The sequence below is a fragment of the Odocoileus virginianus genome, chromosome 30 (assembly GCF_023699985.2).
Source record: "Odocoileus virginianus isolate 20LAN1187 ecotype Illinois chromosome 30, Ovbor_1.2, whole genome shotgun sequence".
Classification (NCBI taxonomy): domain Eukaryota; kingdom Metazoa; phylum Chordata; class Mammalia; order Artiodactyla; family Cervidae; genus Odocoileus; species Odocoileus virginianus.
Window position 1 is genome coordinate 35,144,753 of NC_069703.1, and position 71,868 is coordinate 35,216,620.

The window sequence follows — 71,868 nt, forward strand, 5'->3', positions numbered from 1 at the left end:
CATGGGTGAAAGATCATCTTCTGTATCTTCTTCATGCTGATATAGAGCACCATATCTTTAGAGTGGAAAATATCTACCTGGGTATGTAGAATCTCTTTGCTGACAGTTGTACTCACCTATTTACACACGTGGGCAGAACAAGCTACAGTTATTCTGATGCCAACAAATATATAGATTATTATGAGCAGTAATCCTAATCCCCTTCTCTTCTAGCCAATTCTGGGAAACGCGCGAGCCAGAGATTCAGTGCTGCTCCAGACGGAGCAGCTTGTGTCATGGTTGCGATCTGGTCATCAAGCAGTGAGCTTTGTCCCTACGTGTGGCAGTTCTTACAGTGTCTGTAAAACAATCCAGGAATGTGCATCAAACACTGAGTCTGTGACTCCGTTGTCCTAATCATTAACTTGAACCTGCCCTTTTGTGATTCAGGGAGGCCTGGGAGAGTTCAACTTTTCTATAAACAAGAGGCAGAAGATATGAAAAGGCTTTTGTACTTAGAATGTTCAAACTACTGTCCAATTGCACTCACCTCACATGCTAGCAAAGTAATGCTCAAAATTCGCCATGCCAGGCTTCAACAATTTCTTGAACCGAGAAATTCCAAATGTTCAAGCTGGATTTAGAAAAGGCAGAGGAACCACAGATCAAATTGCCAACATCTGCTGGATCATCAAAAAAGCGAGAGAGTTCCAGAAAAACATCTACTTCTGCTTTACTGACTAGGCCAAAGCCTTTGACTGTGTGGATCACAACAAACTGTGGAAAATTCTGAAAGAGATGGGAATACCAGACCACCTGACCTGCCTCCTGAGAAATCTGTATGCAGGTCAAGAAGCAACAATTAGAACCAGACATGGAACAATGGACTGGTTCCAAATTGGGAAAGGAGTATATCAATCAAGGCTGTATATTATCATCCTGCTTATGTAACTTCTATGCAGAGTACATCATGTGAAATTCCAGGCTGGATGAAGCACAAGCTGGAATCAAGATTGCTGGGAGAAATATCAATAACCTCAGATATGCAGATGACACCACCCTTATGGCAGAAAGCAAGAGGAACTGAGAAGCCTCTTGATAAAAGTGAAAGAGGAGAGTGGAAAAACTGGCTTAAAACTCAACATTTCAAAAAGCTAAACTCATGGCATCTGGTCCCATCACTTCATGGCAAATAGATGGGGAAATGATGGAAATAGTGAGAGACTTTATTTTCTTGGGCTCCAAAATCACTGCAGGTGGTGACTGCAGCCATGAAATTAAAAGACTCTTGCTCCTTGCAAGAAAAGCTATGACCAACCTAGATAGCATATTAAAAAGCAGAGACATCATGTTGCTGACAAAGGTCTGTACAGTCAAAGCTATGGTTTTTCCAGGAGTCATGTATGGATGTGAGAGTTGGACTATAAAGAAAGCTGAGCACCAAAGAATTGATGCTTTTGAACTGTGGTGTTGGAGAAGACTCTTGAGAGTCCTTGGACAGCAAGGAGATTCAACCAGTCCATCTTAAAGGAAATCAGCCCTGAATATTCACTGGAAGGACTGATGCTGAAGCTGAAGCTCCAATACTTTGGCCACCTGATGCAAAGAACTGACTCATTGGAAAAGATCCTGATGCTGGGCAAGATTGAAGGTGGGAGGAGAAGGAGACAACAGAGGATGAGGTGGTTGGGTGGCATCACCGACTCAGTGGACATGAGTCTGAGTAAACTCCTGGAGTTGGTGATGGACAAGGAGGCCTGGTGCAGTCAATGGGGTCACAAAGAGTCAGACATGACTGAGCAACTGAACTGAACTGAACTGACTTTACTTGGGTAAGGGGCTGTGGCCTTCAGGGTTCTGCTTCATTTTGGAGTTACTTCTGACAAGTTCTGTTTGTATAGAATTCTCTTGGCCTCGATCCCCCATTGCTGATGATAAGACAGTTTCTTTCCTCCTAATATCAGAAGGCTATCTTTCACAAGGGAATTTTCTCCTGTTTTCAGGAAGAAAAGGCAAGGAGGGTCAGAGCATCCTTCTTGTACCTATTGTTTTTCAAGTGTCTTTAGCTCAAAATAATCTTTGTGGCAAAGTGGCATATTTGGGAATGGTGTATTCTGCCAGCCTTCAGCTGGATCTGGAATACCCAAGTACCCATCCTTAAAGATTCTGATCCTGGACTGGGGGTCCTGGTATCAGAAGCCTTGAAAGGTCCTGGAAGTTGAGAACCTTTGGGTCAGAATCACAGAAAGTGTGGGAGTTTTGCAGTGACTTCCTGTGCCCCATTTAGTAATTAAACCAAAATCGCTATAACGGCTGAGGACTGATTTGCAATTGCTCTGGAACGTGTGAGCAACTGGGAAGTCCACAGCAGCCGCTTCCCCAGGAAACAAAACCACTGTGTGGGGAGGGGTGTGTATTTTGATTCCAGTTTGGCAACAAGATAAGACCCGCCAAGATACACAACATCAGGCAGGTGGTCCATTTTCCTCTTGGCAGGTCCCAAGAAACTTGCTTCCCCTAAGTGAAATAAGCTATGTGCTGACAGAGCTGCAAGCACTCAAAGCTGTGCCCCAAATTCATAGATGAGCTTGAAGAAGAAAAAGAACCAAACCAGCTTGTCTGAGATGGACATACCGGGGCGGGGGGGAAGGGATCCAGCCTGAAAGCCAGGCAGTTCAACGGGAGACTTGTTCCAAATGTTTGGCAAACACATGTGTTTTGTCTCACCTGCCCTGACCTTTGTGGGTCTAAATATTGAACAATAAGCATCAGTCTGCCACTCACCAGTCCTTCACAGCCGGACTTTCAGAAATGCCTTTTTGGGGACTTTCTTGGTGGTCCAGTGGTTAGCATGCCTTGCTTCCATCGCAGGGATGCAGAGGACACGGGTTTGAACCCTGGTTGGAGAATGAGATCACACATGCCATGCAGTGCAGCCAAAACAGAAATAATTTTTTAAAAAGAAAGAAAGAAATGTTTTGCCTCACTTCTACTTATAGATTTGGTAGGTTTTGTTGATTTTAGCTTCTACAGATACTAATTCAAAACAGATTCCTGGGGGGAAAGAATTTCAGTGAATGTGGAAATCCTCTCATTTTCCTTCCATTTTACAGGATCTGAGCACAATGTCTGTAACAGCATTCCTTCCCAATGTTAGCAGGTTAATTTTTGTGTTTATATATAACTGGCACTACCTGTCCTTGATTCTCAGGAGAAGAACTGAGGAAACAAATGTCCCAGACACCAACTTCCCTTTCTGATATGTAGTAAAGGGAAAAGGTTTTGAGTTGTTTAGTGCTTGAATGGAGCCCCATTCACTGTTGTATTCCCAAGGCTTGATGGAGTACCTGTCTCAAAGAAGGCACCACTAAATCTTTGTTAAACAAATGCATGGCATGAAGCACTCACATATTTATCACGCATTTGGTGCCCAGCACTGGTGACTGATCTACGTCCTGAGAGCTGTTTGTTTATATCAACATTTTCCTATTTGAACTGAGAACCATTAATTAGATAGTGTTGGTGGAACTGACTTTTAAAGCCCAGCCTGGGACATGCAGAGAGGCTAGGCCAAACCAGAAATGACGCTCAGCTGTGGATGTGTCTGGTGGTGAAAGTAAAGTCCAATCCTGTAAAGAACAATACTGCATAGAAACCTGAAATGTTAGGTCCATGAATCAAGGTAAATTGGACATGGTGAAGCAGGAGATGGCAAGAGTGAACGTCAGTATCTTATCAATCAGTGAACTAAAATGGACAGGACTGGATGAATTTGATTCAGATGACCTTTGTATCTACTACTCTGGGCAAGAATCCCTTAGAAGAAATGGAGTAGCCTTCATAGTCAACAAAAAAGTTCAAAATGTTTGGTGTAATCTGAAAAACGACAGAATAATCTTGGTTCGTTTCCAAGGCAAACCGTTCAATATCACAGTAATCCAAGTCTATGCTCCAACCACTAAGGCTGAAGAAGCTAAAAGTGACCACCAGTTCTATGAAGACCTACAAGACCTTCTAGAACTAGCACCCAAAAAAGATGTCCTTTTCATCACAGGGGATTGGAATGCAAAAGTAGGAAGTCAAGAGATACCTGGAGTAACAGGCAAGTTTGGCCTTGGAGTACAAAATGAAACAAGTTAAAGGTTAACAGAATTCTGTCATGAGAACACACTGGTCACAGTAAACACTCTCTTCCAACAACACAAGAGACAACTCTACACATGGACATCACCTGATGGTCAATACTGAAATCAGACTGATTATATGCTATGCAGCCAAAGATGGAGAAGATCTATACAGTCAGCAAAAATAAGACCGGGAGCTGACTGTGCCTCAGATCATGAGTTCCTTATTCCAAAATTCAGACTTAAACTGAAGAAAGTAGGGAAAACCACTAGGCCACTCAGGTATGACCTGAATCAAGCCCCTTATGACTGTACAGTGGAGGGACAAATAGATTCAAGGGGTTAGATCTAGCAGACAGACTGCCTGGAGAACCAAGGACGGGGGTTTGTGACATTGTACAGGAGGCAGTGACCGAAATCGTCCCAAAGAAAAAGAAATGCAAGAAGGCAAAGTGGTTGTTTGAGGAGTCTTTTCAAATAGCTGAGAAACTAAGAGAAGATAAAGACAAGGGAGAAAGGGAAAGATATACCCAACTGAACACAAAGTTCTAGGGAACAGCAAGGAGAGATAAGAAAGCCGTCTTAAATGAACAGTGCAAAGAAACAGAGGAAAACAACAGAATGGGAAAGATTAGAAGTCTCTTCAAGAAAACTGGAGCTATCAAGGGGATGTTTCACATAAGGATGGGCACATTAAAGGCCTAACAGAAATAGAAGAGATTAAGAAGTAGCAAGAATACACAAAAAAACTATACAAAAAAAAGTCTTAATGACCAGGATAACCATGATGTTGTGGTCACTCACCTAGAGCCAGACATCCTAGAGCATGAAGTCAAGTGGGCCTTAGGAAGCACTACTAAAACAAACCTAATGGAGGTAATAGAATTCCAGCTGAGCTATTTAAAATCCTAAAAGATGATGCTGTTAAAGTGCTGCAGCAAATGTGTCAGCAAATTTGTCAATATGTCAGCAAATTTGTAAAACTCAGCAGAGGCCCCAGGTATAAAGGTCAGTTTTCATTCCAACCACAAAGCAAGGCAATGCCAAAGAATGTTCAAATTACCATACAATTGTGCTCATTTCACAAGCTAGCAAGGTTATGTTCAAAATCCTTCAAGCTAGGCTTCAGCAGTATGTGAACTGACAACTTCCAGATGTATAAGCTGGGTTTAGAAAAGACAGAGGAACTAGATATCAAAGTGCCAACATTTGTTGGATCACAGAAAAAGCAGGGAATTCCAGAAAAACTTCTACTCCTGCTTCATTGACTAATCTAAAAACTTTGACTGTGTGGATCATAAGAAACTGTGGAAAATTCTTAAAAAGATGGGAATACCTGACCACCTTACCTGTCTCCTGAGAAACCTGTATGCAAGTCAAGAAGCAAACTTAGAACCTTACATGGAACAATGGACTGGTTCAAAATAGGGAAAGGAGTATGTCAAGGCTGTATATTGTCACCTGCTTATTTAATTTATATGTAGAGTACATCACATGAAATGCCAAGTTGGAGGAATCCCAAGCTGAACTCAAGACTGTCAGGAGCAATATCAATAACCTTCGATTTGCAGATGACACAACTCTAATGACAGAAGGTGAAGGGGAACTAAAGAGACTCTTGATGAGGGTGAAAGAGTGCAGTGAAATAACTGACTTAAAACTCAACATTCAAAAAACTAAGATAATGGCATCCAGTCCCATCATTTCATGGCAAACAGATGGGGAAAAAGTGGAAACAGTGACAGATTTTATTTTCTTGGGCTCCAAAATCACTGTTGATGGTGACTGCCATTAAGTTAAAAGACACTTGGTCCTTGGTAGAAAAGCTATGACAAACTTAGACAGCATATTAAAAAGCAGACATGTTGCTGACAAAGGTCTGTACAGTCAAAGCTATGGTTTTTCCAGTAGTCATGTATGGATGTGAGAGTTGGACCATAAAGAAAACTGAGCACTGAAGAATTGATGCGTTTGAACTGTGGTGTTGGAGAAGACTCTTGAGAGTCGCTTGGACTGCAAGGAGATCCAACCAGTCAATCCTAAAGGAAATCAGCCCTGAATATTCACTGGAAGGACTGATGCTGGAGCTGAAACTCCAATACTTTGGCCACCTGATGTGAAGAACTGACTCATTGGAAAAGACCCTGATGCTGGGCAAGATTGAAGGTGGGAGGAGAAGGAGACAACAGAGGATGAGATGGTTAGATAGCATCATGGACTGAATGTACTTGAATTTGAGAAAACTCCAGGAGATAGTAAAGGACAGGGAAACCTGTCCATGGGGAGGCTGGGGTCCTGCATGGGCTACAGTCCATGGGGTCACAAAGAGTTGGACACAACTGAGCAACTGAATAACAACAATATTGGATGTCCTGAAGAGAATGCGTTTTTAACTCCTGCTTTCCAGTTCTGGGCTGTTGTGAATACTTGGTCAATTACTAATGAAGGATGAGGCTGGAGCTGTATTGTGAGACTCCTGGGAGCCTGGAACATGGAGTAGGCTTTAACAGTGCTCTTTGGAGGGCCCTGGGGAGGACATAGAGGTGAGTCAGACACAGATGCTGCAGGGGACATGGAGTGGGCTCCAGAGCCTGAGTTTGTGGCTTTCAGCTTTAAGCTGTTCTAAGCCTCAGATTCTTTATCTGTACAGTGGAGATCAAAATATCACCTACTCTATATTAATGTTTTGTCAAAAAACAACTTAGCACAGGGCAGAGGAAGGCAGAATAAGTATCCAATACATCATGTGTGTGTACATAAGCATCAAATACATTCAGTAGAGTTCAGTTGCTCAGTCATGTCTGACTCTTTGTGACCCCATTGACTGCAGCATGCCAGGCTTCCCTGTCCATCACCAACTCCCGGAGCTTGCTCAAACTCATGTCCATCAAGTCAGTGATGCCATCCAATTATCTCATCCTCTGTCATCCCCTCTCTTCCTGCCTTCAGTCTTTCCCAGCATCAGAGTCTTTTCCATTGAGTCAATTCTTCCAATCAGGTGGCCAAAGTATTGAGTTTCAGCTTCAGCATCAGTCCTTCCAGTGAATATTCAGGACAAATTTCTTTTAGGATTGACAGGTTTGATCTCCTTGCAGTCCAAGAGACTCTCAAGAGTCTTCTCCAACACCATAATTCAAAAGCATCAGTTCTTTGGCACTCAGTTTTCTTTATAGTCAAACTCTCACATGCATACATGACTACTGGAAAAACCATAGCTTTGACTAGATGGACCTTTGTTGGCAAGGTAATGTCTCTGCTTTTTAATATGCTGTCTAGATTGGTCATAGCTTTTCTTCTAAGCAGCAAGCTTCTTTTAATTTCATGGCTGCAGTCACCATCTGCAGGATTTTGGAACCCCAAAAAATAAAGTCTCTCAAATACATTACAGATAAGGTCTGGAGGCTGATTAATTTTATAATACAACTTGGGGCCAATACAGGTTTTGTTTTTTTTTTTTTTTAAAGTAACACAATCAGATCCACAAGGGCAGAATGGAGGGAGAAGTAGGATTGTAGCAGGGATGAATTTAAAAGATATTTGGATGATGATAATAAAAAAGAATTAGAAAAAGAAAGTGCTCAGACTAAAACAAGACTGTTCATTTTACAAAAAGTGAAAGTCGCTCAGTCCTGTCCTGCTCTTTGGGCCTCCATGGAGTCCATGGAATTCTCCAGGCCAGAATTCTGGAGTGGGTAGCCTGTTCCTTCTCCAGGGGTCCTTCCCAACCCAGGGATCGAACCCAGGTCTCCCGCATTGCAGGCGGATTCTTTACCAACTGAACCCCCAGGGAAGCCCAAACCACTATATTAAAAAATATATTGCAATGGTCTTTTTTAAAGTCAAAGTCTTGAATCCATTAAATACCACTTAGCTGTAATCTAGCTGCATGTCTAAGTCCGTTTCTGAAATTTTTAGGAAACAGGTTACACTTTCAGTGAGGTAGTAGTTCCTTATTATGTACATCTTATTTGACTACAATGCTTAGTAGCTGAAAGTCCCATGCTCAGAAATATCTCTTCTACTCTACCCATTTCACCAAATTAATTTGATTAACAAACTCCTCTTTTAAAATGGTTTTCTTAAGAAACTTAAGGTCCATGGGTACGAGAACATAGGGGTGGGGAATGATGGTAACAGAAAAACTCAAGATTAAAAAACGAATCATGTGGGACTTACACAAAGTATACATAAATCTTGTAACAAAAACGTATGCTCATAGAAACTGGTGTTCTCCTTTAAAACACCAGCTTTGGGTTGCTTATCCATTTACTCCAAATAAGTTGTCCCTTTCCTCTTCCTGGCACCTTGGTGACACAATCAACTGAACTCTTTACTTCCCTCTTTCACTTACAAACGGAGCTGAAAGGGGGAAATGAGAGAGAGCCCCATTCTCTCAAACTTTTCTCGTGCACTTACAATGTGCTCTGGGCTCAAACGACTGTGTGCGTGAGTGACTGGGTGGACATGTAGCTACACTACGGTGGCACTCAAGTTCGGGACAAAAGAGGAACTGATTAACTTGATCGGCACACGTGTCGGAAACCTCTTCACAGAGGAGGCAACTTCTCAAGAATTTCGAGGCTACGGGCAGGGAGGACGGGAGGGAACCGTAAGCTGGCGGAGCTGCAAAGTAAACTTCCTTGACAGGCGAACACAGTCGAAGTGTCAGGGTCGGCCTCGGGAAGCAACTTGGTGGAGTATCTCGCATCCTAAGAGACTGGTTACGCGGCTAGGTGAACTTAACTCGGGAACTCAACGCCCCCTTCAGTGACGCCCCACGGCGGGGAACCACCGGGTTCCCAGGGCCGCGGGACCGCGAACCCCGCAGCCCCGATGTAAACCGCGACCCGGGTGAGCCGCTCACGTCCCTCCCTTCCCCGGAGCCGGGCGCGCGCGGGGCTCGGAGTCGCCGTGAGGGGCTGGCGCTGACTCTGTCCTTGGGTACCGAGGATGGCCGGGCGGGCGCCTCCCGGGAGAGGACAGTGTCTCCCGGGGCCCTGCGGAGGGCCGGCCACCGGGACCGCGGCGGTTATTCCCGACATGCTCCTCTCAGGGAGGATTTCAAACCTTCGGCCACAGCCAACTCCCCTCCCTCGGCCCCGTCGGGCCCCAGCAACAGGCGGTGGCCCGCGTATCATTGGCCGGGTCGCGGGAAAACGTGTTTGATTGGCCGCCGCGCCTCCCGGCCCCGCTTCAGCGCTCGCCGCCGCCTCCATTTTGTCGGTCGAGACAGGAGGAGGAGGTCGGTTGAGACGTTGAGGTGGCCAGCAGCTAGCTCTTCGGTGCTCGTGGGCTTCGCCCGTTCCGTGCCTCGTCTCTCCCTGGAAGGGGAGGGGGACTTCGAAGCCGAGCAGAAGCCGCCGCTGCCGTAGTCCCGGGCTTGAAGTCGGTGAGTGGCGGCGGCGCGACGGGTGCGGCCATGTTGGCGGCGGCGCTCCCTATTGTTGGGGGAAGGAGGCGAGATCCGAGGCTGGGGGGCGGGCGCGGGCGGCCCGGAGGAGCGGGTTCCCGGGCAGGGCTCGAGGAACGCGGAGCGACTTGGAAGCCCAACCCCGTCGCGGAAGACCCGAACTTTCCGGGCTCGCTTTGGGAATGACTCAGGTCTGGGAACTAATTTCTTTAGGGCTGTTAAAAGTCTGGAAGGGCCTCTCACCCTTTGGATAAGAGCTTCTTGTTTGGTAACTTGGTTTCTTAGACTATGAAGTGGAATCTCGAATGTTTGATGTTTATAATGGTGGTTGTTTTTATATATTTAAGATGGGAAACTGTTATGGCTTGTGAAACTTATTTTAAAACGGGGAGGAGTCAAGAGTTCATAACCAAAGGAAACGCTGCGTGACGTAAACATGTTGGGAGAGGAGGCTCTGCTAAAACAGATACGTGATGTGTCTAAAGACTGGGAAATTCTGGTGGGACTTTAAAAACACGGTCTCTTTAGGAAGCAGATTTTAAGCCCATTTCTTGGCATGACTGTAGAGGCTAACGTTTCCATGGTTTGACATCTTGGTCACTAAACCCATGGGAGACATTATTTTCTGCCTTTTTGTTCAGTAAGTAGTCATTCTTTAAATTTTTTCTGGAGTAAATATAAACGATCACTTTGTTTTTTAATTGAAATAATGAAGAAATCGTTGCTTTTCTAGCTAAGACTTCTGTCAAACTTGTGTGCTGAGGAGACTCAGATGTTGGCCTCAGCTCCTAGGCTGAACTCAGCAGATCGGCCCATGAAAACTTCTGTATTGAGACAAAGGAAAGGATCTGTCAGAAAGCAACATCTATTATCCTGGGCGTGGCAGCAAGGAAGAGGACAGGTAGTGGAAATCCTGCAATCGGAAAAGCAGACTGAAAGGTATCAAAAACTTACGGTTGTAATGGGGCAGACATTTTATGATGGACTCATTCTAAACTAGAGCTTCCCAGGTGACTCCATGATAAAGAATCCACCCGCCAATGCACGAGACCCAGGTTAGATCCCTGGGTCAGGAAGATCCCCTGATGGAGGAAATGGAAACCCACTCCAGTGTTCTTTGCTGGAGAATTCCATGGACGGAGGAGCCTGGCGGGCCACGGTCCATGGGATTGCAAAAGGTCGGATATGACTAAGCATGCACAGGGGCACGTCCTAAACTGTTTACAGGATTACTTAGATTCGTTGGTAATTTTTTTCTTAGGAAGGTAATAAAGGCTGTACATGTAATTGTGAACAGTATAGTGAAGCTAAAGAAGCTGAATAGCACATGTATGAGTCTTCTCCAAGATATTTGGAGTTACAAATTGGGGCCACTGAAGTTTTATACTACTTTGTGGAGTTTCACTCAGTATTTTGTTTCCACTCACAGGTGACAAAGAAGCTGAAGATGGGTGGTGGAGAGAGGTATAACATTCCAGCCCCTCAAACTAGAAATGTTAGTAAGAACCAACAACAGCTTAGTAGACAGAAGACCAAGGATCAGAATTCCCAGATGAAGATTGTTCACAAGAAAAAGGAAAGAGGACATACTTATAATTCATCACCAGCTGCATGGCAGGCCATGCAAAATGGGGGGAAGAACAAAAATTTTCCAAACAATCAAAACTGGAACTCTAGCTTATCAAGTCCCACCTTACTTTTTAAGTCTCAAACTAATCAGAACTATGCCGGGGCCAAATTTAGTGAGCCGCCATCACCAAGTGTTCTTCCTAAACCACCAAGCCACTGGGTTCCTGTTTCCTTTAATCCTTCTGATAAAGAAATAATGACATTTCAACTTAAAACCTTACTTAAAGTACAGGTATAAAATGAGATAAAGTACTAACACACTTAACCCTTAGTCATATTTAAGGATAACTGGCAATTTTTTCAGACCAAATTCACTAGGGAATTTGTAAAACTGATTAACGTAGAAAATATAATTAGACTTCATCTTAATTGTTTTATGTGCACTGTGATGGTAGAATCAGTACAGTTTAAAATAACTGAATTATGCATAATTGTATTTGATCTCTTTACTAGCATTCTCAATTGAGAAACCATACAAGTGAAACCATTCAAGTTGGGGAATGGTAAAGGAATCAACTTCTTATATTGCTTGTTGGGAGAAAATACTAAAGATTACCATTTCATGGATCAGCAGATTGACTTGTTAAGATCTGGTAAATTTGATTATAAGCATCCAGTTAAAGACATACAGGAGTTGAAAACTATTTGAATCTTTGAGAGGTTATTGTCTTAGAGACACCTAAATCAGTATACCTAAACCAGTAGTATGACAACAACCTGATGCACTGCCTAAAGAAAATGTGAATTTTTTTTTTTTTAAAGAGAATAGTTGTATTTTAATGAACTGTGTGGTGGTGAATGTGGAAAGGGCACTAGGGGCTATTTAGAATGAAACAAATATACCCCATTGGCCCTGTTATGTGCAGTGGATAGGTGTCTGCCAACAAATGCACCAAAACCATTTTTTATAGAAACAGTATTTGGTGTTCAGAGTAGCTTTCAAAATACATTTTTTGTATGATGGCACTGCACAAGCTATTCTGACAGTGATATGGCTTTAAATCATCGCTGCAAAGGTTTTTTAAAGTTGGGAGCTGTATAATGTGAAAGTTCTGCATACCTAGGAAAGAGCCATGTAAATACATGTAATAAAATTGTAGCATATGTAAAGTTTTGTTGGCATCTATCCTACAAAAATAGAATATTTTAGTACGAATTTGCTGAATGTTAAGACATGGACTCTTATACTATGGCCTAATTTTAAAGGTCAAAAAAAAAAAACCCCGTTTTTAAATTTTGCCCTTGTGCTGAAGTGCCAGTGTATGTATGTTATAATTGATCTTGCTGTAAACTATATTTCAAAGTAAATTGTAGTGGAAGAAGTTTTATATAACTGAAAAGGTTTTAAGCTGCTAAAACACTTGCTATTTTTGAGATGTGAAATGCAGTATGGGGTTATTTTTTTTAAACCCAAAGATTAACTATTAAGCAGTCCCTCCAACCTTAAAGATTCCTTTTGGATTTCAACAACTTGTGTAACCTATGAGTATAGTGTACAACGTCAATGTGTATTTTTTCTTGTCAACAGGTGCAACCCAGGGGACCAACTTACTGCCAATGATGTCATTTCTTGAATAATACCTTGATAACATTTTTGGCTTACTTAATTTAAACATGCTAATTAAAACAGCCATCCCAGCAGTAAAAGTAAAATGTGTGTATGGGGGGGATCTATTTTCTAATTTGGCAGCTTTTTTTTATACTTTTAAGCAGAATAGCTAAATTGTTTCTCCAAATAAATTGAGGTGAGATAGTACTGTCCAAGTCAAATGATGATATCCTAAAAACAAGTTTTATATAGTACTTAATGTACATACCTGAATTCGAAGCATGAAATTAAAAAATAAAATTGTTTCTTCCCCACTGGCTTGTTTTTATTGTATAGAAGTTGTTATGACTACCTATTTGCATAACCCCACTGAAAGACAATAGAACCATTGGTTTTAAGCAGCAACCCATTTGCTGACAAAGACTTGGATTAGCAGCTATACATTAAAAAGGCAACTGACTTCCTCCTTACAGCAGGGCTAACAGTAAAAGGCCACAGAATATTTCAGGAATTTACATAAAGCTTTTGAATTTATTTCATACTCAATAAAGCAGGTTTACTGCCTAAGATGGCTTAGGTTTGTATAAAAAAAATTACAATTGCTCAAATTGACAGAACATTTGTGTTACCTATTAACATATATAGTTTTCACAAGAGGACCTTGGGGGGAAAAAAGAACTATAACTGGCTTTCTAATACATTCTAAGATAGGGTAGCTTTTAAGTTCTACACTAAGCAAGCTGTGATGCCCAGGGCCAGCCTGCATTTTCTCATGCAAACTGTAGGAAGTAATTGGAGGAAATTAATATTTGAATTGTCACTTTTCTCCTGTGTATCCCAGTGTAATTTCTATTAGCAATAATGCCAAGAACCACCAAGTTCTCCTTTGTACCATGCTGGAGAATTCCACTGGATTGAACAATCCTTATCCCAGGCATTAAGTTAGTTTTTGATGTATACATATTCTGTATTTTCTTGGCTTGGAATTGACTCGTCTTAAAAAATGTTCTTCACTACAAAAATAGCTAAGGGTAACTTTATACTTTAGATACAAAGTTATAGTTAGCCTGTAAGAAGTATGTTGACATCAATTTCCCAAATTGTTCTAAGAACCAAAAAGTTTAGAACTCCTCTATCTTGTAGGGCTGCGGTCAGCAAAAGCATGAGCTTTGTCAGTGTTAAATTTGTCATCTTTTTGATGGCAGCGTATACAGTTCGATACAATCTTCAGTCTATAACCTATCTTTACACTTCTCATAGGCAATTACTTTGTAAAGTAAGTGGGATAAAGTACATCTCCAACCTCTTACACAAATGAGGAAAGCCTACCCAGTCACAAATCTGTCAGGCAGAGCTAAACCTAAAAAAAAAAAAAAAAAAAAATTCAAGATTTTTTGGATCCTTGACCAGTTTTATTTCATTATCTAGCATTCAGAGATGTGCTCTACAAAAAACTAGACACAAAAAGGCCTTTTACTTCTTTACAAACTACTCTGTCAATTATCAATAAAGTCAATTTACACACCTTGCTTTTTAGGCCAAATATTAAAAGAATCCCACCTTTAACATAAGGGTGAAACAACTGTTAACAATACAGAGGAACAACACAATGAACATAACCAACACTGCTAAAGGGACAAAGGGAAAACCCAAAACCGAACCTTTTCCATAGCAGCTAGCTACGTTTTACAGATAGAAACAGTTGTGAACAGTCTGCTGACTTCATTTATCAATGAGGACAGTTACCCCTGGGACTCCAGGTGTAAAAAGCTTTGATAGTCCTCTTAGTTGAACACTGTTATTCCTGAGCTACCACCGTGCTGTTCAAGTTCACAGCCTCCCCACTTCAAAATATCTCAGGATTTTGTAAACAAGAATGTTCAAAATGCAATACAATGTGATTGAAATTTGGGAAGCTAGATTGGAAAGTGAGTGACTGCTGCTGTCAACAGCTAATCCTGGATTACATTTAACCTCTTTTACATCCAAGAAAGTTACTAAATACTCTATAATTAAATTATTTTCACAAATCTATTAAATCTTGCAAGTGAATTCTAGATTCCATTGTATTAATTGTATTAAGTTATTAAATTTACCGATTTGACTAAAAAAGATGAACCAAATGAAAAACCATGGACACTAACTAGTATCTGCCACTTACTTGCTGTGTGGTCTTGTGCAAGTTTGAAATATTAAAAAATGAAGCAGGGGTAAAAATACCTCCATTTCACATCTCCCTTAGATGTATTCTGCTATATTTTCAAAATCTTTATAAAGGCTTAAACACTTCTATATTTTTAGGGGAATAACTTTAGATAAAAAGTTTTAAATGCAGCAGAAATAAGACAAATAAGCAAGTGATGAAATCAATGTATAGGTAAACTGCACATCCTAATGAGGAACTAAGGAATCCAAAACATTTTGTGATACTACAAAAGTTATTTATTCACTATACACAGAACATGTCCCCTATAAAATGTACATGTAAATCACTAAAAAGTATAATTTGGTGAACATTTTCTCAATTACAGAACATACTAAATCAGTTGGGAATTAACAGCTGTCTGCCTCAAAATAAATCTTAATTATAGCACCCAGAGTCTCCTTTACATCTGATGCAAAGTTAAATACTTATTTTGGGGATTGTTGCCTAATATGTGTCTGAGGAGGCAGAGTTAACAATTAAATATAACTCTAGTATATTACAGTCACTGCACAATAAATCAGTTTATTACAGATTAAAACATTTTTTCATTATTTGTTATTAATGGGATGCAAACAAATACTGGATACTTTTAAATGGCAAATAACCACAAAATTGCTTCTTTGATAATATATCAGATTTTATAATTACATAGGATATAAATGGTGTAAAATATTGTTATAATACACCTCAAACAAGACAATGAGGCCACACTGTAATGATTCACTAGATTGTGCTCAGTAGACATTTATTGAATAAGTGGGTTTTATCTGTTTTTCTCCCCAATTACCCCGTACAATTTTTGGGCATACTAAGGGCTCAGTAAATGTTTGCGTATATACTGACTAGGAAAGAGGTGAGAAGAGATGGACCCTCTTAGCTGGATGTCAAGTATCATAATTGGAATTTACGAGGGAGCGTGTTTAAGGAAGATGTAAACCACATATGGCATACCAGTAAGGAAACTCAGATGCCAACAAAGCAAAGCATTAGCAGAAAACACTGGCACTGGAATAATAAACAAAGGCAAGATTTCCCAATAGCAAAAATAGAACTGACTTTAAGAGATAACCAAGTTTATATTGGACCATACCTTTTCTCACCCAATTCACTTTGAGACAGACCAATAGAGGCACTGTAAGAGACTATGGCTGTCTTCCTTGATATTCAGACATCCTAGTTTCCAATAATTTAACATGGACCTGTTACCCATGAATCAGTATAAACCTATTCAGATTTAGGGATTAGTTTCCACAAGTACAAAGTTGAATTTCCTTTTATTTGTCCTAAAATGCTTACTTTCAAACTTGAAGGGACTTCAAATATTCCATGTAGTTTCCATAACATTCTTTTTATCTTTTCAGACCAGAGTCAAAATATTCATACAGTATTCATACTGCAGCACCTTCCACCCACCCTTTGGTCGCTTGAACTGCCCTTCTTTGGTTCTTTTTCCGCTTTCTCAGATCTTTCTTGAAGTGTAGTAAGCAGAACTGTACTGGGTATTCCAGCTGCAGTTTGGTCTTAAATAAAAGAAGGATGTTTGTCAGTTTGGTTTTTCTTTATTCTTCTCTGTGGTATACAGGATTTTGTTAGTTGAACTGGATGTAGCAGCTTACAGGGCCAAATTTTCAAGAGAATAGTATAATAGTTCCCAGGTATTTTTCCTGGGTTGTAACTTAAGAGCTCATACTCTATGTAGCACCTTTCCTTTCTTAAGCATTATCTGTCATTATTCTTCTTGTTTACTTGGCTTCAAAAAAAAAAAAAAAATGCAGAGAGATCTTAAGTAAAAAGAGGTGAACTGTCAGCTCTCCCTTGAGTCTTGATTATGTTCTACTCCAATACTGGGTTGTGCCAGACACATAGTACATACTCAATAATTATGCAACTATGTAACCAACATTAAAGCCCTCTATAAGGATCCTCAAGTATCAGTAGGATCCCTACCCTGGTTTCAGCTATAAAATAGTCCCTTTGAAGCCATGTTAAGTATGTCACTTTAGAAATAACATATAAAATTCCCAAGAAAGTCTAAAAATAAGTGACATGTAAAAAAACCGAAAACATCAGGCCTTCTAATTCTATATGGACTGAGAACAATTTCAATGGGTTATTACCTAAATCTACTCTATTTATAGTCCACTAAAAAAAAAAAATAATAAATCATCTAAGGATCAGGCCTGAGCTCAAATCCTGGATCTGCCTTTTACAGCTTTTTCTTTGTGCCTCAGTTTATCATCTGTGACATGGAGAAAATAAAATTATCTTTCTTACAGGGTTCATGAGTAAATGAATTAATACATAAGACTAGAACAGTGTCTGGCACATCATAATAAATATCAGCTATACTTGTTTTCAGTATAAAGCTAGAACTCAGACCACAAAACACCTAAACCAGTTCCCCACAGTGACTATCACTTAACATTGAGTGCTCACCAACACTGAAGGCAAAAATATTTTAAATCATGCCATAAACATAAGGCCCAATCCACCTTGTTTAGGATGGGGACGAGTAGAATTATTGGTCCATCTAATAATGAAAATATAAACTTAAAAATCTGACTCAAATTTCATTTTAATGCATATCTTAACACTACAAGTAACCTAAGTTATTTAACCCAAGGGGTTTTAATATGCAATCATGAAACAACTTTTGAAATTACATAGGAAATTTTAAGTACTATGTAAAAGATGTACCTTTCTGGCAAGTTCTATCATTTCCAAAGTAAAAGTTGTGCCTAGTGCAACACTGATTTAAAATACTCCTAAATCTACAAAGAATTGTTTCCACTGTTATTTTAGAATCTCATTCAAAACTATAATAATTCCAGTTAATCATTATTTCCTTCATTTTGTTTTTATTATAGCATGTTTGCTTAATTTACAGCAAGCAGAAAATAAGCTGGGTCTTGTTTTGATCCAAACATTGATGTTTTAAAGGTTGTACACAATATTTGTTAAAAAGAACATATAAAAATACCTTTTTAGAAGCTTCTATAAGAAAGAAAATACAAAGTTTAACCCCACAACTTTCCTCTTTGCTAGAACTGCAAACTACTGCTACAGTTTTAAATAGACTTTTTGTTTAAACTATACATCCAGGAAAATCTAAAAAAATTAAAGAAACGTGCATATAAATGATTGCATAGCAGAACATGAACATTAACTGCAAACAGTAAAGAAATGAAAGTTAGAAATACTATCAAATATACAAAGGTTCTAGAATCAATCCTTTAAACACATTCCACAAACAGTATTTAAAAACCACCTTTTGTTCTTTACAGGCAAGGCCTAGATCTCTAAAACCAAAACTGAAAAAAGTAATCCTCTAAAAGGGATAGTCTCCCCACAACATTTCTTACTTATGCCTGTAAGCAAGCAATCTAAAATTTTAAAGATGCTAGCTTTTACTCTGAAATGAGACTGGACATATCAAGTCACTTTTTATTGCCCCCACATGATCTCACAGAGAGATGTTAGACATTTTTATAAAGAGTAGGGTATTATTTTCTTATTTTTATTGGGTATTAAACTGATAACCAAAAACTCAGGAGATGTGACTTTCTTGAAATTAATTTTTTCCAAGGTTATTTTAAATCTCATGGCACCAGAGAATCACTTAGAATGAGAGTGTTGCTTTTTAACTTGCCTCATGTTAAATAAACTGAGGTGTGAAGAACAAGCTTCCTTCATAAAGAGATGGGCACATTTTGATACAAATGCACATACCAAGGGCTTTAAGCATCAATATTCAGTCCATTTATACTATGCACTCACAAACAAAACCTCCTTTGAAGCACTATACTTGCTTTTAACAGCAGTAAGAAAACTATGCATTATGGTCAACAATGCTCCTTAAAGTTTAGAGTAACTACGTAAGAGCATTCTTTTCCCCTTAAAATTATTTCTGCCATCATCAACCTGCCCAAATTTTAAGGTGAGTTTTTCCGACATTTGTATGGTTCCAAATCTTCATAGAAACCAGGAAAGTGAAGGCTCCTTGTTTCAAACAAACAATCTGCCTGAAAATGCTACTTAACTCAGTTGTCATTTCCCAAGACAGTGGGGGTTAACAAAAGAACTATTCCACACTGTGCCATAAATTATCATCACGGGCCTAGACATCTTGACAAGACAAAAAGGTCCACCCTGAACCTAAATGTGTCTGGTCGGTCAGTGCTGTACTGTGGCTACAACTTCACTTTTTTATCATTCTATCTTATTAGCAAGCTACATTTCTAGGTTAACAGTTCTACCAAATATGGATATGAAAGTTTATTTTTAATAAGACAATGTTGCAAATTATGGTCAACCAACATCTTTTCACCAATACTTCAAGCATAAAAAATGAGAATCTTTACAAAAATATACAGAGACACCACGAATTGGTAGCTGCCCATAACATTAAACAAACTGGACTCTTAAGAGTGGCTTCTCAACAGCATATCATTTTAATTATAACCATTGCCTGGTACAGGGAAAACTGACAAGTGTTTTTTAAGCATCATTGCAACATTGTATTCCTGATAATTTAAGTAAACCAAACTACGAGTAAATGAATGATACATGCCTAAAAATATCATGGTTTATACTATCAGTGGCCACTGGACTTAGGACTAGTCCAAGACCTTGACCTAGATTTTGACCTAGACCTAGACTGTGATCTTGACTGAGATTTGGATCTAGGTGGTTCTTTTTTCCTTGATTCCTTTTCATATCTTGAGCCAGACTTATAATGTGTTTTGGAATCTGTTTTAGAGGTGCCTCTAGTTTTGGTGTGAGATGCAGACCTAGAACGTGATTTAGCCTTCATTTCTTTCTTGGGCTGGGACTTGGACCGTGATCTTGAATTGGATTTAGATCTTGAAAAAGATCGATTTCGGTGTTTGAATCTTTCAAAACAGAGGAGAAATACAATTAGAGTAAAAATTAGATTCTATATTAATCAAATTTGTTTTTAGAGCAAAAGTTCACTCTGAAATTGAAAAATGTATAAAGTCTTTTTCAAAGCAAAGTTATTTACCTATCATTGTCGGAATGGCTTCTGCTACGCCGTGGTCTTCCAGTCGGTCTACTGCTAAAAAGTACATCAGAAAAAGCAAACAGTGACACATGTCTATTTATAAGTTTCTAATTAAAAAAGTGAACCATAAAACTTAAAAAAAATAAAGTAGTAAAAATATTTTAAGTCTCAATGAAGCATACAATATACATAATTAAAAAGTATACAAAAAGATTTAAAAAATTAAAGACTAACAAAGTTTTTCTGACAGATCACTGTGGTACACATCACTTACTTTCTAGGACTATAAGATCTTCTATAGTTGTAATCGAAGGACCGACTTCTTGATCTTCTTCTGTCATAACTTCGGCTTCTAGAACGTCTGTATCTGTCATAATCATCATAGCGTGAAGAACTATACACATTCCTCCCTTCCTTGGCTTTCATCTGATTTGGAGCTATGAAACAGAGAAGGGAAGTATTTACAAACATTAAAAATGTAGTATTTAAGCCTTCAAATTATAGGAAAATTTCCTGTATCACTTTCCCCTTTGCCCTGAAATCTGTGTCAAGGCTAACTGTGAATATCTTGGAAAAAGTATTTATTTTCAAGCAAGGGTATTTAGAGATGGTTTTATGTTAAAAATGACACGCTCAACTATCCCAATTATTTTTTTTCCCCCAAAGATCTCTCACATCTAGTTTGTTGTCCAAAATAAGTCAACTACTTCAACATCAGGAAAATATTTTTAAAATTCCAAATTCAAACACAAATGACTTTTGAACCACATCCTAATTTGGAACAATCTTACCATGGTTTCCATTCATCTGGAACACAATTAACAATGACAAAATACTTAATGGTGGCCTATGAACAATATGTAATGTCAAAATGCAACAACATACATTTAGTTATATAGTTTTGAGAAACCATGACAAAGAAAACTAACACTAGCTAAATGCCTTAGACATGCTCATATCCTTGGACAGGTCTCAATCCTTTCATTAATCTCATCTGATCCTATGAAGCAGATACTTTATGTATGTGTGTATGAAGGTATAAATAATACAGTGACTACCCAGGAACCTATCATTCAACCCAAAAACTAGAGAATTACCAATAGCTTGTATCTACCTAAGTGATTCTCCTCTTCAGTAACTATTTTAACCTCTATCTTCTACTATCTTGCTTAAGGTAACATAACGGTTAAGCCAGAATTTAAACCCAGGTCCATTTGACTATAAGGCCTGTACTTCTGCCTTATTAGCATGCAGCCAGCACCTGGTTTATGCCTGCATTAACAAAAATCAAGTACTAATAATAGCATCTATTCTAGGTTTAATCTATATACTCTTTCTCAGTCTGTCAACTTCTACAGTCAGGCACCTACATAATTACTCAATATACCATGATGATCTTTTTTTTTTTTTTTACCATGATGATCTTTATAAGGAAGGGAAAAGACTCAAAAGAACCAAAACTTTATAAATTTTATTCAATTACACAATCAGTATATTAAACATGCCATAACTGATAATAATGATCCACTTTCTTAGTGTCCAAACATACTTCAGGGATTCTGGTCAATGCATTCTAAATCCTTCTGTCTACCTTGAAATTCTGCACTATCGTTTTCGGTTTTGAACAGATAGACATATTGCACAAGTATTTCCAAGAAGCACTCTCAAAACAGTGTCTAAATATGATGTATTTTACATGTATTAGACATAAGAGTACTTATACTTACTCTTTCGATCCCCCTGTGCAAACTGTATTTCAATTTGGCGTCCACAAATCCACTTTCTGTCCAAGTTATGTAAAGCATCTTCGGCATCACGAACATCCTCAAATGTGCTAAATGTTAAGGGGCTTGGGAAGTTTTGCAAACTTTGATAATGAATGTGTTCAGTTGGTAAGTCTGGAACAATTCGCAATCTCTCGACATTATTCTGGAAAATCAAGACCCCACTAACTAGTTGGTTGATTCAGCTATAAACACTTTATAGTATTAAGGCACTTGTGGTAAGTTTGAAAACACATGCGAATACACATTATAAAGTTATAATTGATATAAAGTCTGTTATAGCTGAACCACCAAGTAAGCCCATCAGGATTTTCCTGTTTTAAGGATTTTACAGAAAAAGACAAAATAGAAAAACAAATGCCAATTTTATGTTGTATGCCAAAACAAAAATTTCTTAAAATAAAACCAAAACTGTTTTTTGTATTTTTGTTTCAAATGAAAAAAAAAAAAAGCCAATAGTTCTTGTGTAAGCAAGCGGAATATACCTTACAAGAAATGAAAGCATTAACCTCAAATTAATCTTGCTAATTTTTCAGACATATCTAACAGATTATTTCATGTAGCTGTCTTACTATACCACACTAAGACTGATATGCTAGCCACTTGCAGTTATCAAGACAGAATCAAGCAACACTAAAGACATCACTATACCAAAAGCACATTACATCCATGCACAGACTATAAAAGCATGCTGTCAGGAAATAACAGACCATTTCTAAAGATTCCTGGACTAGAAAGCACTAACCATGACACTAAACATAAAGCTTCCCATGAGGAAACGGGTTTGGGACTGGTTTTCAATTTGAGAATTTCAAGATAATACTTATAAGCCCAAAGCAGGAATTGCTGGTACCCAGCTTTTGATCTGAGAGCCAAGTTGCTTTGTTCTCCCCAGTCAATGTAAGCTTCACAAAATTCTTCAGGCCAAATTTAGTTCCTTTCCTAAAACCACGATTCTAATAGAAGCCAAGCACATATTCAGAGCAGTGTCTAACAGAAAAGCTTCTGAAGTGGACCTAGGCTAGGTTTGGGTGTGGATTTTCATTCTAAAATTCACTGTTCTAACTTGTCCATTTCTATTTCTTAAATTTGAGAGGAGTGCAGATCTTAAGTGCTGATCACAAACATCGCAAAGCCATATACTCCCTTCAAGACTGATTATTAATATTCTCTTACTCCAGAGACTAAAAGATCTGTCTCACTATATTTGCTATTTTTTGTTCTGAAAGGACTCAAGGACCACAGCAGGGTCCCAGTTCTCTCTTCCCAAGGCTATTATGTGTAGTGAAGGAGAGGCTTTCTCAAGTCTTATATCATGATGCTTTCATCATGAAAAGACAAAGGTTGATGGGGAGTTTACAGCCTAGAATACTATAACCAAACACTCTTCCAGGTTAATGCAGTCTGGCTCTAAAATAATTGAAAAGAACAAGTTCATTTAATGGTATACTACTTTGAGACAGAATAAAAGGATTTAGATCATGAAACATAAAAATTATTAATGAGAGCCAATCACCATCTGGGGCTACCCTCAAAAACAGAATCCTGGGTTGGATGATCCATGGCAAGGCTCTACCTTATCCGTTAAGAGAGAGTTAGTTGGGAATGGGGTCAGATAAAAAAGAGAACAGCAGCAAAGGCAGTCAAATATTCTGATGCCAGTTATGGAGAAATTTATACTCAACGTCTTTACAAAATCCTGATACCCATTTCTTTTTAACTATTTTAAGACCAAAGAAAAATGTTATATATATAAAAAAAGCTGTAATTTGCCTTGAGGTTCCTTTGAATAATAACTCTTCTCTGGCTCAAGTATCACAAACTCCTGATCCTGGTTCCCAGGCCACCCCCAAACCAGGTAAAATCAGGTCAACACTCTAGTTTTAAAAAAAAAAGAAAACAAGCCCGATATAGTTCTTACCCTCTCTGTAACAGAGCTTTGCAACCAATTCTCACAACTGTCCTTGAGCAGTGGCCCTGCAGAGTGGCAGCTTTGGGCATTTCCCCTACGTCACTCTAGAACTCCGCTAAGTTTGCAGAGATCCGGTGAATTTAAGCAGTAAGAATTTAAGGACACAGCCCAAACCTTTGCTGTCACAAGATAATCTCAAGGAAGGAAATAATATCACCTGAGACTCTGGGCCAGGGAACAATTTCCCATAGATCCTGCTTAGTGCTTATAGCAAGGATAAGGCCTTTTGCAGCCCGTTTCTGGGACAACTGATCATATGTGCTAAAGTATTCAGGACCAGTAGGTTTCACAGAACTAAGCTGCAGATTTTAGAAGAATGTGTGTGACACTAGCATTCCCTTTAAAAATCTATAAACAGACAGTATCTCTAGTGGATATGACCTTCTAAGACCACCAGAGCCGTTTCTAAGTAATCCCCAATGCATGCACCTGTATCCCCTTTCACCACGCCTCTGTGGAGTCGATTTGACTCCAGAACCTCATGCTACTCCAAGAGCCCTGCCTGCCACCCTATGGCACCTGACCACCTGGCCCAAAACAGAACTATGCTGAATTTAAGCTTAACAACATTACATCCTGTTACACTTGAACTTCACAAGCTAAGAGAGAGTGCATTTATACAAGACCACACCACAACATCAAAAGCCCACAAAATCAAGTTACAGGTTTTGTCCCTAGACCAAACCGGAAAAATTTTGAAAATTAACTGCTTACAAAACATTAGGAAAAAAAAAAAAAAAAGAAAAAAAGAAAAAAAAAACAAGGAAAATAGTTATTCTGTAGGATACATCAGGTATGACTCCTTTAATCTTGGCCATCATTCAACTTCATCTTGACCTTTAACTCTTTAAGTGCTTGTCAGAAGGACTTGTCATGAGATGCTTGGCCAAATATGACAGATGGCTTTATCTTTAACTTTGAAAAACAACCTTTTCCCCCTTTTGTAGATAAAGCGAGGCTTTGTCTCCCATTAGGCTTGTCCTTCTTCCAGCTTTTCTTTATATTTTCTTTTCCCAAACTCTCCCTTCTCTTCAAGCCTGATCCTTAAGAGGTCTTTGGCTTGTCTACTTGCCTTAAGTGTTGAACTCTACTCTAAAGGTTCTTTCATGCTTTCTCTTTGGGGTCGCCATTAACTGTACAGCTTTACATTCTCTGAGGTAACAACAGAGGACAGCAAATTAGGGGACAATATCAAAGAAGCTTACCTCATTGTTATCATACAATTTGTTTTTGATCAAGTGATTCAAATTAACAAACAAGAATACCAAACTTTAATTGCTAAGCACAAGAACATATTAACCTTTGAGTTACATTAGAGGTGGTAGAGTGTATTCAAATTTAAATCACATATTATAATTGATTTGAGTTTCAGCAGCATGAATGGGAATTTAAATATTTTACTATTTTTGGATTAACTTTAAGAAATAGTAAGAACAATGCGAGTCAGAATTAATTTAGAAAAAAATTGAAGACAAAACATTTATTAGAGGACAAAAAAAAAAAAAACACCAAAAAAACTACTTTTTAGATGTTACCTCTTACAAAAACTTGAATTTCAAACTTCAACACCCCTCACTAATCAGCCATCTGAAGAAAGGATATTGAACATATGCAAATCCTCTTGGACGGCGAGTGTAGAAATCAAGTGGAACATACACATCAACTATAGGACCATAACGACCAAATTCCCGACGTAAATCTTCAGACCTAAAACATCATAAAAAGACGCCAAATTTTTATGTTCTCTCTTAACAGTTTCTTTGTAAGAGATTTCTTTCTGTACTATCTTAAATAATGAAAGGGACTGTGCTATGTTCCTGGATGACCTGAAACAAACAGGGAGAGCCAACTGTAAAAATATACAACATGTCTTTTTGAAAAAGGACAGCCAGAATCCATGATTTTGGAACATAATAAAAGAGTTGGTAATAAAACCTACTAGTGTTTTACATCAACAGGAAAACAGACATTTAAGAAAACTTGATTACAACGTAATCTTCACTGCTTTTATCCACAGTCTTTACTTTTCATAAAAACTATAGTTAACATTAAGTTGTCTAAGTATTAATTTAAAAAAACCCACAGTATTAAAGCAACTCTAGTATTCTGAAAAATATCAAGCACTTTTTTTGCCCCAAATTTTAGCGACAGGGTTACACACTTGATAACAGGCAGATACGGTTTGAAAAATAAAAGACAAATATATAAAATTTCCCCATAAATGTCAGTATGACAAAAAGGGGAAAATTTCCTAGAAGCTAGAGTACTATTGCTTACTTTCCTTTCCCTACTTAAAAGACAGAAAAATCACACAAGGCTACCAAAATGGTGTGTGTGTGTAAAGGGGTTACTTGTGAAACCGTAAATCTGGTAACACCTTTTCCAAAAAATTCTGACCGCAACTCCAAACAATTAAGGGAATTGGCGAGAACAAAGGGACGGTCCAGATTAATCCAATTTAGCTATCAACGCCCTAACGGTAGAAGCTTCCTAAACCTCCCGTTTTCAAAGCGTGATCGGCATTTCCCGGAAAAAGGGAAGGACTATTTCGTACCGTCTCACTGGGAGAAATTTTTTTTTATCTCTAATCTCAACATCCCTTTTCTCCCAACATCTCCAACACCAAAAGAAAAAAAAAAAAAAGGCAAATATAACACAGCAAAAAGGGTAGCAAATGCTACGCCACACTTACCCCCCGCCCCGATCCCGTTATTTTACTGCAAAACAATTTTAACTAAAAGAAAAAAAAAAAAGCCAACTTGTGGGGCGAGGGGGCGTGCACCCCAAAGAACGTTAACTTCAAATCAATGGGGAGCTGAGGATCGGTGGAGACCCGAGATTGGAACCTGAGAGGAAGCGGGGAGGAAGGCTCCCCACCATCTGCGGAGGGGGAGGGGGCCGAAACCCCCGCCACGCGGCCCGCGCTCCCGCGACCGCCCTGGAGGATCAGCGGCCGCCGCCCTCGCTCCCACGCGGCGGTTGAGCCGGCGGCGCGGCCTAGTTTGGGCCCGAAAGCCCGCGCGGTACCCGCCATCTTCACCCCTTCCCCTCCCCCCGACCCAGGCCCCATGCGTCGCCGCAGCGGTCTTTCCCTACCGCCTGCGGCCTCCCCTGTACATACCTGGTATCGTCGGCTACGTTCCTCACGAAGAGAGACGTGTTGGGGGGGCGCAGGTACCGGGACATGACGCCGGCGTTGAGTCTCCGCAGGGACACTAACGGGCTCAGCAAACCGTCCGCAGCTTCGGCGCCGGATCCTCCTCAGACACACACACACACACACACACACAGCCAGAGGGCTCCGCTACAGCGACCGCCTCTTCTCGCGAGACTTCACTCCCGCTCCCCCACCCCCTCCCCTCCTACCTGGGCTCCACGCCGGGACCTGCAACGGTTCTTTCCCGCGAGATCACTAGGCGTGCGCCTGCGCACACCGGCGGCCGGTGTACGTGCCGCAGCCTCGGTCTCATTCATTGGCTTCTTGAGCTACCTCCCCCCCTTTGCCCGCAGCCCGCTCTTTCTTTCTTTAAGGCTTTATTTTCCCGCCTTTTCCTGCCTTGCGTCGCTTTCCCGTCTCATTCACCCGCCTAAGTCAGGAAGCAGATGTTTTAACTTGTGCGCCATACTGTACAGTCGTTACAAACTGGGCAGAGTTTTAAATGTTATCATTCGGAGAGGCAGGCCTTTTTTTTCTGTCTGGTCCATGTTATGTCCTCCTGGCTTTCATGAGATCGCTGACCTGCAAGAGAAGAATTTAGGGCCTCTCTGGTATTAGTGTGAGAGGGAAGGACCTGTGTGTCCTTGCAGAGAGATCGGCCTGCCTCTCCAGTGCTTTCGGCGGGCTCACTCCCTGGGCGCCTTTGCCCCGGTGGCCTCTAACCACCACCCCACTTGTTCTTTTCCCTCCACGCATCCACGCGGTTTCCTCTCCATGAAAGGCCAGTTCCTCCCCAAATGGGACACAAACCTCACATATTAGTCGCCATTGTCATCTACACCGTCTTTGTTGCTAACGGCTTCCTGAGCGTGCTTCGTTCCTGTATTGCAGTGTTTCTCCAACTTGTTGGTCTCAGAACTTCACACTCTTAAACAGATTATGGGAAGATTTCAAAGAGGTTTGTTTATGTGGGTTGTGAAAGTCGCTCAGTCGTGTCCGACTCTGCAACCCCGAATTCTCCAGGCCAAAATAATGGAGTGGGTAGCCTTTCCCTTCTCCAGGAGATCTTCCCAACCCAGGGATGGAACCCAGGTCTTATCATATTGCAGGCGGATTCTTTACCAGTTGAGCCACAGGGAAGCCCAAGAATATTGGAGTGGGCAGCCTATCCCTTCTCCAGCGGATCTTCCTGACCCAGGAATGGAACCGGGGCCTCCTGCATTGCAGGCAGATTCTTTACCAACTGAGCTCTCAGGGAAGACGTGGGTTATAGCTATTACTATTTACTGAACTTAGAACTTAAAATGGAGAAAATTTTGACACAACACAGAAGCACATATCCCACCATCCTTCATCACATATCTTGTAGACTCTGGGAAACAGCAATTGTGAGAGACTGGACATGAAAGGGCTTCCCTGGTGGCTCAGATGGTACAGAATGCCTGGCGGGTCCATGAGGTTGCAGAGAGTGGGACACAACTTAGCCACTAAACAACAACAAGGAAATTAACACGTGGATAAATGTTTAGAACAGAATCTGTTGCATATTGAGTGCTCTATAAATGTTAATGGGATGGCTACATAATTTGTGGGACTCAGGGCAAATTGAAAATGTTCCAAAATTAAGATGACAATGGCAGCGCTCTAAGCCAAGGGCAAGGTGATTCTGAGTGTGGGCTCCCGTGCAACTGCCCAGGTGCCATGGCCGCTGGAGCCTGCCCTGAATGTTAGCAATTACTATTGTTACTCCTAATGCCTTGAGAAATAATAGGAGCAAGTGAATATAATAATAGCAGCAAATATTTACTGACTAGAATCACTTTCTTACTCACATGCCAGAGCCCCTTTATCTTTTGTGCTTTAGAATCCCAGAGTCTTGAAAAGATGGTATTGGGGAAAGTAGAGAAAGCAAGCACTTTTTAGCTGGGGCTTGAGCTGGGCACTTTACCAAACTAGCAATCTGCTGCAGGTGGTGGTGGGAGCGGCAGAGGCAGGTGGGGGAGGAGATACGTCAAAGAATTTTGGAAGTGCAACACTTCCTCACAAAAGTGCTTCCACGTGCGGTTAAGAGCACCGTATTTCTTTGTGAGCACAATGCCAGAGTTGGTAATTTTTTTGAAAGCCAAATGTTAACCTCTGAAAACCGTCTGCTGGCACTGCTTCACTTCTTGAAGAAATTATGTTTCATTGGGATTTACATCAGAAAACCACTCTCCTTGCGTTCTATTCTTAGAACTGCACAAATAAGATCCAAGTGTAAAATACATGCCTATGAATTTCCTTGATGCTGAAACAACTCTCTCCTGATTTGTGGGTGATGGTACAGACATCACACCTAAGAGGGCTGTGCTGCTTGTTGGAGGGAGACTCAGGGATCAATTCTGTGTTTTTATTAAAGCCTTGGAATGATGTTATGAGCCTGTCTCCATAAACAAAACCAAAATCTTGAGTCAGTATATCAAGCTTAAGTTTATTGCTACAGTTGTTTAATTCAGACTGCCTCTGTCTCCATGAACAAACAATCAGTTAGAAGCATGCTCTTTAAATGTGTTTAATAAGTCATGCCTGGTGTTTCCTCTCACTCTAATGAGTAGGCAGCAAGCCAGGTTCCCCACATTGAGGACTCCGTGTTCCCTTTAAGACATTCCTTACCTGTGGGTTCAGAAACTTTAGGACACACGTAAACATAGAATCAATTTATCTATGTACAGGCCCTTTTTTGAAGTCCAGCTACCACTAGCTCTGCTGTGTGAGTGAATTCACCACTAATGTAACTTATTTATCTCATTCCTTAGATGATGTGTGCTAGCACATGGATTGCTACTTTAAATCTGCTTAAGATAAAAATCACTTGTTATATCTTAGCCTCCTTTAATGTCTCAAAATAATAATTCCCAATAAAATAATTCCCAGTTAATAAACATCCTGTATTTATTGTTAACATTTTGGAAATAGAGAAACTTTTAAAGACAACAAACATTACCTGTGATCATATCTCTCAGAACCAATTCTTTCTAAAACTTTTCCAAATTTCTGAGCATTTCTTTTTTTTTCTTTCCATTTATTTTTATTAGTTGGAGGCTAATTACTTTACAATATTGTAGTGGTTTTTGCCATACATTGACATGAATCAGCCATGGATTTACATGTGTTCCCCATCCTGATCCCCCCTCCCTGAGCATTTCTATAATGGTTTAAGTTGAGGTCATACTATACATACAGTTTAATGAAGTGTTTTTTCCCTCACTAAACATTTTATAAAGAATATCTTCTCTGACCATTAGAAAGTTTTAATAGAGTTTTTAATCATTGCAGTATTAATTATGAACTGCATTAAATTACCTGTAACAAAAATTTGAAATAATAATAGTGTTGCTCATGATAGCTTACACGTTATTGAGCACTTAAATGCCAGATATTTTTCTCACAAAAGAGAAAGAGGTAGCAGATTGTTACAACTTTTAGAGATCATTCTGCTCATAGTTTTCAATTATTTTAAGTCACATATATTAATTATTTAATCCTCATACCAAACCTATACACTAAGTTACTATTATTCTCTCCATTTTATAGATGAAGAAACAGGTATACAGTATGGTCTAAACGAATTAGAGTTTCACTTATTTGCTTTTTGTATGTTGAGAAGTCAGGAATAGGGAGTCCAGGAGTGGTATAGCAGCTTCAGGCTATCCAGGCTCCTCCTTCTTTCTTCTCCACTGTCCCCGGTGCTGGCTTCTATACTCAAATTGCCTCATAGTCACAAAATAGCTGCTGGAGCTTCCGGCATCATGTCTACATCCCAAGAAAAAAGAAAGAGTAGGAGAAAGTTCAAAAGACATATCCTACTCGAATCATCACCTGCCCCACAGCCTCAGCCACAGCACCTTCAGGATCCAGTCCAAGAGCAGAAGACCAGTGTCCCAGTTCAATCAATTAATCAGGTGAAGTTCTCTCTTACCCAACCTGTTTCAGACCTTCTATTCAGGCCTTCCATTGATTGGATGAAGCCCACCCACTTAGGGAGGGCAGCCTCCTTTACACCACACTCAGTTCTGTTTGTAAGGAATAAGAGGGAATGTAAGGATGTTATGGATACATTAAAAGAATACATTTTATTACATAGTTGTAGTATAACTGATTTATGTAGAAATGGTGATGATGACAATAAAAGTGAACACTGGATAAGAACTAACTACATGCATATACTGCCTGTAGTTACTGTTTATCATTTTATCTGCATTATCTAATTTGATCATTTAATCCCCATTCTACAGATAAAGAGATTGAAACTTTGAGACCCTATGAGGCTTCCTGACAATATATAAGGCTAAGGGGATAAAAGATAATTTAAGATAGTTCCCATGTTTTCAAGGAGTTCCTAAGTGGGTGAGGCACACAGTATTAGTAAAATTGAGTTTCAGGTTAGTTTTACATGGTTCATAATTGGCTTATTTTAATTTTAATCAGATTAGTTTTATATTGTCCAAGATACCAATCAACTACTATCCAATCCCAGAGTAACAATAGGCCAAGTAAAAAAAGCTTGCTTAAAATATCTACATGTTTTTTGAGTGTCGCTGAGCCTAAGTCAGAGACTATCTGAAGTAAACAAACAAGTAGACAAAGTCAACTTGACCAAGTTTTGCTGTACCAGATATTTGGTCAAACATTATGTTGTGTGTGTCTGTGAAGATATTTTGGGGGGAGATTAACATTTGATCAGGTAGCCTGAGTAAAGGAGGCTGCCCTCCCTAAGTGGGTGGGCTTCATCCAATCAATGGAAGGCCTGAATAGAAGGTCTGAAACAGGTTGGGTAAGAGAGAACTTCACCTGCTTAATTGATTGAACTGGAACATTGGTCTACTGCTCTTGGACTGGATCCTGAAGGTGCTGTGGCTGAGGCTGTTAGCTAACTACACGGGTGGGGGGCAGGAGGGTCACTCTAAAAAGGAGACAGACCTAGGCAGCACATTTCTTTTTTTTTTTTCCCATTTATTTTTATTAGTTGGAGGCTAATTACTTTACATCATTACAGTAGTTTTTGTCATACAAGGCAGCACATTTCTGTTACCGAATGCAAGTTCCAAGATCATGTGCCAGATGCACAGTGAGGTCAAATAGACCGAAACATTGGAGTTTTAAGCTGAGAAAGATTTATTGCAAGGTCATCCAAGGAGAACAGGTGGCTCATGCCGCAGACCCTGAACTCCCTGAAGGGTTTCAATAAATCATGTTTAAAGGTCAGGTGAGGGATGAGGGTCGCAGGGTGTGTGATCACCTCATGCACATGTCTCTCATTGGTTGATGGTGATCAGTCTTTAGGTGCCAGAAGGTCTGGGACTACATGCTCATGATCATCAAATGGTTAATTTTTTCCATTTGGTGGAGGCTTTTAGCATCTGAAAAATTCAGGAAATATGTTTGAGATACTATTATCTGGTCCTTCAAAGAGGGCTACCTACAGCAGAGGATACGGGGAGGGGTATGTCCCAGGAAGGCCCCAGAGGGTCCTTCATGGTTTCACATCCATGGTGGCTAAAGTCAACGCCTTGATCTATGCAGATTCCCTTTTTCTTATATTTTTGGGAAGCATCTCCTTCATGGGTCCCATGACTCTCTTACTAAGGGGAAAACTTGGACGAGGGAGGCTCTTGGGATCCCGTAGCTGCAGTTGGTCTTGGGCCACATCTGGCATTCTTCCTCTCCCTCCTCCTCTGTCTTCACACTCAGGTCACTTCTTCCAATCTTGATGGCTTGCCTGGTGGTGGTCTGAGCCGCTCACCACCATGTCCTCAGGTCAGGGTTGCAGCACTTGTCCACTCACAGTACAGTTGTCAGGGGACATCAAGGGAGACCTGACTAGGTCCCTGGGTTCCACATGCACTCCTCCCAATGCCAGTTAGGTATCACAGTAACCCTTCCTCTTATTGCCAGAGGGGCCGATCTGCTGGTTGTGAGACACTGTATCCAGGGCTAAGCATTGATCTTTGTTTCTGGCAGATTGGCAGCAGCCAGGTTGGTCTTGATAAGTGGAAATGTATGTCAGGGGTTGAAAACTACAGCCCTTGGGCCAAGTTGGGCTTGTAGCTTGTTTTTGTATGATCCTCATACCCTGGGGGCTCCGATAGTAAAAAATCTGCCTACAATGCCGGAGACCTGGGTTTGATCCTTGGGTTGGGAAGATCCCCTAGAGAAGGAAATGGCAACCCACTCCAGTATTCTTGACTGGGAAATCCCAAGGACAGAGGAGCCTGGCAGGCTATAGTTCATGGGGTTGTAAAGAGTCAGACTTGAATGAGCAACTAACAGTTTCAGTTTCATATTAAGAATGAGTCTTACATTTTTAAATGATTGAAAAAAATAAAAAGATTAATATTAATTTGTTTATTACCCAGCTCCCTCTGCTGAATGTCTGTTTCTTAAAAGCATGGACTTGTCTATTTTATTCATGCTGGGACAGTCTCACATCGCAAAAGCGTGTAAGAAAATGTGAATCTATGGAACCTTTGTGCATTGCTGGTGAGAATGTAAAATGGTGCAGCCACTGTGGAAAACAGTTCAACCCTTCCTCGATAAACTTAACATAGAATTATATAGAACATAAACATAGGAATACCCAGCAATTCTACTCCTGGTGTAGATACTACAAAGAATGAAAACAGTGTTCAAACAAAAATTTGGACATGAATATTTACAGCAACACTATTCACAATAACTAAAAGTGGAACAACCCAAATATTAATTGATGGCTGAGTAAATAAAATATATTATTCATGCAGCTTAATATTATTTAGTCATAAAAAGGAATTAATTACTACCACACGGATGAATCTTGAAAACATTATACTAAGTGAAACAAGCCAGACATAAAAGACCACATGCATTAATAAGAAATATCTAAATAGGTAACTACAGGGACAGAAAGGAGATTGTGGTCACCAGGGGCTGCTGGGGAAGGCCTGCTCAATGGGTATGAGGTTCTCTTTTGGGGTGAAGAAAGTGTGTTGGAAAGAGGAACACAAAAAGGAAAGAGGTTGTAGTGATGGCTGCACAACAACAACATTGTGATGTATTAGGTGTCCCTGAACGGCACACTTTACAATGGTTAAGATGGCCATACGACCCAGCAATCCCACTCCTGGGCATACACACCGAGGAAACCAGATCTGAAAGAGACACGTGCACCCCAATGTTCATCACAGCACTGTTTATAATAGCCAGGACATGGAAGCAACCTAGATGCCCATCAGCAGACGAATGGATGAGGAAGCTGTGGTACATATACACCATGGAATATTACTCAGCCATTAAAAAGAATTCATTTGAATCAGTTCTAATGAGATGGATGAAACTGGAGCCCATTATACAGAGCGAAGTAAGCCAGAAAGATAAAGACCATTACAGTATACTAACACATATATATGGAATTTAGAAAGATGGTAATGATAACCCTATATGCAAGACAGAAAAAGAGACTCAGATGTATAGGACAAACTTGTGGACTCTGTGGGAGAAGGCGAGGGTGGGATGTTTCAAGAGAACAGCATCAAAACATGTATATTATCTAGGGTGAAACAGATCACCAGCTCAGGTTGGATGCATGAGACAAGTGCTTGGGCCTCGTGCACTGGGAAGACCCAGAAGGATCGGGTGGAGAGGGAGGTGGGAGGGGGGGACCGGGATGGGGAATACATGTAAATCCATGGCTAATTCATTTCAGTGTATGACAAAAACCACTGCAATGTTGTAAAGTAATTAGCCTCCAACTAATAAAAATAAAAGGAAAAAAAAATTAAAAAAAAAAGAACAACAACAAAATAAAATGGTTAAGATGGTAAATTGTATGTTATGTACATTTTACCACAATAAAAAGAAGTCATTAAAAATAGGAAAAAAATTTAATGTATTGCTGAATGTTGGGACATCTGCATGGTTTCCAAATTTTCTTTATGAAAACTAACCCTGAGATGAATATCTTTGTACATTTTGGTTAGGACAAATTTTTAATTTGTTTTGAATCACTGAGTCAAAAAATATGAAAAACTTTAAGGGCTTGATAGACATGATCGAAATGCCCTTTGGGAAGCTGTACTGATTATACTCTTCTTATTCATTCAATATGAAACATGTGCAGAATTGATACTTTCTGCTAAAACTGGGAGTACACTGAGGAATAAGCCATAGTTCTCAGGGGACCGAAATATAACTGGGTGATACAGTATGTTAGGAGGCAGTAACAATAAGGGATAAGAAATGGAAGTTTAGGGTGACGCTGACACAAAGGGGGACTTAATTCACGGTTGGTTTGGAAGGGAGGTGATATTTGGCAGATCTAGGGGATTTCTCAGCCTGAGGCAGCCACTCTCACCAATTCTGGACATTATTTTAAAAAAGAAGTTTCAATCTTTTTGATTTTTCTAGATTAAGATTTTTACTTCTTTAAACTTATATGTATTTGATTTCTAGTGAAGATGAAGCTTTTCCCCGTATTTATTGACCATTTCTATTTCCTCTCTAGCCCATTTTTTTCTGTTCATGTGTAAACATTTTTCTCAGAAGTTTGGAGAGTTCTTTATATAGTAAGATTTTCATGGCAAATATATTCTGCTACTTTGTAATCTGTCTTCAAACCTTGTGTAGGTTAGTTTTTAAAGATAGTTTTATTGAGGTATAATTTATATACATAAATACCCCCATAGTAAATGTACAATTCAACAATTTTTAATAAAATTTAAAATGTACAATTTAATTATTTTTATGTATATACATCGGGCTTCACTGGTGACTCAGCCAGTAAAGAATCTGCCTGCAATGCGGGAGACCCTAGTTTGATCCCTGGGTCAGGATGATCCCCAGGAGAAGGGAATGGCTATCCATTCCAGTATTCTTGCCCAGAGAATCCCATGAACAGAGGAGCCTGACAGGCTACAGTCCATGGGGTTGCAAAGAGTCAGACACGACTTCTTTCTCTCTCTGTCTCTCTCTCTTTATATATATATATATATATATATATGCACACACATATATATATAGGGCATAAAATACATAGTAACTATATAGAATTGTGCAGGATGTTTTAAAAATATGTATATATTTTTCATTTTTTGTTATTATTTTTGAGCTCAAACTATTGTAGAGATGAAAAATACCGGAAAAAAAAGTCAACATTTTTTCTGGAACCATATTTCATAATCCGTTGTTATTTATTTTCCTGTCTGAAACATGAGAGGAGACACATAGCTATGAGGGAAAAAATCGCATTCGATTATTTTCACGTGCAGAGACCTTAGGCATGAAGAGCAGAATCGCAGAGATTTAATTGTTTGGCTTCAAAGCTGGTGCCCTGCAACTCCGACTTGGCTAGCAGGCAGCCCACAGGCGCGTGGGAGGATCAGATGACGGGGAGCCCTGGGCGAGAAGTTGCCGCCGTTACCCAATTCTGATTTAGAGCAAGATGACCTCTGTTTCAGCACTGCCCTGCGTTTTGACTTCCCTCCCTCTCCTGTGCAGCCACTGTCCTATTTTAAAGCACCTTTCCCTTTCTTTCAGTCTGATTCTTTCTAGAATCCTCTGGGCTTAGTGATAGCTGTTGGAGAGGAATGACTTCTGGATGATTCCCGCTTTTAGAGGGCATTTCAGCTCAAGTCCTGGCCTTGATGATCAGACCATAATCACCTCCAGGCCTGCGCTTTACATCTCCTGCCTCCTCTCCTGGGATTTCGTCCTTCTTTGCCCCATCCTGCCACACCACGGCGGCAGGGAGGCTGGGCTACCCAGGTCTGCCTTTGCTTCCTGCTCTTTCACTCTGTGAAGTCAGTATCTTTATCTCTTTTTGCAGTTGAGGAAGCTAAGAGGAGACAAGTGGGGCCAGGGAGGAACTTCCCTGGTGGTCTAGTGATGTAAAACCACACTTCCACTGCAGCGGGCACAGGTTCCATCCCTGAGCAGGAAATTAAGATGCCACACAATGTGACGGAAAGAAAAAAAAAAAAAACAGAGAATTCAAGGGATTTCACCAAGACCCACAGGTTAAAGCAGGGCAGACACTGTCTTTTGTTCTTGCTCATGCCCTGTTTGGGGAATCCCCTGTTTTCCATGTCTTGGTTAGAGGCAGAGCCTGTCTCACAGTATAGATACTTGCTTTCCCAGTCTCCCTTGCCGCGAAGGTGAGGACCTGTGACCTAAGCTTCACCCATCACACGCCCCTTTTCCGGGGTTAGACAGCAGGCTGGAACCACGCAGGAGCAGGGACCACAGAGAGCTCTCCCTGGTGGCAGTGGCCGTCACAAGAGTGGCCCGGACCAGCGCCCAGCCACCATGCAGTGCTCCGAGAGGAGTGGCTCCTCTGTTGGAAGTGAGGCATGGAACCTGGGGCTTAAACCTCAGCATCATGGGAGTCTTGGGAGTGAGTGAGGTCCCCAGGGCTGGGCTATGAACTGTCTTCTCTTTTTAAATATTTATTTTTATTTTTATTTATTTACTTATTAGACTGTGCCAGGTCTTACCTGCAGCATGCAGGATCTTTAGTTGTGGCTCGTGAACACTTAGTTGCAGCATGTGGGATCTAATACCCTGATCAGGGATCAAACCAGGGCCCCCTGCATTGGGAGTGTGGAGTCTTAGCTGCTGGACCACCAGGGAAGGCCCTGAGCTGTTCTCTTTCAATGGGCCACATAATTTTGGGTAATGAGCCTTTTAGTGTCAACTTCAACAGACTGAGAATCAGAGTACTTTCCCCTCAAATTTTTGGGATTACCTAAGCACCCCAGTATGCAAATACAATTCTGGGCAAAGGGGAAGGAGGTGGGCCTCTACTTATAATGAAGGTTTTATTTCTTTTCATCCACATAGATGAGAATTCAGAGCCAGATAAAGAATCCACCTGCAAAGCGGGAGACCTGTGTTCAATCCCTAGGCTGGAAAGATCCCCTCGAGGAGGACATGCAACCCACTCCAATATTCTTGCCTGAAGAACCCCCATGGTCAGAGAAGCCTGGCAGGCTACAGTCCATGGGATCACAAAGAGTCAGACATGACTGAGTGACTAAGCACACACACAGACAAATAAAGAAAACATTACATCTTGTATCCAAGTGGTATGGAGAAGAAAACATTAGTTGTGTATGGGAAATAATTCCCATGTTTTAATTTAGAGCTCCATTTTCTCCTACCCTCATAACCATAGTCATAATGAATGATTATTCATATTGAGAAGGAAAACCTGGTCTGGATCTGAAACTTCTATGCTGCTCATTAGGACATCCTCTAATTCTATTGAGTGAAACTGAGCTGAAAGACAGGGTCTATGTAGGAGCCAGATAGCATCTATCCTTCCACTTCACCCCCGGCTTGACCACATCTCTGACACCAGCCCACTTTAGGGATGCAATGGATGGTTCACTGGGAAATCCAGAAAGAGCTGGGGACATGAGAGGGAAGGGCAGGGCTGCTGATAATAAGCAAGTGTCTCAAAGCCTACAGATCTACATGGAATAAGCTCTCAGACCTGGGATCTTGAGGATGAGGGAGAAGAAGTATAGGAATGCCCTGTGGGAGGCATAAAGAAACAAGAACCACAAAGAACTCTCTTTGGTGTCTGAAGTGATCACAAGAGTGGCGCAAGAGCTTAGCTGGGGCCAAAAAGACTAACAAAAACTCGCAGAATGCAAATAATCAAGTGCTCATTGCCGTAGGAATTGTTAGTACTTAATTATCCTAAGAAGGTCCCAAGACATTACCCCTATCTGACAAATGAGAGCACAGGCCCATCGAGAGGTAAGCCCATTTCTAGTTAGTGACAACATCAGCATGGAAATGGGAATGTTGACTTCTTTCTAGGGTGATTATGCAATATTACTGCTGTTTCTGGTTAATTGAATGTCCTAATTACTTGTTCTTATTCACTGATATCACCAGAGCATCAGGCTTGTTGGGAGATTATGTAGCTTATATAACATTTTATAGAAAAACTCAAACGAACTTTTTGGCCAACCCAAGAATAAGTGTCATGGAAGATGGAGTGAACTTTGGAGTCACAGGTGGCTTTGAATCCTTATCTCGGCCACTTTCTAGCTCTGGTTAGGAACCCTTGGGGTAGTTCAGTTAGTTCCCTTGAACCTCAACTTTCTCATCCAAAGATAAGAATGAAACTTTTATCCCTGGTAGGATTTCATAAAGATTAGATGTAGTAATAATGTAAAGTGTCTTGCACATAGGTGACCAATAAATGTATATTAATGTTAATAGTTTCATTTCTTATCCATGATTAAAAGTTAATCAATAAGAGAATACTGAGACTTTTCTAGTGGTCCAGATGCTTAGGGCTCTGTGCTCCCAATGCAGGGAGTCTGGGTTTGATCTGTGGTCAGGGAACTAGATCTCACATGCTGAAACTAAGATCCAACACAACTAAATAAATAGATAGATATTAAAAAAGGAAAAAAAAAAGAGTACTTAGATCAGTACCAGATATTAATGTAGTTTTATTTCTGCTGGGAGGGACCCAAGGTCAAGAAACATGGGCATTAAAAAAATAAAAGGTGAGGGACTTCCCTGGTGGTCCGGTGGTTAAGACTCTGTGCTTCCATGGCAGGGGACATGGGTTTGATACCTGGTTGGGGAACTAAGATCCCACATGCTGCATAGTGCAGTAAAAAAAAAAGAAAAAAAGTACACCATACATTTGAAAAAAAAAAACCCAAAATGGAAAATAAAAGGTGAAAACTTAAATATTTACAAAATTGAAGAGCATAGTCAAGGCTGCTGTGTTTAGATGTTCAGGTTGTATATCACACAACACAGGGGTATAGTTTACATAGACTATAATGTAGATGGTGGCCTCTGGATTTGTTCAGAGTACAAACTGAACCATCATGTGTGGTAGCTCTCAGTATAATAGGTAATTAATAACCTATTAATTCAATGAATTAATTGGGTATTTTATAAAAGGAGACCAGAAAGCAATTAAAGATGTCTTCAGATTTTATGATTGCAAGGGCCCTTGGGGATTATCTATCAATAATCTATCTATCTGTGTTCTCATCTGTCAGTTTGAATTCCTCATTTTTCAGATGAGGAAACTGAAATCCAGAGAGAGAAAGAGACATAGCTCATCCCAGGCAGAACTGGGACAAGAATCATGTCTTTGGTTTTTTGCTTCTTGCCCTTCCTATTGATAAAGAATTTTTTTTTGTTGGTAGGAGCTAATCATAAACTTCCATAGAGAAGGAGGGTTTTAGCACCTTTGCTTCTTTTAATCTTTGTCAGTAGCAGACTCAGGATGGCTATGCAGAAATTTGTTCAGTTCTGAGTCTTTGCAAGTTTTCTCACAATTCCTGTTGAGCAACACCCTCAAAAACATTTTGTTTGCTTCTGCTTTGACTTGATACTAGCTGGCAAGCTGTGTGGTTTAGTAATACCCTCAGTCAGGTTGCTAGCTTGGTAGTAATCTGAGAACAGTATCTCTGAAGGCCAGCTGAACTCCCTTGAAGTTTGCTATGGAGAGTTGACAAACTGCTGCAAATTACAATTCAGAATCAAACAGGTAGAGCCTAGTGGGGCCTATGGGAAGCTGCAGGAAAGCTGATATCAGGCAGGCAGTAAATGCCTGGGCTTCAAATTAATAGCTGGCTATGCATTGCCAGTTCATTTTCTCTATCCTCCACTGCCAGAAATCAGTCGGTAAATGGATAGGTTGGAAGCAATATGCCACTAGTTGCCATAGGGGTGCCAGGAAGGTTAATTGGTCACTATCAGTGGGATAGATGTGAGGAATTCAGAGGGTGGAAAAAGTCCCGAGGGCTGGTGCCTTGGGGAGGGGACTGTGAGCAGGAATTGAACCTGATCCATGGTGAGAACATTGGGTAGGCCTGAAGCACAGGAGATAGAAAAGATGAGATGGGGAATGCATTCTGGGTGGGGGAAATGACAAGCTCAAAGGCTTAGGTAGAAACATACAAGATGTGTTTGGGAAATGAAATATGGCTCAATCTAACTGGGATAGTGAGAAGTGAAAGGAAGCTTGGTCTAGCTCGGTAGGTTCTTAACCTCCAAACTATGGGGCTTTAACTTTACATTGAAGATAATGGAGACCTATGAAAGGCTGACTTGGTGGGTAAAGATTCTGCCTGCACTGCAGGAGACACAGGAGATGCAGTTTCGATCACTGTTTTGGGAAGATCCCCTGACGGAGGGCATGACAACCCACTCCACTATTCTTGCCTGGGAATCCCATGGGCGGAGAGGCCTGCCGGGCTATAGCCCGTGGGGTCACAAAGAGTCAGACACGACCGAGCACACAGCACATGTGAAAGATGTAGGCAGCATTGGTAAGTAACTTCTATTCAGTCTCTGAGTCTTTTACCTAAATCGAGGTAGAAGAATGGGAAGGGATGCCCCGTGACCAAGAGGGTAGCCTGTGCTGGTCATTTGTTTATTGCTTTCAGTCCTTATGCTCTGCTATATATCAGTGAGAGAGAAATTGTGTTTTCCAGATTCCCGAGCTAGCTGGTTTCTGTTTAGGTTTTGCCAACATAAGGCACTGCAAGATGAAAGGAAGAGAGAACTGACCACCTTGCTGACTCTGGTTTCTCGCGGCATCAGTGACAGCAGAACAGCTGAGAAGACAGTGGTGGTGGTGGCCGCTCTGGCTGTAGTGACAGTGGCAGCAGCGAACCTGGGTGGTGGCTGCGGACAGGAAAGCAACCCGAAAGCGTAGGCTCCCAGACTCCTGCTCGGACAACCGGGCTCCAACAGCCAACAGGCGCCTTCGGGATACTGTGTCCCTGGGTTTTAGGTAACACTTCTGCTCCTCTAGCCCAGAGTGGTGATGGTTTCCTGAAGTTAGTGATCTTTGAGAGATCACCCCTTTTCTCTTTTGCCCCTTCATCTCTTCTAATACTCTTGTAGCCATTTCCTTTATTAATTACTTCTGTTTGAAATGCTTAAAACTGGTTTTCTTTCCTTTAATTAGATCCTGAACCAAGAACTTCCAGATGTTCAAGCTGGATTTAGAAAAGCCAGAGGAACCAGAAATCATATTGCCAACATTCATTGGATCATAGAAAAAGTAAGAGAATTCCAGAAAAACATCTACTTCTGCTTCATTGACTATGCTAAGACCTTTGACTGTGTAGATCACAGCAAACTGGAAAATTCTTAAAGAGATGGCAATACCAGACCACCTTACCTGCCTCCTATATGGAGAAACCTGTATGCAGAGAAACTTTATGCTGGTCAGGAAGCAACAGTTAGAAATGGGACATGAAACAACAGACTGGTTCAAAATTGGGAAAGCAGTACGTAAAGGCTGTAGTGACACCCTGTATTGTCACCCTGTTTATTTAACTTCTATGCAGAGTATATCACGTGAAATGCCACGCTGAATGAAGCACAAGCTGGAATCAAGATTGCCGGGGGAAATATCAATAACCTCAGATATGCAGATGGTATCACCCTTATGGCAAATAGCAAAGAGGAACTAAAGAGCCTCTTGAAGGTGGAAGAGGAGTTTGAAACAGCTGGCTTAAAGCTCAACATTCAGAAAACTAAGATCATGGCATATGGTCCCTTCACTTCATGGCAAATGGAAAAGGAAAAAGTGGAAGCAGATTTTATTTTCTTGGGCTCCAAAATCACTTCAGATGGTGACTGCATCCATGAAATTAAAAGACACTTGCTCACTGCAAGAAAAGCTATGACCAACCTAGACAGCATATTAAAAAGCAGAAACATTACTTTGCCAACAAAGTCCCTCTAGTCAAAGGTTTGTTTTTTCCAGTAATCATGTAATGGATGTGAGAGTTGGGCCATAAAGAAGGCTGAGAGGCAACAAATTGATGATTTTGAACTGTGGTGTTGGAGAAGACTCTTGAGAGTCCCTTGGACTGCAAAGAGATTCAACCAGTCCATCCTAAAGGAAATCAGTCCTGAATATTCATTGGAAGGACTGATGCTGAAGCTGAAACTCCAATACTTTGGCTACCTGATGTGAAGGACTGACTCATTAGAAAAGGCCCTGATTCTGGGAAAGATTGAAGGCAGGAAGAGAAGGGGATGACAGAGGACAAGATGGTTGGATGGCATCACCAACTCAATGGACATGAGTTTGAGCAAGCTCCGGGAGATGGTGATGGACAGGGAAGCCTGGCGTGCTGCAATGGGGTCACAGAGTCGGACATGACTGGGCGACTGAACATCAACATATAGCACCTAGCATACTTTATTTACTTGGTTTCTAGGACACTACACAGCTCAAAACATTTCCTTAGTGATAATCTCTATACCATGTTTTACTTTTTGTTTTTCTGTCTTTGTTTGCTTTTTTGGTCTTATTGAACCATGTCTTATAACATCAGCTTTATTGTGTTATTGTGTTAAGCAGGTCCAGGGTTGCATAGAGTCCTTTGAGGATATAGATTAGAGTAGCTGCAGGGTCAATTGCAAAGCCAACACTCCAAATAAAAACAGATCTTAGTGAAAATTTCAATTTACCTTGAATAACTTCCTAACCATATAAGCAAGATTTTCTTGCCAATATTAGATGTATTAGGTTCACAATCTCTTAGCTACTTCATTGTGGTTAAAATGTTGTCTATATTTTGATCACCTCAAACCTAAAAATTTTGTGCATCAAAGAACACAGTGAACAGAGAGAAAAAGCAACCTATGAAATAGGAGAAATTATTTAAAAGTCATATGTCTGATAAAGGATTAATATCTAGAATAAATAAAGAATTCTTAAAACAAAAGCCCCTAAATACTCTGGTAACAAATAGGCAAAAGACTTCACTAAACATTTCACTGAAGGTGACATTCAAGTGGCCAGCAAGCACATGAAAAGATGCTCAACACCACTAATCACCAGGTTTGTCCTTTATAATTATGGATATTTATTATTTGTTTTGATGTAAGTTGGATTAGTCATTGTTGAAGAGAAATTATGTGATTATTAATTAATTGGTTAGATTTTGGGAATAGAAGGCTTGGAAATATGATCATCAAAATGAATACAGGGAATCCTATAATTGTTGCAGAGAAATGCAAATCAAAACCACAATGACATATCACCTCACGTTCATTAGAAAGGCTGCTAAAAACCCAGAAAATAAGATGGTTTGGTGAGGATATGGTGAAATAGGAACCCTTGTGCACTGTTAAGATTGTGCAATGTTGCAACCACTATGGAAAACAGTATGGAAGATCCTAAAAAAATTAAAAATAGAACTGAGTGTGTATATCTGAGATAAATGAAAGCAGAGTCTCAAAGAGATACATGCATACAATCATATATATAGCAGCATTATTCACAATTGCCAAGAGGTAAACCACTCCAAATGTCTGTTAACAGATGAGTACAATATAGAAGGAAGAAATAAAGGATAAAGAAAATACAGTATATACATACAATGGAATATTATTTAGCCTTAAAAAGAAATCTTGTCATATGCTACTACATGGGTGAAAGTTGAGGATGTTATGCTAAATGAAATAAACCAATCACAAAAAGATAAATACTGTATGATTTCACATATGTGAAGTAGATTCATTGGGTACCAGGGGCTGGTGAGCGGGGCAAAAGTTGAGAGCGTTGTTAAGTGAGTACAGGGTTTCAGATTTACAAGCTGAAAAAGTTCCGGAAATCTGTTTCACAGCAATGTAAATATACTTAACATGACTAAACTGTACATTTAAAGATGGTTAAGATAGAAAATCTTCTGTTAGGTGTTTTATACTACACACAAAAAAATAGCCTTCATTTTGCTCTATATCAAGGATTTTGTGGGGGAGTCACTAATTCAATCTTTACTCAAATGTAACTGGAACTTAAGTGTCTTGATAATACTTCCTGTTACTAGATGGCCATGCTAAATTCCATCACAAATAGTATAAACCAGTAATCATTCAATCAACAAGAGTTTCAGTTCAGTTCAGTCACTCAGTCGTGTCCGATTATTTGCGACCCCATGAACCACAGCACACCAGGCCTCCCTGTCCATCACCAACTCCCGGAGTTCACCCAAACTCATGTCCATTGAGTCGGTGATGCCATCCAACTATCTCATCCTCTGTTTTTCCCTTCTCCTCCTGCCCTCAATCATCAAGGGTTTAGAGAGCTTCTTTCTGGTATGCACGGTGGGCATCTGTTAGGTTCTGGAGTTACAGAACTGAGTAAACCAATTTTGTCCAGGAACTTGGAGGCTTACCCTGTAGTGCTGGCTGATTCTGTTAGAAGCAAATCAGTACAGGCCATTGCTGACACATTCCTGGAAACCTGAATCATGTCCACTCCCTCTGCTGGGTTCAACTGCTGATAGAGTTGTGGGGGCTAAAGAGAACTCTCATCGGTCAGTGTACCTGGATGACACTGTCTTCTGCTGCTGTTGCTGCTAAGTCGCTTCAGTCATGTCCGACTCTGTGCGACCCCATAGACGGCAGCCCACCAGGCTCCCCCGTCCCGGGGACTCTCCAGGAGTGGGTCGCCATTTCCTTCTCCAATGCATTAAAGTGAAAAGTGAAAGTGAAGTCGCTCAGTCATGTCCCATACTTAGCAACCCCATGGACTGCAGCCTCCCAGGCTCCTCCGTCCATGGGATTTTCCAGGCAAGAGTACTGGAGTGGGGTGCCATTGCCTTCTCCACAGCCCAACAAATTTAGGATAAGGCTGACTTCTTCTAGAATGTTCTAAGTTCCTCTTATATCCATCAGATAAGTCTGTTAAAAATGATTCTTTCCAAATATGTGACCAGTTGAACCTGGTATTCCCCACAATCCTCTGGTTTCGTGGTCTGTCTTTGGATCAGCAAGAATTGCCTGAACAGCCACTCTGGCTGCCTTCATTTTTGTCTGCAGCTCTCCGACCTCTTCTATTTGCAACAGAACTTGAGCAGCTTCACAGAGAACTGCATTTCCTGTGTCAAAACCAAGAATATGCTCGTCTGAAGCATCAGGCAAGCCTCCTTTTGTTTGGCTTGCCCCAGCAACTACATCCTGTGTGAGGAGCTCCTGGACCACAGTGAGAATTGCCTTAACCATCACCTGGACCTTAGTCATTATCAGGTAGTCACCATGACACTGAATCTGAAGAAGGGTAGCAAAGCCTATACCCCAGCCTTCCAAGCAGGATTATTTACATCCAAATTGATGCAGGGCTCTGCAGTTTTAGTTGTACTGTCTACATGTTTGGGTTTCCCTGGTGGCTCAGAGGGTAAAGTGTCTGCCTGCAATGTGGGAGACCCAGGTTCGATCCCACGGTCGGGAAGATTCCCTGGAGAAGGAAATGGCAACCCACTCCAGTATTCTTGCCTGGAGAATCCCATGGACGGAGGAGCCTGGTAGGCTACAGTCCACGGGGTCGCAGAGTCAAATGCGACTGAGCGACTTCACTTTCTTTCTTTCTACATGTTTTGCATTATCAGGTCCCAAGTCCTTATAGTTTTCAGCATTATCTGCATAATCAAGTCTCATGGCTGAACCAAGAAGCCAGTCAATTGTTACCTGGAGGTCTTGAATCTGGAAAAAACAGTTCCTGTCTGTGAGATATCTTTCGAAGAACTTGTTGAGTCACTGCTGTGAATGTTTCATAAAGTCTTTCTGTCTTCAGTCTTATCTGCTGGAGTCTGTTGTTCTGGTCTTCAAACCAAACCATGGTTTCTAACTCTATTTCATCTTTTCACTGTAGCTGGTAGGGGTCAGTGGTCCTGGCCCCCCAGGCTCCGGCCAGGAGGGAAGAGGGGGGGAGGAGTGGGCGATGCAGGCACTAGCAACATTGTGAGAGCAGCCTGGTGGTTCTTTGGCCTTCGTAACTCCTGTGACCTTACTTCTGTTCCACCTAAGTACCCACTGCCACGGTCACACCCTGGACCTTGTATCATCACCACACCCTCTCATCCTTTGCAATTTTTATTTCTTTATTTATTTGACCCAGTTGCTCCCACACAGTTCTTCAAACTGGTTAAAATTGCCAAGATCCTGGCCTCTCCGTGGTCTCCCTTTCTACTCACTTTCCTGTTGGCAGACATGAAGAGACCTCTGCCAACCCCCAGCTGTATCGCAGAGGCTGCCGGGGCTCTGCCCATGTCATCTTGGATTCCTTTCACTGTCTAGGGGCACACAGCCCCCCATGTGCCTTCACTGCCCACAGCCAGCACCTCTGACTCTTGTTGGAGCTTTGCCCTCAGGCTGCCGGAATCCCCCTCCCTGTGCAGAGAAGCACAGGTGGCCTGGAATTTCCGCCCTCCCCGCCTCCACCCACGAAGGGCGCCTCTTAACCTCTGACTGATGGGTTTGGGAGTACAAACCGCCCAGCAGCCCAGCAACCTTGCCCCATGACTGGAGTGACTCTGGGGTGTGAGAGCTTCCCTGAGCAGGCGGACAGCCCAAGTCAGGGTGCCCTTCGTGGCACTTTGCTATCGTGGCGTTCTTCCCTTCCTGCTCTGTCTTCCTACTTCCCTTCAGGTTATTCTTGAGGATATTCCTGCTTCCTGAAAGGTCACTGCCCAGGAATCCTCATGTCACCTGCATCCGGTTTTGCCTTCTTTCTCTCATGGAGAAGAGGAACCTCCTTCCTTCAATATAGCCCCAAGTATTCACCCTCCCTCTTCTTCCCTGAGTGGGGTAGGAGGTGGATGGGCCTCCGGGCTGGACAGCTGGTATCTGTCAAGTGGAATAAAATTGAAGCTTTGTTTTTCCCCAGACGCTCCAAGGACAAAGCTAATGGCAGAGATAAAGTGCCCACTGCTGAGGTCGAGGAAAACGTTCCTGTCTGCGCATGCACAGGAAGGCTTCTTGGGGGTCCTGTAGGAGGGGGCACCACCCCACAGGCCTGTGTGGTGGAATCCATCTTGGTAAAACTCTGCGCCACACGGGTTGGGGAGGGTCCTCGGACGGGTCAGATGTGAAAAAAAAAGTAATTGGCCAAAGGGAATCAAAGACCTGGAAGGACCGCCCTGCATAAGTGATTGACATCACCTCCTCACTGTGCACCTCCTCCTTAGGAATGATGCTCACAGCGTGCTCTCTGGCTGTGTTTCTCTGCCTTGCTCCAGTCTTAAAAACAATTTGTTTCTTTGTGTGCTGTCCCACTTGGGCTGTGTCTCTGATAATAAACTTTGCACCTGTTGTTACAGTTGCTGTCTTCTTGAAACATTCTTGCTTTCAAATGGGGTGGGAGGGTGGCAGGAGCCAGGGCCACTTTAGCTCTAACCTGTAACCCTTGGTGGTCTAGCAGTTAGGTTTCCCCGTTTTCATCCAGGCTGTTCTTGCTCAGTCTGTAAGCTGTATCAGACTCTTTGCAACCAAATTCAGGCCCATTGAGTTGATGATGCTATTTAACCATCTTATCCTCTGTTGCCCCCTTCTCCTTTTGCCTTCAATCTTTCCCAGCATCAGGGTCTTTTCCAATGAGTTGGCTCTTCTCAGCTGGTAGCCAAAATATTGGAGCTTCAGTTTCAGCATCAGTCCTTCCAATGAATATGCAGTGTTGATTTCCTTTAGGACTGACTGCTTTGATCTCCTTGGGACTCTCCAAGAGACTCTCAGTAACACAATTTGAAAGCATCAATTCTTTGTCTCTCAGCCTTCTTTATGGTCCATCTCTCACATCCATACATGACTACTGGAAAAACCATAGCTTTTACTATACTGACATTTGTTGGCGAAGTGATGATTTTGCTTTTGAATATGCTGTCTAGGTTTGTCATTAACTTTCCTTTCAAGGGTCTTTTAATTTCACCATCCACAGTGATTTTGGAGTCCAAGAAAATAAAATCTGTCACTGCTTCCACTTTTTCCCCTTCTATTTGCCATGAAGGGATAGGATCAGATGCCATGATCTTAATTTCATCCAGGCTGCCCAGGTTGAGTTTCTGGACAGGCAACTAAGGTCTGTCTTCAGGACCACTCCCTCCTGTCTCTCTCAGATCACTTCCCTTTGCATCAACACATCTATCCTAGGCAAATTACCTAATTCCCTGGCTTAATTTATCATCTGTGTTAGTTTCCTAAGGTTTCTGTAAGAAAATACTGCAGACTAGGTGACTTAAGCAACAGAAATTTATGGTCTCACAGCTCCGGAGACTAGACGTCCAAGATCAAGGAGTGGTGGGGTTGGTTCCTTCTGAAGTCTGTGAGGGGGAAAAAAAATCTGTTCCATCCCTCTCTCCTAGCTTCTAGTGTTTTGCTGGCATTTTCTGATGTCTGTTGGCTTGCTGCCTTTATCTTTCCATGGCAATCTGTGCGTCCAAATTTCCCAGTCATGTTGGATTAGGGCCAACTCTCATGATCTCATTTTAACTCGATCACCTCTGCAAAGACCCTGCCTCCAAACTGAGGACACATCCTGAGATACTGGAGGTGAGGACATGGGCGAGTGTGCTCAGTCCTTTCCAACTCTCTTGTGACAGGTTCCTCTGTCCATGGGATTCTCCAGCTAAGAATACGCGATTCTCTTGTGTCTGCCGCATTGGATGGTGGGTTCCTTACCACCGGCACCACCTGGGAAGCCTTACCTGGAAGGTGAGGATATAAACTGGGGGGAGACACAGTTCAACCCATAGCACCATCTCTGTGCTTCTGAGCCCACGTAACTCTCCCCAACTGCAGATATGCCTTGTCATCGTTGGCCAGATTGCTCCACTTGAGTGCCCCACATAACCCTTCATCTTTTCTGGCTTCTCAGCACTTTTTGCTCTGTTTGGGGAGTTTCTAGCCATTTGAATCCCGTCTCTACCCCAGAGGTGTTTTCCAGCCTCTTTTGTGGTCAGGCTCAGGCCTGTGATCTCTTCTCCACCAAGAGGACTTGTCCCTATGAAACTCTGATTCAGAAGGAGCAGTTTGAGGAAGGAGGCTTGGAGTGGAAACCGCTTCCTGGGCAGTGGCAGAGGCTTTCAGGGACACAGCAGCTGCAAGCTGAGTTGAGCTCTTGATGCACAAGTGATGGCGTTACTAGTTTGTGTGTGTGCATGTGCGTGCTCAGTCGTGTTCAATTCCTTGTCACCCCATGGACTGTAGCCCGCCAGGCTCCTCTGTCCATGGAATTTTCCAGGCAAGAATACTAGAGGGGGATGCTGTTTCCTACGCCAGGAGATTTTCCTGACCTGGGGATCGCCGGGTCTCTTGCATCAGCTGCATTGGCAGGCAGATTCCTCACCACTGCACCGCCTGGGAAGCGCATTACTGGTGTAGCAGTGGTTGAAGTCAAAGGGAGAGTCAGACTGAACTGCAGATGGAGGCCTGGGTGCATCCTGGCGGCAGCCGCAGTGGCAGAGCAGTAGTTTCTCCATCAGCCCAGGGTTCTGGTTTTAGAAGCTTTACTTGGAAGCTTAATCTTGAGCCAGTTTCTTCAGTTCCACACAGATTCTGTGGGCTCTTGAGATCATTCTAATACCCTTATTTTCTGTGTAACCAGCCAGGATCAGCTTCTGTTGCCTACAATTAGGAAAACTGATGCATGTAGAGTTTAGTCTTTTAAGGTGGTTTCTGGAAGTCACAGGTCCTAATCCGTGGAATTAACCGTGAGGAGGAGAGTTGTAGTTAACGAGGCTGGAAAGCTGGTGCGCTTTGTTATGAAGTGGCATTTGGTCAAACTGCTTTTTTGCTACACAATGGGACAGAGTCATAGTCATGCCAATCAGGACTAGAGGAAATGGTGGAAAAAATTTAGAATATTGATACTGTTGTACTGGTGATTTCCTGCTCCTTTGGCAAAGTCCTCCAAAACAGATTTTCCATAAGAATTATCTGCCAGTTCAAGGGAGTAAAGTCTATTAGCAAAGTGGGCGCTGGACATTTCCTTGCCCACTGCAGCCCTCCCTTATCTATCTTTTTTTCCGTTTAAATTTATTTATTTATTTTAAATGAAACAAAGATGAATATTTTTAATGATAAAGGTACAATTCACAAAGAAGTTAGACATCATAAACCATTAGACACCTTAACAACAAAGAAACAAAGATACATAAAGCAGAGATCACAAGAAACATAAGGGAAAAGAAACAATATATGATCATATGAGACATATAAACATTTTTCTGAGAGTACTTTATCAAAGTGCAGAAAAAATAATAGGAGTGTCTTGAATGACATCATTAATAGTTTAAGTATAATAGATTTATATTTAATTAATTTATATTAATTATATCCTACACAAATATATTTAAAATTTTGTATCTCATACACTATTAGATGTCCATAAGACATTTAGAAAAACTGCCAAAAAGTTATACACTACTAAATTTCAAAAAGCAGAATTCTTTTTTTGTGTGATTCAGTTACATATACACATATGTTATTTTAAAAATTATTTTCCATTACAGGTTATTACAAGATAACCTGTAGTTACCTGTGTTTATAGTAAATCTTTTTTGCTTACTGTTTATCTATTTTTTAAAATTAGAAATCTAGCATTCTATTCATACTAAGTCAAACAAGTGGAATTAAAATGTCATAAATTTTTTAGTTAGGCAAAAATTCATAAATTTTCTAATATATAATACATATTATTTATATGTATGTTTACAAAAGCTTTTCTACTATGCTTGATAAAGGCTTGAGAAAGAACATCAAAAAGAAAAATCGAGGTGGAAGAATTGGAAAACGTAAACCAAATGAAATGGGAGCACTGATAAAAGCAAAGCATCCTCATATAGTCCAGTCATTTTTAAACATGGCTGCTCATTAGAAATGTATCTAGACCTCTGGCAGAAAAAAAAAAAAAAACAAGCAATACCTGGGCATTTGTATTTTTTAAAAAATTCTAAGATAATTCTGATATGTATCTGGATTTTAAAAAATTATTATAGATTTTTCTATTAAAAGGTAGTTTTGGTGATATAGAATTTTATAATTTTTCTGTTGACCAATCATGATACAATGGTATTAAGTGAGAAATATTTAAATAATCACAATAGTAGAAGGTGTTTGTCAGTTTTCACAATCACTAGCTAGACAAAAAATAAAAGATAACTACAATGGCAAGCCATAATGAGAACACGATTAACCTAACAATATAAGATAATTACATACAATTTGGGGGGTCAAGCAGAGTGATGTGGTAAGTAGATGTGCATACATGCACAGGATTTTCATCTGCTCAGCCAGTCTATGCATTTTGGTTGGTGCATTTAATCCATTTACATTTAAGATAATTGTTGATATGTATGATCCTATTGCTGTTTTCTTAATTGTTTTGGGTTTATTTTCTGTAGGTAGGGCTTTTTCTTCTCTTGTTTTCTCCCTAGAGAAGTTCCTTTAGCATTTGTTGTAAAGCTGGTTTGGCAGTGCTAAATTCTCTTAACTTTTGCTTGTCTGGAAAGATTTTAATTTCTCCACCAAATCTGAAGGAGAGTCTTGCTGGGTAGAGTATTCTTGGTTGCAGATTCTTCCCTTTCATCACTTTAAATATGTCATGCCATTCCCTTCTGGCTTGTAGAGTTTCTGTTGAGAAATCAGCAGATAACCTGATGGGAGTTCCCTTGTATGTCCTTTGCTGTTTTTCCCTTGTTACTTTTAATATTTTATCTCTGTCTTAATTTTTGTCAATTTGGTTACTATGTGTCTTGGTGTGTTCCTCCTTAGATTTATCCCACCTGGGACTTTCTGTGCTTCCTGGACTTGGCTGACTATTCCCTTTCCCATCTTAGGGAAGTTTTCACCTATTATCTCTTCAAATATTTTCTCAGATCTTCTCTCTCTCTCTCTTCTACCCTTATAATGCCAATGTTCATGCTTTTAATGTTGTCCCAGAGGTCTCTTAGGTTGTCTTCATTTCTTTTCATTCTTTATCCTATATTCTGTTCTGAGGCAGTGATTTCCACCATTCTGTCCTCCATGTTATTTACCCATGCTTCTGCCTGAGTTATTCTGCTATGGATTTCTTCTAGTGTATTATTCATCTCTGTTTGTTTTTTTCTTTAGTTCTTGTTCAGTTCAGTTCAGTTCAGTCACTCAGTCATGTCCAACTCTTTGTGACTCCATGGATTGCAGCATGCCAGGCTTCCCTGTCTATCACCAACTCCTGGAGTTTACTCAAACTCATCTCCAGCGAGTTGGTAATGCAATCCAACCATCTCATCCTTTGTTGTCCCCTTCTCCTCCCACCTTCAATCTTTCCCAGCATCAGGGTCTTTTCCAAGGAGTCAGTTCTTCTCATCAGGTGGCCAAAGTATTGGAGTTTCAGCTTCAACATCAGTCCTTCCAATGAATATTCAGGACTGATTTCCTTTAGGGTTGACTGGTTTGATCTCCTTGCTGTCCAAATGACTCTCAAGAGTCTTCTCCAACATCACAGTTCAAAAGCATCAATTCTTCAGTGCTCAGCTTTCTTTATAGTCCAACTCTCACATCTATACATGACTACTGGAAAAACCATAGCTTTGACTAGATGGACCTTTGTTGGCAAAGTAATGCCTCTGCTTTTTAATATGCTGTCTAGGTTGGTCATAGCTTTTCTTGCAAGGAGCAAGCATCTTTTAATTTCATGGCTGCAGTCACCATCTGCAGTGATTTTGGAGCCCCCCAAAATAAAGTCTTTCACTGTTTCCACTGTTTCTCCATCTGTTTGCCATGAAGTGATGGGACCAGAGGCCAGGAACTTAGTTTTCCGAATGTTAAATTTTAAGCCAACATTTTTTACTCTCCTTTTTCACTTTGATCAAGAGGCTCTTTAGTTCTTCGCTTTCTGCCATAAGGGTGGTATCATCTGCATATCTCAGGTTCTTGATATTTCTCCTGGCAATCTTGATTCCAGCTTATGTTTTATACAGTCCAGCATTTCTCATCATGTACCCTGCATATAAGTTAAATAAGCAGGGTGACAATGTACAGCCTTGATGTACTCCTTTCCCGATTTGGAACCAGCCTGTTGTTCCATGTCCAGCTCTAACTGTTGCTTCTTGACCTGCATACAGATTTCTCAGGAGGCAGAGAAGGTGGTCTGGTACTCCCATCTCTTGAAGAATTTTCCACAGTTTGTTGTGATCTGCACAGTCAAAGGCTTTGGTGTAGTCTATAAAGTAGAAGTAGATGTTTTTCTGGAACTCTCTAGCTTTCTGGATGATCCAACAGATGTTGGCAATTAGATCTCTGGTTTCTCTGCCTTTTCTAAATCTAGCTTGAACATCTGGAAGTTCATGGTTCACGTTCTGTTGAAGCCTGGCTTGGAGAATTTTGAGCATTATTTTGCTAGCATGTGAAATGAGTGCAATTGTGCAGTAGTTTGAGCATTCTTTGGCATTGCCTTTCTTTGGGATTGGAATGAAAACTGACCTTTTCCAGTCCTGTGACCACTGCTGAGTTTTCCAAATTTGCTGGCATATTGACTGTAGCACTTTCACAGCATCATCTTTTAGGATTTGAAATAGCTCAACTGGAATTCCATCACCTCCACCAGCTTTCGTTTTTGTAGGTCTTTGGTAAATATTTCTTGCATCTTCTCAATCTTTGCCTCCAATCTTTTTCTGAGATCCTGGATCATATTCACTATCATTGTTCTGAATTCTTTTTTGGGAAGATTGCCTATTTCCACTTCATTTAGTTGTTTTCCTGGGATTTTATCTTGTTCCTTCATCTGGGATGTAATTTTCTGCTTTTTCATGCTGATTAACTTGCTGTGAAGTGGTTTTGTTTTAGTCACTGTGGGACTGTGGTCCTTCTTTCTTCTTCTGTCTGCCCTGATGAAACAGGCTAAGAGGCTTATGTAAGCCTCCTGATGGGAGGGTGTGTTTGTGGGAAAAATTGGGTCTTGCTCTGGTGGGCAGGGCCTTGCTCAGTAAAGCTTTAATCCAATTATCTGCTGATGGGTGGGGTTGGGCTCTCTCCCTGGTAGTTTTTTGGCCTGAGGCGACTCAGCCCTTGGGTTTAAGGCCTCTATGGTCAGGTTAATGGCGACCTCCAAGAGGGTTTACACCATAGGGGCCCTTCCCAGACATCTGCTACCAGCGCCCCCCAACCCTGCGGTGAGCCCCTGCCCACCCACGCCTCCACAGGAAACCCTCAACACTAGCAGGTAGTTTTGGTTCAGTTTCCTTTGGAGTTACAGCTCGTTTTCTCTGAGTCTTGGTGTGTGCAAGGTTTTGTTTCTACCCTCCAAGACTGGAATCTCTGTTTCCCCCAGTCCTGTGGAAGTCTTGTAATCAAATCCCATTGGGCTTCAAGGTCCTGTTGGAGACTCCCAGTCCCTTTGTCAGGTCCTCAGGCTGGGAAGCCTCATGCGGGGTTCTGAACCTTCATAACAGTGGAGAATTTCCTTAGTATTATTATTCTCCAGTTCGTGGGTCACCCACCTGGCGGGTATGGGATTTGATTTTATCGTGATTGTGCCCCTCCTACTGTCTTGCTGTAGCTTCTTCTATATCTTTGGATGTGGGGTATCTTTTTTTGGTGGGTTCCAGTGTCCTCCTGTCGGTTGGTCAACAGCTACTTGTGATTTTGGTGCTCTCACTGGAGGAGATGAGTGCATGTTCTTCTATTCCACCATTTTCCCCCCACCTTTAATTTTGGATTGTCTCGAGACAAAGACCTTTAAATTAAGTGAGAAGTAGGTTGGTGGAATACAGAGGTAAAAAATCAGGTCTTTAGCCTTAAAGATTCTGCAGGGGAGGCAGAATTTTATCTTTATTCTTTCTGGGTCTCTGGCTGGGCCTGAGAATTAAATTCACTAAAACAGATTAACAGGAGAAAGCATAAGGATTTTTGTTTTTTTTTAACTTTTGGCCATGGCAGGTGGCACGTGGGATCTTAGTTCCCCGACCAGGGATTGAATTCATACCCCCTGCTTTGGAAACTCGGAGTCCTGACTGCTGGGCCACCAGGGAAGTCCCAGCATATGGATTTTGAAAATGAAGACCGACCTGCTCCCTGCCCCAAACCCAAAGAGTAGAGGCCTAAGTGCTTATATACTTGGTTGAACAAAGACAGGCAACAGTGGAAAAGTAAAACACATGGGGAGACTAAGGTAAGAAGAGCTATTTTAACCAGGTCTGTTTGTATAGATTTCTCCTGCTCCCACTCCCGTCTCTGGTGGTAAGAATGTTTCTTTCCTCCCGGCATCTTGCACTAGGGAGTTTTGTCTCCTGCTTTCAGGAAGAATAGTACAGGGTGTGGGGAGGTGGGCAGGGGTGGTCAGAATGTCCTTCCTGTACCTTCTGTTTTTAAATGTCTTTATCTTAAAATAATCCTTATGCCAAAGTAGCATATTTGGGGTTGACATATTCTGTCAATTTTCAGCTCTGGAAAAAAGCTGGCTGGACAAGATCTTTTGATAAGGGTTATTCATAGAACTGAAGCAAATAGAGGAAGCCTGCTAAAATCTTAAAAGTTTCGATTATCAAAGAGCCTCCTGGGCTGTTCAATACAGCCTGTGAAGCCCCTAAGGTATTGATGGGGCCGAATATACATGAGCAGGAATGTCTGCAAAGCTTGACAGCTTCCAGAAAGGGCATTCTTCCCAGTGCCTGACTCAGGTGCAGCTGTGGTGACGGGGAGAGAGTAGGATAAATAAAGTTATTTTAATTAAAAAATTCCACTAGCAGATTAAAGCAGAGAGGGAATTTTAAGGGAGTTTGGGAGACTGTTACAGGCTAATGACTACTCAAAAAAAGAATCCAGTAACCTAGCAACAATCTACGCTACCTTGAAGGAAGACCAGGCACATCCTGTGCAAAGCACGCTCAAGCCACAAACCCTGAAAGCTGAAACACAAGACAATAGATATGGGTCAGAATGTTGGCTACATGAAATCGGAGAGTTAATGGTCCTTGAAGAGTAGCATCTCTGCAGGCAGCCAAGATAGGACTAGAAGTGAAAAGAATGAAAGGGGACATTATACTGAAATCTGAGATGAATTACCAGATTTTAGTACGTCACCACACTTCTGCTAACATACATATGATTTAATTGGTGCCATGACAGTCCCGGTTAGACCATAGAGTGCTAAAAGGAGGAATTAATGATGTAAGCCTTGACGGCTACCCACAACGTGAGGAAAGGAGGCGGTCTTCTTCCCCTCCCCACTTTTCTTTTGCTTATAAAAATAAAGTCCTCCAGTCTTGGGGCAGAGACTGTATCTCTCACAAGCATCCTGTACTAATAAGCTCACTCTTTGCCTGCCACTTGGCCTCTCACTGAATTCTTTCTGGCTCTGAGACATAAGAACCTGAGCTTCCGAAACTCCAGGTATCAGGTGAATGGTTTTAGTTAAAAGACAGTGGTTCAAGTCCCCTCCTAAGTCCGGGATCATGGATTCTTATCCCAGTCTGAGCTCTGGTGGGTTCAAGTGCCATCTGGTTTTAGCAGGGAATAGCAAACAAGGAGACTCCCCCAGAACAGGGGCTGCCGAAGGGGCTGGTCAAGGAGCTCCACGGCCAGGACCATGAGAGCTCACTGCTCCTGCCCAGGGAGCAGGGGCTCCGGGGGGTTTGTCATGCTCCCTATTCCCAAAGAGGGTTTAAAAAATTCATTAATCAATTAACCCATGAATCAGTCACTTGTAGAAGTGATCATTTAGGTTATGTCTATCTATGTCTGTATGTCTCACTTCTCCTGTTAGGGAGAGAAATTTGTCTTTAAACTTAAGCTTATGGATCCTTACTCAAGCAGTATCTTGGCTCTAAACCTCTAAAGGTCTTGAATTTTGCACTGGAGTCACTGGCTAGCATGAACTTCGCAGCTCTATTTCTTGGGGGAGGGGTAAGTTCCTTTTATTTATGGGAAGAAGGATGTGTTTGAGTGTTGGCTAGCCAAAATGCTGGACTGCGGTAGAAACTGCTAGTGTTCTGCCGCAAATATACTCTCTCTTTATTTTTTTTTTTTTAACAGAGCCTTGACTTTGTTTAGGGCTGAAGGTACTGTCATCTTCAGTCTCCTTTGTAGGCAGAGGTGGCCAGATGACACACAAACTCAGGATTTCCGGGATGCTGTTGTTTTTCTGACTGAATTTATTCCTGTTTTCACCTTCTTCTTCTGCTTGTCTGGAACGTGGTCATGGTGCTGGAATTGTACTAGCTTGTGGGTGACCAGGGCACATAGATAGGAGGGTAAAGCTCTACACTGTACGGTTGGCAACTGGAAAGACAGAAGGATCCTGGCTTCCAAATGAGAATGGGCACAGCTTACCAACTCTGGATTGCGTACCTCTGGGCTTGCTATATGGGAAAAGGAAACACAAGAGCCTTGGGTGTTTTTGTTCTTGTTTGTTTTTTGCAGTTGAACACATTCTTAAGTAGATACACATCCAAAATGAAACATCACCTTCTCCCTGAAATCCACTCCCCTTCCTATGTTCCCTTGACCATCAGTTACTGAGAAATCAACATGCAATACTTGACTTTTATCTTTTATTTGCCCCTCCCCCAGTCCCTAACAATTTGTTAGTCTTACTGATTTGAAATCCCGCACAACCCCCTGTGTTCTTGTCCTTAGAAGTAAAATGCTGCTCAAGTGTTAATGATTGGCAAATATGAAGATGTAGAGAAAAAAAAAAAAGCTGTTGAGCTGGGGAATTGGTAACAATTTAGACTATAATTTGCCACATAGCAGAATCACCAAACTCCTAGTTCCCTGAAAGAGATAAAGGTCTGACACATGTTCCTAGGTTGTTTTTACAGGAAGCAGACCTCCCTCCAGATGAAAATTGCCGACCACAAGAAAACAGACTCTAGACTGGTTGAAACCAGAAGGTTGATGATGCTTGAAACGTCCTCTTGATGCCTACCAGTCCCAGAATTGTCCACAAGTGATCATGCCCTGCTCCGTGAACATTATAACTCCTCACTATCCCCTACAGGGTGGGTCACACAGTCTTGAGGGCATTAGCCCGCTGTGGCCCCCTTTGCCTGGCAAACCACTAAAAGCTACTCTTTTCTATGTTACCCCAAATGCTGTCTCCTTGTTTCTATTTGGCGAACAGAACCTGAGTTATGGCAACAGATTCAGTGTTTAAATCTTTTCCTGTTTTAAGTTGAATTGAGTGTGTACGTACTAAGTCATTTCAGTTGTGTTTGACTCTTTGCGACTCTATAGACTGTAGCCAACCAGGCTCCTCTGTCCAAGGAATTCTTCAGGCAAGAATACTGTAGTGAGCTGCCATTCCCTCCTCCAGGGGATCTTCCCGACTCAGGGATTGAACCCACGTCTCTAATGTCTCCTGTATTCACAGGCAAGTTCTTTACCACTAGTGCCACCTGGGAAGCCCCATAAGTTGAACTGTGTCCCCCCCAAAGATCTCTTAAATTCCTAGTCCCCAGAATCTCAGAATGGGACCTTACTTGGAAATAAGGTGGTTGCTGGTGTAATTAGTTAAGATGAGATTATGCTGAAGCAGGGTGGCTCCTTAGTCCAATAAAACTGGTGTAGGAAGATGATGTGAAGAGACAGAGACCCACAGGGAGAACTCAGAAGTGGAAATTGGGGAGAGGAAGCTGCAAGCCAAGGAGCACGAGGCCTGATGGCCCCCAGAAGCTACGACGAAGGAAGGGAGAGTCCATCCAGGGAACAGAGGGAACACAGCCCTGCTGGCACCGTGATTTTGGACTTCCAGCCTTCAGAACTGTGAGAGAATGTATTTCTGTTATTCAAGCCACCGTATCCTTGGTACTTTGTTACAGCAGCCTCAGGGTACTTAGACACGCCCTGGTGCATTCGCTCTCTACCAAGTCACTGGACTCCCATTTTGCTGCAAGTCTCTGAACTGGTCCCCGTTTCCAGTGTTGCTTCCTTTCCATTCCTGCCCCAGATAACAGCCTGGATGAGCTTTCTAAAGCTCAAATTACTCTCTTGTTTACACATGTTTCAGTGGCTTCTCAGTACTCTAAAGATAAAATTCTGAGCTCCCTTCCCTGATACAAAAGGCCCCGTGTACCTTTCCAGCGTCCACTGGTCTCATGCTTTTTAGTTCCTTTTGATGCCTGTGAAATTCCCCCAGTGTTCCTACCCAGTTTGACCCCTGGCTTTAAATCCCATTAGATGTCTTTTCTCCCAAAAAGCCATCCTCGACTCTCCCAACACTGATATCGCCCCTGCTGGGTGCTCTCTTAAAGCCTGGTTCTTCTCTATGGGAACACAAATCATGTTTGTTATGATGCTTGCCTGATTGTCTATCTGCCTCCTTAGTCTGCAGGCTCCTGGGATCAGGGACTGCGTCTTCCCTGGCAAGATGGCCTTGGTGACCAGGAGTGACTGCCCCATTTCAGGTGTTCAATATACTGGACTGATGGGAACACAGGGCTGACTGCTTTTATTATCTTTCCCCTGAGTTTCAGGTTTTGAAAGATTTTAACCACTAAACATAATTTACTATTTAAGTTAACCTATTTGGTCTTATCCAGAGGTTCATACATGGCTTTCTTTTCTTTCTTTCTTCCTACCTTCCTTCCCTTTTTGTTTCTTTCATGTTGAATATTGCTCGATCGAAGATTACTTTCAAACCATTTTCTTTTTGAGGAATAACTTGGGGACCTAACAATCCTGACTTTTTAATCTAGTCAATCTCCCTCCATTTAATAGACAAGGAAGCTGAGGCCCCCAGGAGATAAGATGACTTGGTGAGGTCAAAGTAAATTAGTAATGTCACCAGGCTAAAACTCAAGTTTTCTAACTTCTATCAGGATTCTTTCTGCTCTTTCACAATAGCTGAACCAGTTGTGTGTTGGTACAACGTTTAACAACCAGCTCTCCATGGGAAACAAAAAAGAGCCTCGATCTGCAGCATTTGTCAGTTTCTGCCATGTACATGCTTTCACCTTGGCTAATTTTAAGCTACCTCTGTGAAGTCACTGAATATGGGAGTTGTTTCCAGCAGGCTCCAAATTCCACGCTTTCTTCAAGGTTTGTAGCGTTGGAGGCTTCAGCTCCTCTGAAAGTGGCTGTTGCCAGAACTTGCTAAATTCTGGCAATGAAATAATGTAAATGGCTATAAATAAAAGTAAAGGATCCCTAAGGAATGACCTGCTGAAAATATGACAAGATGGAAAACTCAAATGAACAGAAAATGTTGTTCTTTGTCATGGGTTGGAACCAAAAGCTAGTGATAACCTCAGGAAATATGAGTTAATGAAATAGAAATACAAGTCCCCAAACAGTCCTGCCTCTACTTGGTAGCTTTTCTGACTTACCTCAGGCAGAAATAATTCTTCCTTCCTTTAGTAGTTCCCATATATTTATAGTCAGTTGCTTTTTCTTATTTTTAGAATTGCCTACAGAATGTATCCAAAGTCCCTAGTTTGGCAAAGAGGTCTTTTACGCAATGAATTTTCAAAGGAGGTGGAGTGGGGGAGCAGGAGGAATACAGGCGATGGGGCTTGTCGACTACGGGTTCACCTTTTGTCCCATTTACTGTTCTGCAGCCTCAGACCAGGGTCTTGACCTCACTTTGTTTATTCTTGGATACGTACCTTGTAAGGTTGACGCAGGATGAACCAGTGTAAGAATCTCAGGTACCTAACAGGTCACCTCGCACATTCCATTCCAAGAGGCAAGAAATACCTGTTCTCTCCTTTGATAGGTTAAACATTTCCTGCCTGTACAAATCATCTGTACGTTTTTTAAGACCTGTTTTTCTATGAATGAATGAGTTCATTTGCTCACTCTTCTAACAAACATTCAGAGAGAGAAAAATGCCTCTGTGGATCAACTCTCTGATCCCACTGTCTTTAAGATCTAGTGGTTTTGCAGAAGAAGGACACAGGTAAGTTCTTGAACTCAGGGGTCAGGGTGGCCAGGGAAGAGCCCAGGAAAGTTGCTCTTAAATGTGGACCAAAGTGCAGGGTGGGAATGAGGAGCCTGCCCATGATTAAGTCTTCCCAAAGACTCTGTGAGTTGCCCTAGTGCCCCCACTAAGGTCTGGGTACCTAACTCACAGCCTTATACCCACTCCTTTAACCCTCCCTTTAGCCTCATGGATGGAGAAGGAAATGGCAACCCACTCCAGTATTCTTGCCTGGAAAATCCCATGGATGGAGGAGCGTGGTAGGCTGCAGTTCATGGGGTCATAAAGAGTTGGACACGACTGAACGCCTTCACTTTCACTTTAACCTCATGGGGGTAGAATTATCCCCATTCTGCTGATGAGAAAACTGATGTACAGAGAAGTCCATGCTCTGTCGAGTCTCTTGTGCATCTACTATGCGCCAGGCACTGTTCTAGGCATTGGAAAGAGAGCATGGACAGACAGACGAAAAGTCCTGCCCTTGTGGAACTGACAAGAACAAGGCAACAAACAAGATGAATAAGTAAGAATATATAGCATATGTCAAGTGGTGCTAAGTGCCTAGATGAAAAATAAAACTGAGCAGGAATTTTGGGGCAGGGGAGACTGCAGTTTGATGTAAAGTTGTGGGGAAAGGTCTCAGGAAGAATGTGGCCTCCAGGCAAAGAGGAGACGAGTGGGCCAAAGGGATAACTACTTCAGAAACTTGCCTGAGGTTACTGGGAAGTGTCACTGGGCACTGGAAGGACTGTGTGTCAGGTTCTAAAGCCAAGGCTTTCATTTCATCAGGCCTCTTTTTCAAGAAGCAGTGCTGCTGTCCTCTAAGCACAGTGCATGTGTGGGTGTGTGTGTTTCTGTGTCTGTCTGTCTATCTGTGAAAGTGTTCCATTTCCCTGGGCTGATCCCTGTGGGCCCCCCTGAGCGTCCCTGACAGCTCCCAGGGCCTGAGGCCCCACGTTATTGGTTTTCATGGAAACTTGGCAACTTTCTCTCCACCCGCCCTTTGCCCTGCAACCACATTCCAATGGCTTTATTTGTGTGCCTTGGAGCTGGGCCAGGGCTGGGCCTGGGACAGGTTGCCATGGTGATCTCCTACTCCTTCCAGATAGAACTTCTCAAGGATGTTGCCCTTGGGCCTGAAATAGTTCAGGCCAGCTCTCAGCTGCAGCAGGAGAAGCTGAGATAGGGAACCTCACTTGCTCAGCTTTTCAACTCACACAAACCGAACCCTGGGTGAGAATGACTTCTGGGGAGTCGTTCTCCAGGGCACCCTAGATTTAGGATCGGGGATGGTTTTTCCCTTGGACTGCAAGGAGATCCAACCAGTCTATCCTAAAGAAATCAGTCCTGAATATTCATTGGAAAGACTGATGCTGAAGCTGAAACTCCAATACTTTGACCACCTGATGCAAAGAACTGACTCACTAGAAAAGACCCTGATGCTGGGAAAGATTGAAGATGGGAGGAGAAGGGGATGACAGAGGATGAGATGGTTGGATGGCATCACTGACTCAATGGACATGAGTTTGAGTAAACTCCAGGAGTTGGTGATGGACTGGGAGGCCTGGAGTGCTGTAGTCCATGGGGTCACAGAGTTGGACATGACTGAGCGACTGAACTGAACTGAACCGAAGTGTCATATTCAGAGCCTATCTCTGAGAGTCCTGCAGGAACAGAACAGTTTTTTAAAAACTCTGCTGAGGAAAGAGCATTCAATAAAATGCACCCATTTAAGTGCAGGGTTCCATGAAATTTGACAATGCATACACTTGTGTGACGACTACCACAATTTAAGATATAAAACTTATCCATCCCCACCCCCTCAAAGTTTCTTCCTGTTGCTTTGCAACAGGAGTTCCGTTCAGTCGCTCAGTCGTGTCCGACTCTTTGCGACCCCATGGACTGCAGCACACCAGGCCTCCCTGTCCATCACCAACTCCTGGAGTTTACTCAAACTCACATCCATAAAGTTGGTGATGTCATCCAACCATCTCATCCCGTCATCCCCTTCTCCTCCTTCCTTCAGTCTTTCCCAGCATCAGGGTCTTTTCTAGTGAGTCAGTTCTTTGCATCAGGTGGCCAAAGTATTGGAGTTTCAGCTTCAACATCAGTCCTTTCAAGGAATATTCAGGACTGAGTTCTTTTAGGATGGACTGGTTGGACCTCCTTGCAGTCCAAGGGACTCTCAAGAGTCTTCTCCAATGCTACAGTTCAAAAGCATCAATTCTTTGGCGCTCAGTTTTCTTTAGAGTCCAACTCTCACATCCATAAAGGACTACTGGAAAAACCATAGCTTTGACTAGATGGACCTTTGTTGGCAAAGTAAAGCCTCTGCTTTTTAAGATGCTGTCTAGGTTGGTCATAGCTTTTCTTCCAAGGGGCAAGTGTCTTTTAATTTCATGGCTGCAGTCACCATTTACAGTGATTTTTGGAGCCCCCCTAAAATAAAGTCTCTCTCTGTTTCCATTGTTTCCCCATCTATTTGTCATGAAGTGGTGGAACCGAACGCCATGATCTTAGTTTTCTGAATGTTGAGTTTTAAGCCAACTTTTTCACTCTACTCTTTCACTTTCATCAAGAGGCTTTTTAGCTCCTCTTCACTTTCTGTCATAAGGGTGGTGTCATCTGCATATCTGAGGTTATTGATATTTCTCCCGGCAATCTTGATTCCAGCAACAGGAGTTATTGGATCCTATTTGCAGTTAGTGGATGCTGTTTCCTCAGTAGGGGAAATACACAGAATAGCCCATTCTCAAGGTTCTGAACTTTAAAGGTGTAACACTTTCCCCTTTATATTGAGATGAAAAGTTGCAGAACAGAGAATAATATTTGTTTGGTGGAAGGTCTACGGGAACACGGTGACCTGACCTCTGCGGACAGCTGCAACTACATAGGATTCCAGCACCAAGAAGTTTGCAGCAACTGCCCTCTTTCCCCTTTCAGTATCAAAGCAGCCGCGATTCTACTTCAGCTAAGCTGGTTCTTTGGGACACTAGTCTTCTCAGCCTGCTGGCTTTCGCTCTTCCTCGCCCCAATGCCTAATCTTTCAATTTATTAGCCTGTTGTGTAGAGAGCAGTACAAGCTTGGACTCGGTAACATGATCACAGCTTGTCCATTCTCTTATTGTTAGGCATCTGGGTTGTTTTTCATCTTTAGTTATTTCAAATACAGTTGCTATGTGCATTTGTGCATAAATCTTTGTGTGAATACACACTTTCATTTCCCTTGGATAATACCAGGAGTGGAAAGGCTGGGTCATGTGGTAAATGCTGTGGAACGTTAGCAGAAACTGCCACATAGCATGTTTGGCAGTAGCACTGACTGGGTGCAATTGGGTTTTGCTCACAGGGACTAGAACTATTGAAACCAAGCTCCCTTAAAACAGAGTTCCCCTGCTGAGTTCATGGTTAACCTTTCTATCCAAAACTGTATCCCTTTGTTGTCCTGTTCCTCACGATTGAGGAGTATCAAAGAGATGGTTGGATGGCATTACCGACTCAGTGGACATGAGTTTGAGCAAGCTCCAGGAGTTGGTGATGGACAGGGAAGCCTGATGTGCTGCAGTCCATGGGGTCGCAAAGAGTGGGACATGACTGAGCAACTGAACTGAACTGAATTGAAAGAAAAGGGGGGATTGAAACTGAGCAGAATCCTGTGTGGCCCTCCCGAGTACAAAACCCCCTCTGTGTTTCCTGTTTCTTGATTGTAGGAAAAGATCTTAATCTCCTAGGCCTTCCCTGAGTTTCAGAGAACAGACTTGAGCAGTTACTAATTAGGGAGGTGAGGGAATGCAGAAACAAAGGAAAAGCAGTCAAGAAACAAGAGTTTAGGACTTCCCTGCTGATCCAGTGGTTAGAACTCTCCGCTTTCAATGCAGGGGGCCCAGGTTCCATCTCTGGTCAGGGAACTAGATCCTGCATGCCACAACTAAAAGAACTGACATGCTGCAAGTAAGGATCCCGCATGCTGCAACGAAGATCAAAGACCTTGTGTGCTGTAACTAAGACCCTGTGTAGCCAAGTTAAAAAAAGAAACAATACTTCAACAGATAGAGTCCTAGTTTTTCCTCAAGGGATATATCAATACATAATAATCTGATGCGTATTTTTGAGTTGTTCTGCAGAAACTAAGATCCTCACCCAGTTGGAGGATGCTGACAACATGCTGACCACAATCATGTAGACTCTAGACTGGTTGGAGCCAGAAGGTTGATGATTAAGATTCCTGAAACACCAGCATGTAATGTCACCACAAACCAATCCGAAGAAAGTCTATGAGCTGCCACAGTCACTGCAAATGTTGCCTTGAAAAACCCTCCCCTGAGCACCGTATGAAGGATCAGGTCTTTTGAGCCTGAGTTGCCTGTTCTCCTTGCTTTATGTCTTGCAGTAAAAGCTCTACTCAACTGCAACCTGATGTCAGGAGACTGACTTTGCTGCACGTTGGATGAGCAGACCCATGTTGGTTTGGTAACAGTACCAGTACCTTGTGAGAAGGGCAGAGCGGGGATTTCAAGGTAGCAAGAAGGGAGAGCAGGGGCCTCCATCAATGAGTAACTTGTCTGCCTATTTAGGGAAATTTCCGTGAATACTTATTGGTAGGTAGCTAAGAACACGTGGGGAAAGAGTCAGGTAGTGAAGTGGCCACAAGGAGGAATGCTTGAGGGCAGTAGGGTGAATGGGTGAAGGGGACGGTGGGGGCTTTAGAAAGATGTGTGTGTAGTGGGGAGGGAACTCAATTATAGACCCTGAAAATCTCAGTACAAAGTCTGGTTTTCAGGCACTGATGGTTCTCCTTAGGGCAGCTTGCGTCTCTGTCCTTGTTTTCCACTTCTGAGTATGCCCTACTATCCAGGAGAAAGGAAGGCAAAAGGAAGAACACATATTTGTTGTGTCTGGGCACTAGACATACTTTTCTTGTTTAATCCTTCTGAAGACTTGGCAACGTCTGTGTTCTTCATCCAGTCTTTGAGATTAAAAGAATTTTAGTGATTAGCTGTAAATAATCATCAAAGGAGGGTATTAGGCAGAGTCACTGTTCTTCGTAAGAAGGAGATAGCTGGACCGGGGTGGGTGGAGGGGTCAGGCTAGCAGGGGATCAGAAACTAAGAAGGGGAAGATGTGAGAGAGAAGGAGAGATGGTCAGAGACAGAGAGACAGCCAGAGACAGTGGGAGGAACAACTATGGCAGCTACTGAAGGGAGAGGAATTTGAGGAAAGAGCTGAAAAGCTATAGAATATGTCACCCCAAAACATGACTGTAGGCATTTAGGAAATGCTATGCCACCAAAGTTCCACTCTAATGGCAGCAAGTGAAGAGGAACTAAAGAGCCTCTTGATGAGGGTGCAGGAGGAAAGTGAAAGAGCCGGCTTAAGATTAAACATTAAAAAAACGAAGATCATGGCATCCAGCCCCATTACTGCCTGGTAAATAGAAGGGGAAAAGGTGGAAGTAGTGACAGATTTCCTCTCCTTGGGCTCTAAGATCACTGCAGATGGTGACTGCAGCCATGAAATCAGAAGACAATTGCCTCTTGGCAGGAAAGTGATGACAAACCTAGACAGTGTGTTGAAAAGCAGAGACATCACTCTGTCGACAAAGCTCCATCTATGGTCTTCCCAGTGGTCACTTAAGGTTGTGAGAGCTGGACCATAAAGAAGGTGGAGCACCAAAGAACTGTGGTCCTAGAGAAGACTCTTGAGAGTCCCTTGGACAGTAAGGAGATCAAACGGTCAATCCTAAAGGAAACCAAACCTGAATATTCACTGGAAGGACTGATGCTAAAGCTGAAACTTTAGTATTCACCTGATGTGAACAAACAGCTCATCAAAAAGGTCCCTGCAGCTGGGAAAGATTGAGGACAGAAGGAGAAGAGGGCATCAGAGGATGAGATGGCTGGGCGGCATCACCGATGCAACAGACATGAACTCGGGCGAACTCCAGAAGGTGGTGAGGGACAGGGAGGACTGGCGTGCTGCAGTCCATGGGGTCACAAAGAGCAGGATACAACTGGAGGACTGGACAGCACCAACAACATCCCGAAGTATTCTGTTTCGGTACATCCGTTATTTTGAACTGTAGATACTAGAAGAACAGCAAGGGCATGGAGAGGCTTTCTCTGAACTCCCCTATCTGCCTAATGATAAATTCCCCAAAAGGAGCTCAAATGCCATAAACCCCCTCCCTGGGAGATTCATCAACCAGGGAAGAGTCATTCCTATCACAGAAGAGGGGAATGGATGTCAACAGGCTATCTTATCAACAGACAACGTTGTCACAGACTATCTTATCTCCCACATAGTCTTCTAAGGGCCCATTCATCTTTCCTAAACATCACGTACCTTAAGAGGCCTACATTCCCTTTCCTCTTTCCTATTAACATGGCATTTAATTCTGAATTCTAAAACCACCTCTTTGGGGTGCTCATTTTTCCCAGGTATCTCCCATGTATACATGACCCATACATGTTAATAAGCTTTTGTTTGTTTTTCTTTTACCCTTTCTTTTTCTTTTATTACAGGGTTCTCAGCCAAGAACTCATAAGTGTAAGAGGAAAATTATTTCTTCCTTTACAGAGTCAAGATTTTGGGGAAGTTTTGCTATGCGATGTGTACTGTAATTTTATTTTATTTTATTTTTTTGTGTGTGTGAACATAGCTTTTTATTGCTTTTTGGTAGCTATCTAGATATCATACACTGGGTCATAGGATAATTTTATATGATACATTTTATATGATAAATTTATAGGATAATTTTTAATTTTATATTTTATCGATGTGTACTATAATTTTAGGAAAAATACTCATTGTGCATCTTTGCCTTCAGAGGTTGCATGTGTATGTGTGTCTGTGTGTATTTTAGTATGATTATGTGTGAGATTGATTTGAAGTCTTTAAAACACTTTAAAATTTTTTTTAAATTTTGGAAGTATGACAACACATTTACAGGAAACTTGGAAAATACAGAACAAAGTTACATATAGTTCCACTGTATATTTGTTATTTTTTGAGTAGATAAATTAAGATTTTTAGTTGGAGTTTTAATATTAAGCTCTCAAAAATTAATAATAATGAATAGACAGAAAAGTGGAATGATACAGTAGACCTGAAAAGCACTAAGAACCAATTCAAAATAATTAAGATTTATGCAATTTTCACACAATAACAGGATACAAATTTTATTCAAGTTCCCATAGACTATAAACTGGGGGACACTGGAACATATCCAGGGACATAAAACAAGGTGCAAAAATTTCAAGGTTTAAAGGTATTGAAATCATACAGAATTTGTTCTCTTATCACTGTGGAATTATGTTAGAAATCAGTTTCAAAAGATATTTGAAAATAACCCTCTTATTTTCAAGTGCAATGTGACATTTACCAAGAGATCTTTGACCTAGCCATTGAAAGCCTCAATAAAGTAAAAAGACTGAAAAAACAGAGGATGATTGCAGAAAATAAAGTATTTAAATGAGAAATTAACATCAAGGATACTTTAAAAAAACCATGTATTTGTAAATTAAACGTCCACTTTTAAATGATGGATGTATCTAAGAAGCCATAACAAGAAAAATTAGAAAATATTTGCAATAGAATAAAAATGAAAAGAGAATTTATCAGAATTTGTTGCATGCTGCTAAAGCTGCTCAATGCAGATAAGTACAATGTGGAATCTTGAATAAAATATGAAAACAAATAATGGATACTAGCATAAAATTTTGTGAAATTTGAACAAAATTTGTACTTTAGTTAATACTGTATCACATATTAATTTCCTTTTTTTTTTTTAACAGCATAGTATTTCTTTATATTTTTAGAATTGGATTAGAAGTTTCAAGCCTCATTCAATTTTTTTTTTTTTAGAAATCACTAAATAATAAGCTTTCTAGGCTTTAGCGGTAATATTGGATGCCAGAAAAAATGGAACTATATCAAAAGTTTTGAGTGAACATAAATTAGAAATCTAGCATTCTATTTATACTTAGTCATACAAATTATTGGAAAACATAAACTAAATGAAATGGGAGCTGTGAATATGAAAAGGAAACAGTGAAACAAACTAGATAAAAAGATCATCATTTAGGCCAGTTTTTAAATACGGCTGCTTAGTAGAATCACATCTGGAGCTTTGGAGAAAAAACAATAAATACCTGGGCATCTGTATTTTTCAAAAAATTCTAAGATAATTCTACTGTGCATCTAGATTTTTAAAAAGTAATCGCAGGTCTTTCTTTTAAATGCTGCATGCATACACACACCAACTTTTCATCAACTTTTCAAAGCCTTCAGATGCCCCGAGGGTTACAGTGCACTCAAGACAGAAAATGAGTAGTGTCTCCTTCCTGCCCCAAGCCTGGAGGCATACACCTCCCATTTGGGGGTCAGGAGGCAGAAAACCTAATTCATAGTTAGGAGGCAGTTCAGGCTTGTACTGACATGACCTGGAGAAGATCTGGACGACAGGAAGGTCCTACCTCAGTACAGACCCTACCTCTAGGAGAGGTGGTCCTGCTTTGGGGCTCCACACTGCACTGAAGAAGGTTCAAGAGCACAGCAAATTCTGCCTCCCGCTAGGGGCTTTTGGACGAGGGGAAGGATTCAGGGACAAAATCTCCAACAGCACCAGGGCTTCCCAGGTGGTGCTTTTTGTTAGCTGCTCAGTCATGTCTGACTCCTTGTGACCCCACGGACTGTAGCCTGTCAGGCTCCTCTGTCCATGGGATTCTCCAGGCAAGAATACTGGAGTGGGTTGCCATTCCCTTCTCTAGGGGATCTTCCCGATCCAGGGATCGAACCTGGGTCTCCTGCATTGCAGGCTGTTTCCCTACTGTCTGAGGCCCCAGGGAAGCCCCCAGATGTGGTGCTAGTGGTAAAGAACGCACCCCTGGGTGGGGAAGATCCCTTGGAGGAGGGAATGGCAACCCACTCCAGTACTCTTGCCTGGGAAATTCCATGGCAGAGGAGCCTGGTGGGCTACAGTCCACGGGGTCGCAGAGTCGGACACGACTGAGCGACTGAGTACACAGCAGGGAAAATAGTGTGAACTTGGTCTCGCTGCGGCGTTGAGCTGACCGGTCGTATTCGCTGTGGGGTGGGAGTGGAGAGGGTTGGTGCTGTTAGTGGATCCACAGCAGCTAAACTGTAGGTGGAACTGTGAGCCAGGGAGAGGTGACCACAGGGAAGAGGGAATCTGGCTGTGCCAAGCTCAGTGACAGGGCCTTGGACGAGTGTGGGCAGTGGTTCTCTGCCCGGGGGAGGTGGTAGTTGGAACTCCTGCTGCTGGCTCACGGTTCCACTGGGGCGGGGGGATGCTCTGGGTGTAACAGCTGAGAGAGTTGTAGTACCAGAAACTCAAGCAAAGAGGAAGTTAACTCCTTCCCCTGCCAGCAGCTGGTAAGCGGGCAGCAGACTCAGATGCATAAGTGGCCACTGCGGGTGGTGCTGTCGGCAGCCTGTGGACAAGAATTGAGGTGGGTGGCGGCAGGCAAGTAGCAATAACAAGGTCAGTAGCCCAGGGGTGGGAATCTGGTGAAAGGGAAGAAGAGATGCAAGAACCCTTGTCTCTTGATGACTCCATCTAAACCCTTGCACTAAGAGACTTGATCCACCCCAGCTTGGCTTCTGGCAGTTTAAGTCTGTGTCGGTGAGGCCTTGGGGCCCTCTTTTGAGTTCTTGTCTGGCAAAGCTCAGGACCAATCCAAAGAATTTACTGTTTGTTTTAACCAATACCTGACAGAACCCCCCTTTCTTAGAGCATTTACCAACAAATTTATTCCTAGAGCAGTCATTTTCCCTCTACCCCTTTGAGATGTATATGTAATTCTTACAACTCAGGGGCATCTTTCCCAAGGATCTGAGAGTCATCCTCTTGAAAGGCATCACCAGAGAGGATGGGACCTCCGTTGCCCAGTCTCCCCTCCATACTCCCTCATTCTCTGTTTAAAATACCCTGTGTGGGTACCCTGTGTGGACCAGTGGCTAAGACTCTGTGTTCCCAGTGCAAGGGGCCTGGGTTTGATCCCTGGTCTGGGAACTAGATCCCACAAGCCACAACTAAGACCCAGCCCAGCCAATAAATAAATAAATAAATAAATAAATAAATAAAAATGCCCTAGTCACCTCTGCACGAATATCGCAGAGCTCAGCAATATCCTTAATGTTGGTAGTTACCGAATCAAATTTGGCTTCATCGTTTTAGCTCAGATCCAGCTTTGTTTATCTTTGACAGCTGCTAAGGCGTTGGCAATGGCCTGGGGAGCTCAAAGCTCCGGACAGATGAGGGGCGAGTGGGAGGGAGCTGTGCCGGCGTCCAGGCCAGTGTGACGAGGACCGGGGGACC

At 41.7% G+C, this 71,868-nt stretch overlaps 2 protein-coding genes and 1 pseudogene across 10 annotated transcripts; 1 reads left to right on the forward strand and 2 right to left on the reverse strand.

Moving 5' to 3' along the window:
• Positions 1–9,306: 9,306 nt before the first annotated feature.
• PNRC2 (proline rich nuclear receptor coactivator 2) lies at positions 9,307–13,005 on the forward strand. The gene is made up of 3 exons (XM_020874608.2): positions 9,307–9,492; positions 10,247–10,452; positions 10,943–13,005. Exon 3 carries the CDS (start codon positions 10,961–10,963, stop codon positions 11,378–11,380), a length of 420 nt encoding a protein of 139 aa, XP_020730267.1. The 5' UTR covers positions 9,307–9,492; positions 10,247–10,452; positions 10,943–10,960; the 3' UTR covers positions 11,381–13,005.
• Positions 13,006–14,081: 1,076 nt separating this feature from the next.
• SRSF10 (serine and arginine rich splicing factor 10) lies at positions 14,082–26,988 on the reverse strand. Of its 9 annotated transcripts, XM_020874607.2 has the most exons (7): positions 26,798–26,987; positions 25,279–25,383; positions 21,648–21,751; positions 20,195–20,357; positions 19,921–19,974; positions 19,688–19,789; positions 14,082–16,417 (listed from the first exon to the last, which is right to left on the reverse strand). In XM_020874607.2, the coding sequence occupies exons 1-7, from the start codon at positions 26,860–26,862 to the stop codon at positions 16,357–16,359; spliced, it is 654 nt and encodes a 217-aa protein (XP_020730266.1). In that variant the 5' UTR covers positions 26,863–26,987; the 3' UTR covers positions 14,082–16,356. The 9 variants fall into 9 exon arrangements, with proteins under 9 accessions (XP_020730266.1, XP_070315021.1, XP_070315020.1 ...); XM_070458920.1 differs by lacking the exon at positions 19,688–19,789 and having other exon boundaries at positions 19,921–19,971; positions 21,648–21,749; positions 25,277–25,383; positions 26,798–26,985; XM_070458919.1 differs by lacking the exon at positions 19,688–19,789 and having other exon boundaries at positions 21,648–21,749; positions 25,277–25,383; positions 26,798–26,984.
• A 16,538-nt stretch (positions 26,989–43,526) lies between these two features.
• Positions 43,527–46,478, reverse strand: LOC110125467 (RNA transcription, translation and transport factor protein-like; annotated as a pseudogene).
• Between the last annotated feature and the right edge of the window lie 25,390 nt (positions 46,479–71,868).

Bases quoted from the DNA above. Each gene is read 5' to 3' on its own strand.
- PNRC2 (XM_020874608.2), top strand. From the start codon at position 10,961: ATGGGTGGTGGAGAGAGGTATAACATTCCAGCCCCTCAAACTAGAAAT.
- SRSF10 (XM_070458916.1), bottom strand. From the start codon at position 26,862: ATGTCCCGGTACCTGCGCCCCCCCAACACGTCTCTCTTCGTGAGGAAC. The intron at 21,750-25,276 runs ATCCTTTCTTCA...CATTTAGCACAT, and splicing joins AGGATTTGCATATGTTCAAT to TTGAGGATGTTCGTGATGCC. The intron at 20,358-21,647 runs GTAAGTATAAGT...TCTGTTTCATAG, and splicing joins TGCACAGGGGGATCGAAAGA to CTCCAAATCAGATGAAAGCC.